At 38.8% G+C, this 60999-nt stretch overlaps 4 protein-coding genes across 4 annotated transcripts; 3 read left to right on the forward strand and 1 right to left on the reverse strand.

Annotated features, from left to right (window-relative positions):
* Window positions 1–12906: 12906 nt before the first annotated feature.
* Window positions 12907–21651, forward strand: fermt1 (FERM domain containing kindlin 1; the record flags this gene model as incomplete). The annotated part of the gene is made up of 15 exons (XM_079255140.1): window positions 12907–13057; window positions 14053–14150; window positions 14794–14929; window positions 15069–15209; window positions 16115–16298; window positions 16398–16500; window positions 16589–16696; window positions 18358–18489; window positions 18667–18716; window positions 20071–20195; window positions 20462–20568; window positions 20685–20909; window positions 20993–21117; window positions 21241–21382; window positions 21478–21651. The coding sequence occupies 15 exons, from the start codon at window positions 12907–12909 to the stop codon at window positions 21649–21651; spliced, it is 2001 nt and encodes a 666-aa protein (XP_079111266.1).
* Window positions 21652–24570: 2919 nt separating this feature from the next.
* trmt6 (tRNA methyltransferase 6 non-catalytic subunit) lies at window positions 24571–32096 on the forward strand. Its single transcript, XM_079255442.1, has 12 exons — window positions 24571–24800; window positions 24943–25073; window positions 26415–26524; window positions 28084–28175; window positions 28277–28360; window positions 28451–28575; window positions 28705–28875; window positions 29470–29627; window positions 29857–29942; window positions 30621–30723; window positions 31044–31130; window positions 31489–32096. Exons 1-12 carry the CDS (start codon window positions 24697–24699, stop codon window positions 31648–31650), a joined length of 1413 nt encoding a protein of 470 aa, XP_079111568.1. The 5' UTR covers window positions 24571–24696; the 3' UTR covers window positions 31651–32096.
* A 156-nt stretch (window positions 32097–32252) lies between these two features.
* chgb (chromogranin B) lies at window positions 32253–36670 on the reverse strand (the record flags this gene model as incomplete). The annotated part of the gene is made up of 6 exons (XM_079255141.1): window positions 32253–32527; window positions 33487–33597; window positions 33735–33834; window positions 33981–35691; window positions 36031–36121; window positions 36539–36670. 6 exons carry the CDS (start codon window positions 36668–36670, stop codon window positions 32447–32449), a joined length of 2226 nt encoding a protein of 741 aa, XP_079111267.1. The 3' UTR covers window positions 32253–32446.
* A 12921-nt stretch (window positions 36671–49591) lies between these two features.
* On the forward strand, window positions 49592–56240 carry LOC306767218 (solute carrier family 23 member 1-like; the record flags this gene model as incomplete). Its single annotated transcript, XM_079255142.1, has 11 exons — window positions 49592–49750; window positions 52286–52443; window positions 52853–53012; window positions 53135–53316; window positions 53574–53694; window positions 53813–53969; window positions 54050–54303; window positions 54580–54744; window positions 54863–54971; window positions 55130–55225; window positions 56005–56240. The coding sequence occupies 11 exons, from the start codon at window positions 49592–49594 to the stop codon at window positions 56238–56240; spliced, it is 1797 nt and encodes a 598-aa protein (XP_079111268.1).
* Between the last annotated feature and the right edge of the window lie 4759 nt (window positions 56241–60999).

Consider the following 60999-nt stretch of genomic DNA (forward strand, 5'->3'; position numbering starts at 1 on the left):
TGAGTGGCATCTGAATACATCCAAGTATATGTGGCCTATCACCAAAACTCCTGTGCATACAGCACCTGCAACAGAAGAAGTCATTTTGTTTTGAACAAAATATGGTCAGTGCTCCTACTGTGCATGCCCTGACAAAACTAATAAAAGTCATCACACTGCACATGGCTTTATTCAACATGTTGGATATTCACATAGGAATAGAAATGTCAGCTGCTTCCTGCTTTCATGAACACCTGCTGAAACTGACAAATGAATATAGACACAGTTTTCACCAGCAAAGGACACTGAACTCATCAGGCTTAATATCTGAAAATGTCATCAATCTGTCTGTGCGTCTTTCAGTATTGGACAAGCTGAGTATCCATCTGAGGTGAATGATCCTCACCTATCCATATGGCTATGTTCATTCATATCTTTTACGTTTTGGGCAGCAATGGGATGAAATACTGCCAGTGACAGGTAAAGCGATACTCTGCAATGGAAGCTGTTTTACAGTAGCCACTTTTCAGAAAGCAGCACAATACTTAAACACATGATATCCTTTTCCAAACCACACTTCAGAACAGCCTCTCTTCTAGATGTGAGGGTCACACTGCACTGACAACCTGTATTTATGGCTATCTGACCTGACACCATGAAAAGTTTTATTTCTATCAGATGTTTCCATGCAAGGAGAAGCAAACACAAAAAAGCAATATCAGTCTTGGTTGAATCATATGGAAAATTCAGAAAGTTGTTTTTTTTTTTACTTTTTTGTGTTTAAATTACTATTCTGAAATCAAACTAGGCTGGTTTTTGCTTAGTAATGTGCTTATCTTAAAAAGTAATGAAAAAACCTATTTACAGTAACTTCTTTAAAATCTGACACAGTCAGTCAAAGGAGCAAAGTAAGTTATATTTAGGCAAGTCACATTTATCAAGCCAAAGCCTGTATTAAGTCAACCTCTATGGTCATACACCTGGATTGCCTTGACTCTCATCATGGCCAACTTTCTAATTACGCTGACATTTAAAAAACAAATAACCTGCCAGGTGCAAGTTCTTCTTTCTTGTACTTTTATGACCGGGTATGGAATTTCATAATAGCTACAGAAGTCTGTGGTATAAGAATAAAACCATTTTCATGAAAGGAAAGGAGGAAGCAGGCATGCTATGAGTTTAACAGCTTCAAAGAAAGAAACTGAATAAGACCTGTAACACTTTCCATCCCATAAGGCAGAATGTTCTTTGTTCCCCAGAGCCCTGTGCTGTCAAGAGCCTCACTTCTTATACACTTTCTCAGGGTTTTTGACCCACCGCCCTCATCCTCTAGGACAAAACTTATGGTTGTGCTGGGTTGTAGAGACTGCAGTATTCAGTGGGGAAAGAGGAACTGAGAAGGAAATATGGAATGTCAAGGTGAGCAGTTGCTGGTAACCTTATAAAAACACCACCTTTGAACAGTATTTACCCCTGAATCTAAATGAGGCCTACACTGACATGTCAAAGAAGGTGTGAGGTAAGTAAGTCCTCTTGTTTTATTAATTTCTCCCTCTCCTATCCCCCCTGCCTATGTGCCCAAAAGAATAACTCCTCACCACTACCTCTTCACCTCAACCCTGAAGCGTATGGCTTGACAGCATGAATGGAGCATTGTGATGCGTCTCCGTCACGGCAGTGAATGTTTTCACTTCCATTTGATCCGTCGGCAAGACCGCTAATTGGGTAAGCGTGTTCCCAGGTCAACGGGAGGTTTCTCTTTCCATAAATACAGCACGCCAACAAAGGTTTCTACAGATGTTGTTTCCCACCCGCTTCCAAAGTGTGTTCAGACTAGCTTCAGGTAGTGGATGTAAATTATTGTGTTTGAAGCCACAGTCCAAATGTTTTCCATCACTCTGTCTTCATCACTTTAAAAGACTGCATTTTATCATTCTCCCAGGAACAGCTTCAAACTTCTTTTTTTTTTTTTTTGGCTGTAGGTACCTAGTTGCCATTTGAACCATAGGTGTCATGATGATATGGATATGGTGTCCAGGTCTGACAGGTCCAAATTACGGTCTTTTCCATGTGCTCTTAAACCACTGTCACAGTAAATGAGGTTCAGGGTTTATTTGTTTGTTTTTGTCATGAGATTTACATTTCCTCTCTTATGCAATCACTCAAGATGCCGTAATGCACTAAACCAATGGAACATAGAGTTTAGACAGACTCACAGACATGTTTGCTACTCCCATTCGGTAGGGTGTGGTCAAAATGGACAAATGGTCAGAGAAAAGTCCTTGAACTTGAGTGTCTCAGTCTGAGCTGCAAGTTGGCAAGCACCCACCAAGCTGAGGTGTCCTTGAATGCTTACCAGTGCTGGGGCTGTGCTCCTGCAGCAGACTGACACCAGTCCTCCCTGAATAGGAAAAATAAAGAGAAAAATTCAAGTATCTTTTTTTTGTTTGTTTGCTTTTTTTTTTTTAGAGGGGGAGGGGATGTAACTGCTCTACCATTAAAAAAAAGTAAATTAAAAAAAAAAAAAAAAAAAAAAAAACATCTAGTAGTAGGTTGCCTGAGATGGATGCTTGGATGGTATAAATTCATAACCAGGAAACTTGGGCAGATAGCGTTATGGCCAGTGGTGTCGTCCATGGTATACCGAGTATACCCAGTTCTTTTTCAGTCAGCATTGAGTATACCCACTTCCAAGCTTTTAAATGCCCTGTGATGCTGCTTTTACAATTACAAACATCCCTACACATGTACTTATGTCGCCCAGCAGCTCAGCTAAGGTTACCTGTGCTACACTGGTGCAGTTAGCCATTAGCTGCAGTAACTTTAGCCTGAACATAGACATGATAAAGATACATGTATATATGTCTATGAACCTGTCTCTCACTCGTCCGTGTCCCTGTCAGTCTAGTCATTTCATAACTCTTCCTCTCTGAAACCTAAGGGCTGAAATTATGTGACAATGAGTATATATAATGATGGATTTTTGGGGTGAACTAAAAAGAGTAGTCTTACATGTCACTTGTTCTGAAACAGCATTTTTCTGGGCTACTTTTTTTTCTGTTTTAAGTAAACCGACTTCTTGAGGGACCACTACACCAGTGGTTATGACTAATGTTTATTTGTACTACAGTGATCAGTGGATGTTGTGTCAGAGCCCAACTAACTGATTATAGCCCTTTTGAAAATAAGTATCATCGTTTTGCTATTAACGGCAATATATTAGTAATTTCTCATAAAACAGTAAATGCTTTTGAGTGTTGGAGTCACGCAGAATGATGTGATTGCAGCTTTTGTCCAATAGATGAAGCTCTGACTCCTTTCAACCCTCGCTGCTGTCTTCTCAGTAACGTACAAAGTAAAGCTCCAGTCAGGAAACATACAGGCTTAACAGGACCACAAGGTTAGTTTATAACGACATTGTGAAATAATAATGATGCAACATGTCTCGAGTTTCAGTTTGACTATTTTTGCCATGTGTAATGACAAGTGAGTGTTTTTCATTTATGTTGCATTGCTAAAGTTCTGCTAACAAGCTAAGTTAAGAGAATTTTAGTTAGTTGGCCTACATAGTGCCACACACTGACACCAAGTGTAATCTGTGTGTGTGTGATGCAGTCAGTGAGTTTGATCTGTTAATTAAAGAATAAATTGTCACAATAATCAATCAGTTCATGACATCGAGAAGAGCAAACCTTCCATGTTAATATACGATCCTCTCAGTTAGAGATAGACTTTTATACTGTCTACTTGTTAGCAATAATGTCACTTAGAGGAGTGATGTGCAAGATCTAAAAGTGAAATGATTAACACAATAGTCTGTTTTCATCAACTGTAATGATGTCATGTCAGTCTTAGTTTTACTTTGTCAGAAAATACTGTAATGTGACACAAACTGTGACAGCAATCCAGTGTGTGCTGTTGTGGCAAACATTAGTGTCAGACTATATGTGACAATTATAGATTTAAAACACATCTTTTTCAATGATTACATGTTTTGACATCTGAGAAAGGTGCCTCTAGTTTTTATTTTGGTTCAAATGAGTCATCACTTAATGGCATAGAAAACAATGGAGTAAAGAAAATGTAATTTAGGGTTAAAGGTCAACAGAAGGCTGGATAAATTATGTTTTTCCAGTAATTTCACTCTCTATGTTGCTTACATGCAGCATACACCTATGGTCTAAATCTAAAGATAAATTCACTGGTATAGTTGGTGGCCAGAGGTTTAATACTTTGTTAAATGTTTCTGTACTTAAAGTTTCCTCTTGGCTGTAAAGTTAATCAAGTACTAAAGGATAAAATATTGTTAAACAGTAAAATGTTCTGCTGGCAATTGATATCTTTGTTGTTGTAAGTGCGAGAGACCAAAAAAGAAGTTAATTCATTCATTATACATTTTTTAAATAATTCGGCCAATTAATCTGTTATTAGAATTTTTACTGCCAATTATCATAATTATTTCTGACATTGAAAAAAAATCAATGCTGTCTGGGCATCAATTGCTGCCTTCATGTTACTTTCATGTTGCTTTTGCTTGCTTTTTTCAGAGCAAAAATGTAAAAGCGAAAAAAAAGATCATTATTTCCTTTCACAACACATTAATGGTCAAGTTCACACCAACAAAAAACACAACAGTCCTGCTTCTGCCGGACAATAACCACCTTCCTCTCAAAGCCTGTTCACGAAGCGCACCTCTCACTCTGATACAGACTGATGGCACCACCATGTGGTATAAAAACACTAATGCAATAGGTTTCAGTAGCACTGGGACAAAAAAACTCTGACTTGCTATCTTAATATCTCCCCACAGATAAATTCAGCCTTTTCAAATCAATCTCAACCAAAATAGGTCAGTTTTATAGGAACAAGGAAACTCATAATTTTCAGCTGACATGAAACTCATTTTCTCACTAAGCTTTGATATTCATTTCACTCAAATTTAAGCCAAAGCAGAAAAATTCTGTATGGTCTTACCAACTCAAAGCAGAGGATGACAGGATTCACACATGGGCTCACTACTTGCGCATAGCAACACATTTTAAAAGTGATGGCAAGTCTGCATGGCTGGCTGGTTGCTTGTGGGAAATCATCTGTACAAATGATAAGAAAGGCTGGCCATCAGCATAACTCATGGGTTACTGTGATGTCATAAACTGACAAATAGCAAACAGAATAAGTGTAATTCAGGTGATTCATCTTGAGTTACTCGTTCAGCAGGTTGTCGGTGTTAGGGAAGCTGGGTTGAATCTTATTTGGTAAATCATTATTCACCATGTGGGCTTACATATTCAAAGATGACTGAAACAAGATCCAAAAGAAAGAAAAAATATTTTCCACACTAACTATACATGTTTTGGAAAAAGATGTGCTCCCTTGTTCCTTCTCATTATTTCCTGATATATTGTGATATATTTAAAACTGTTCACATTTTATACATTTTTTTGGATGTTGGATTTTTTTAAATTGGTCTGCAAAATGTATACATTCAGAACACAATCAGTTTTTCAATCAGGATATAAAATACTTACAAGTAAGATCTACTTCCCCTTTAGGCTAAACAAAAATTATGTTTAAATGTGATTATTATTGTTGTTTAACAATTTTCACATTCAGCACCTAATGTTATAAACTGTTCGATTCTTATTTTGAGATTGAAATGCTGCCTATCACCTGACTGGCAAACACATCCTTAATGGATGGAAAAATCAGACTGGAGGCAGAGGTGACTTTATATCTTTAGAAACTAGGACCCAACGCCATCATACAGATAACACTGTCACCCACAGAGCCGGGATCATCACAGAGTACCTCTTGACTTTGGGAAGGAAAAGAATTGCATGGCCTGCCGTGAGTCCAGACTTTAATCCACCTGAACACTTGTGGATTCCAACTGCTTGGGAGTGCTGTTTGTACCAACACAACCAATACAACCATAGATGTTACCTTCAACACCTCCTGGTTGAAGAATGGGATACTTTAACACAGCAAAATAGAACCAGCCTGGTGACCAGTATGAGGAGGAGATGCCAGGATTTTGTGGGAGTTAAGTGCTCTTCCACACACTAATGAGGACGTTGACAGATTAAATGTAATAAGGTGGAGAAATGTCCAATGTGTTTGTTTTTTTTCTTCCTTGTCATAGTGGGAGAGTGTAATAATACAGGAAGAGGATTTCAAGAGGGACTTGGCATACTTAAAGTGGAACTATTATGTGCATTTCAGGCTAATTTATTTTTATTTCTGAGCCCAGAAGGGCTGGGATTGATTGAGTTATTGTCATAAATCGCTTTATTTACTTCAGACCAACCCTCTCCGTAGGCTGTCAGATCAGCCTGCGGGCAAAACGAGTGGATTGAGATTCTTCCGCATTAAGCCCCGCCTCCCACCTCCGCCTGCGGTGCAGAGCGCGCACCGCACCTGCTTTCGCCGTCATTGTAACATCTCATAAACAGAAGGATTAGGCTAATATGAACTCAATAAAAAAAACTAAATACAATGTCAGCACATAGCATACAGCCCTACATGTTGGAACCTGAATCAGACCCTGAAAACGAAGTGGAAAACAGCAACCCACAGCAACAAATGCAGCAGGATGTCTCTCTTTGGTAAACTCACCAGCCATCGTTGGAAATAACTTTATCCGACGTTTTCCACCCGCCTGATGTATTTGTACATGCCCTTGTTAACCAGTAGAAGGTAACCAATCACTGAACCTTATCCCCCGGGACGTCACAAGGATTTGTGTCCTTTGGCTTCCCATTCGGCACTCGAATATCATGCAATAAAGGTTTCTGCTCCTTGGGGTAGGAATAGACTCTTACCTTGTGCCAAAGTTTTCTGTCGGTGTGTAAAACTTTCCTGTGAAGCAGAACGAATGTTCCCCTGGGAATCAAACACGCCTTTTTGAACCTCATCAACTCCTTCAATCTCAGGCTTGTCCTGACTCCTCCAACACACAAAGCCGGCCATGCTCTTGACTTGGTACTGACCAGTAACTGCTCCTCAATGGATCTGTCTGTCACTCCGCTACACCTTTTGAGACCACTTCCTGGTCAAATTCTCAGCCCTTCTCTCTCATGACACCCAAGAGGTTCCGAAGACGGTTTCCTACCGCAGAAACCTGAGATTGCTAAGCCCTACACAGCTGTCAGATGAGGTTAACTCTACCCTCCCCTCTGATTCAGACTTCTCCTCACTGTCTACTAATGAGGCTACAGAAACACTCTGCTCCTCTCTGGCCTCCTCTCTGGACAAACTCTGTCCTCTGCTGTCTAAACCAGCCAGACAGAACCCACCCAGTCCATGGCTCACTGAGGTCCTAAGACGTCACAGAGCAGGTCTCAGGGCAGCAGAAAGAAAGTGGCGCAAATCCAATAAACTCACTGACTTGTCAGAGTACCGGCTTCAGCTCTCACTCTTCACATCCAGCCTAAAGGCTGCCAAGATAGACTTCTATCAGAACAAGATCCGCAATGCTCCTAACGCACAACAGCTATTAATGGCATTCAACTCTCTTCTCTCCCCACCCCCTGCTCAGCCAACAGCCATGCTGACCACAGAAATGTTTGCATCCTTTTTTACCGAAAAGGTTGCTACCATCAGTAATCAGTTCTCTGAGCCTGACCAGATCAGTCCACCACATCCAGCTAGTGGTGCTTCATTTTGCTCCTTCCGCACTCTGAATGAGAGTGAAGTCCTAAAGCTTCTACAAAACTCTAAACCCACTACCTGTGCACTTGATCCGGTCCCTACCGACATCCTGCAGAGCATTTCTCCAACGATCAAAACTGCAGTAACTCATATTATCAACTCCTCTCTTGAATCTGGGGTCTTTCCCTCTGTCTTCAAGCAAGCTCGGGTCACCCCGTTGCTGAAGAAACCCACACTCGACCCAGCCCAGGTTGAAAACTACCGGCCAGTCTCACTGGTGCCTTTCTTATCTAAACTACTAGAGCGTGCAGTCTTCAGCCAAATCTTGCAATTCCTCCATGATGAAAACCTTTTTGATCCATATCAGTCTGGCTTTAGGCAAGGCCATTCCACTGAAACTGCTTTCCTGTCTGTTACTGATCCCCTCCGGCTTGCCAGATCCACTGGTCAATACTCAGTCCTGGTCCTGCTGGACCTGTCTGCTGCTTTTGACACAGTGAACCATCAGATTCTCCTCTCCACACTCTCTGGGCTTGGCATTTCTGGATCTGTCCTCTCCTGGTTCTCGTCCTACCTCTCAGGAAGATCCTTCAGGGTATCCTGCCGAGGAGAAGTGTCCAGCTCATGTGAGTTGAAAACAGAGGTGCCTCAAGGGTCGGTGCTCGGCCCTCTTCTCTTCTCACTATACACCTCCTCACTTGGTGCATTCATAAGTTCTCACGGCTTCTCCTATCACTGTTACGCTGATGACACTCAGCTTTTCCTCTCCTTTCCTCCGGATGACACAACCGTCTCAATGAGAATATCAGCTTGCCTTGCTGATATCTCGGCATGGATGAAAGCTCGCCACCTTCAGCTCAATCTGTCCAAGACAGAGCTCATTGTCTGCCCAGCCAATCCTTCCTTACATCCGCAATTAAGTGTGAAGCTCGACTCTGTCACACTTGTTCCTACGCCTGTTGCCCAGAATCTTGGGGTCATGGTGGATGACCAGTTGACCTTTAAGGTCCACGTTGCCTCGGTTGCCCGTACCTGTCGATATGCTCTCTACAACATCAAGAGAATCAGACCGTACCTGACAGAACATACGACTCAGCTTCTGGTTCAGGCTCTGGTCATCTCACGCATCGATTACTGCAATTCCCTACTGGCAGGTCTGCCTGCATGCTCTGTTATACCTCTGCAGATGATCCAGAATGCTGCAGCGCATCTGGTTTTCAACCAACCCAAACGAGCTAATGTCACTCCGCTGCTAATCGCTCTTCACTGGCTTCCGGTTGCAGCACGCATCAAATTCAAAGCCTTGCTTCTGGCTTACAAAACAATAACTCAAACGGCTCCCGTCTACCTTCACACCCTAATCCAGGCCTACACTCCCTCTCGACAGCTGCGTTCCACCAGTGAAAAACGCCTCATGTTACCACCACAACGTGGGACTAAATCACTAGCCAGACTCTTCTCCTCTGTTGTGCCACGAGGGTGGAATGATCTCCCAAACTCTGTCCGCTCTGCAGAGTCCCTGTCTACTTTTAAGAGCAAGCTGAAGACTCAGCTCTTCAAGGAGCACTTCAACACTTAGTATAGCTGTATTTAATGGAAAGTTGGAGAACTTAGCCCAGTTCTTTGCAACAAACTTTATTATATTAATTCTTTGTATTGTAACATAGGTGACATTATATGGTGGGAAGGGAGTAAACAAAAAAACAAAAACAAAAATAAAAGCCTATAGCACTTCATGCAAGGATCTGCATCCAAGTGGACAGTCCACTAGCATCTTCCTACGATGTCCTCAACTGTTTAATTTTGTGCTTGTGTTGTTCTCACTCATATGTAAGTCGCTTTGGATAAAACCATCTGCTAAATGACTGTAGAATAGAATAGAATAGAATAGAATAGAATAGAATAGAATAGAATAGAATAGAATTTCCAAGTAGAAAAAACTCTCTAAAACGATGTGTTTTTCGTTGCCATGGAAACCGAATGGAGAGAGTGCTGGAACTCAAACTCAAACTCAGATATGCGTTTTGTTGTGGTTCCTGCTCTGACCTGTGCTGCAGTGGGTGTGCCTGTTTCCCTGGCAATCAAGTCCACACCAGGTTCTCATCGGGAAATCAGCAGCAGCAGGATAAAAGGCCAGCTCAGTTCACCAGTCATCGCCTGATTGTTGTTTCATCAGTGGTAACAGCTCTCGGCCATTGCAGCATTTCTGCCTAAGGATTTAAACTGCTTGTTTAACAATTGTCTGTTCTGTCACCAGTGCGTGATTCTTGCCTGCCTGCCCGTCAACCTGCCTGCCTGGCCACCTACCGTTCTGCCCAGTTAAACAATAAACCCGTCCTAGTATCCACATCCAATCTGCACTTGGGTCCTTGTTTGTCCTACACTACAACACATTTAGGTGATAAAAAAAAAAAAACCAGTGTCATTCACATGTCTGATGAGGATTCAACACTGTAACACTGTAGAAAGCTCAGAAAACTCCCATACCAATCCCAAATACCATAATAGCACCCCTTTAAAAAAAAAAAAAAGAAAAAAAAAAAAGGCTGCATGTAGGGATAGAGCTGGTCTGCCGTGGTGGTTGCAGAGAGGATGACACTGGACAAGATGCAAACCATCACAGCACAGAGAAGCTTGTTCAGCAACAGCAGGACCATCACACTGTTTACAGCACATTAGGGAGAGGTGGAGGAGGGGGAACAGGAACTACACATGTGTATACGACTGCCTTTTACTCTGTTGATAAATGCAGCCTTGGTCTGATACTTTGTTGACACGCATCAGTTCAAATATCTTTCGGACTTTTATTACATCTGTTTTTCACCTTTAAAGGCCCAACCCATGAAAAAATGGTAAGAAAAGTACAATTTTCTGACTGAGGTATTTATTTGTAGAAGAAATTGAAATAATTTTGGTTTCATTTATCACCATGTGACATGTCAAAATAATTTTAGGGTAATCTTTTGCTTCCTATTACTTGTGGACAAAAAACAAGTATCTGGTTGTGTTTAACAAGATTTTGAGCCAAGTTGTTGCCATGAAATAATGGAACATTTCAGAGAAATCATAAAATAGGTCACTTTTCAGTTTAATAAGGATACACCCATTTTCTTTACTTTTTCTTTATTCATTTAATTTTTTTTTATTATTTTGTTTTTTATTTGTAAGTGTTCTTCTGTATTGTTGCAAAAGCTGCTGAGTCCCCAAATTTTCTTATCTTATAATCTATCAACTCAAAACAAGAGTTAATATCAACAGGAGAGTATTTTGACACAGAGGCACTCATCCATTAATAGGTATAAGAAATCAAGATTTCCCATAGTAAAACATTTGGTAATGTCCAGAAATAATCGACCAAACACATTTTTTTTTCTTTTTTACATGAATATGCTTTCCACAAATTTGATTCTGTCATAATTTATTATATAAAGAGGCATGTTAGTTTTAAAATATTACATTTCCCCTAAATATATTCTTCTGAAAAATATATCTGCTTTCGCTAGTTTAAACGTGTTATGTTGTTTGCTACCAAAAACGACAATAACTGGCATTAAATATGGTTAATAACAACCTACTTTACGTTTATATGCGTCACGCAAAAAAAAAAAAATTCGCCATACGTCTTTTCTTTTTTTTCTTTAAACAATAAAAAAAACAAAACAAATGTAACATTACGATATACACTACACCTTCGTTGAGAGTTTGTCTGGTTTATAAACTATGAAAAAAACACGGTCTAATATATATGTTTGATCACTTCCTTTAGGTTTCCCACCTCCTCTTCCCTACCTGTCTACTGGGCGTGTTTGATTCCCAGGGGAACATTCGTTCTGCTTCACAGGAAAGTTTTAGGAATTACACACCGACAGAAAACTTTGGCACAAGGTAAGAGTCTATTCCTACCCCAAGTTACGGTGAGAGGAAATAACTTTACTTTATGTCTGGTAGATAATGGCGCAGCTGCGTTTAATTAAAGCAGGACGCACGTGCCTGAAGGAACGGCGACGTAACAAAGGCTGGTCATAATCCAGGTGTTGCTAATCTGTGCTAGGCCAGAAGAATAAAAAGTAAATGGGTGTAACGTCACGTTTATTCTAGTATTATACTTGTGCTTTGACTTACTTATGGTCTATGGCGCTCAAAACTTTTAATTAACTTGCCCCAATGTGAATGTCTTAACTGTTAACTTAATTTAGGGTTAAAAACAAAAAAAAAGTAAAAAGGAAAATTGACCCTGTTAGTTGTAAAATTAAGTCTTTAGAAATGATAACAGCATATTTAAGTTTTTATCAATAGATTGTCTTGGTTTAAATGCCTGCTGTGTAACATTCTTTTACAGCAAGTGCAATATTGTTGGCCAAATTCATCATGTTGTAACACATCTCAACAAGCCTTCCTCACAAGGCATGCAGAGTCAGACTGTTAACTGTACCCTACAGCTGCTCACCGTAGAGCAGCACAAAGAGAGCTGAGTGTGTTCATTAAATATAGCCTTCTAGCCTCACAGTTTCATACGGTACTCACTTCACCTTGGCTGCCTAGGAAAAGATAAACAGATATATCTGGTGATTATGCTTACTGGTTTTAAATGTGTTAATCTGAATTTTTTCTTTTATTTGTTTTTTTTTTCATGGGGGAATTTGGTGCAGTGTGTGGAGATTACGGTCTCTCCTGCACCAAGATTCGTGTCCCTGCTCCCTTTCTGCTCCTCCCCGCTCTCCCCTCCCCCTTTCTTACCTGCCTGATGTCTTTTATCTTTCCATCCTGTCTCATTAAAAATCAACCAATCCTTTAGCAGATTTTGGCCATTATCGGCCAGAACCGTACTGTAACGCGTAATGAGAGTTCTGCAGTCTCATTGCTCTTTCTTGGTGGTAGCAGCCTGTGCTGCCTGTGTGTACTGTGATTTCTTATTTATAGATGTATTAGCTGAAAGGAGTTTTTCAGGGGGCTGCAGTATCATTGCAGAGAGACTGCGGTACAGACAGAGTTCGAATCTGTCTGAAACGAGGCCACTTACGGCATAAGGAGTAGAAGATCTGTGTTGTTTGCTGCTGGCCAAGTTAATCAGGATGTTGAGAAACACTTAATCTGCTGACACATGATTCACCCCAAATGTTTCCTAATGTTCCAAACAAAACAGGTCAAGAAGAGAGTCCACATTTTCCTTTTTTTCCCCTCTTCCTCCTTAAAATATCCTATGTGTGGGACAATGTTATGATTAAATTTTATCTAGAATCTCAGCTCTCTTTCACTTCTGTCTTTTTAGCTCAGGCCATGATCACAGCTGCAGAGTATGGAGAAACATCATGGGAGCTGTCAGTGCAAATTGACCAAAAAAATGGGGACGAGTCCATGAAATTTAAACTGAGAGTGAAGGGAGACTTGCACATTGGAGGCTTAATGCTGAAGTTGGTGGAGAAAATCAGTAAGTGTCTGCCACAGTAAAAGAAGGGCAAATTCTGGGAATTGCATTTAAAACTGAATTTACCAGCCGTAACTGGTTTAAAACACTGCACCTTCATCACAACCCTCTACCACAGCAGGTCTTTTAGTTGAGCCACACCCTTATTTGCCTTGTTTTTTTCCTTGTCACGGTGTCATTGTTTGGGCACAATGCCTCAGTTTGTAGAGCCTAAGGGGACAAAGCTTAACTACAGCCTCATCTGATATTTCTTTACAGTCTCTTGTAAACATGGAGGAGTTAATGGCATTAACGTAAAGGAAACTTTAAAAAAACAAACAAAAAAATACAAACAGACATGGTTTAGGACAGATTAGACATAACAGATGACCAAGCAGCTAGTCACGATGCCTTTACAAGATGATGTCAGGAGGATTATTAAACTGCACCACCTACACACCTGTGGGTTTGTGTTGCTTTCGAATGTAGTTTGTCTTGGGAAACATGACTTGGAGCTACATTACGGAAGAAGGCTAACACCTACTGTGCCAAAGGTCAAACGTAGTTAAAGTGTTGTACGTGTAAATTGGAGTCACTAGCCAACTGGCCTGTAAATTACAAAAAGAAATAACTTAATAAATAACACAATAATAACAACATAAGTTGCACAATTAAATTACTCTGAACCTCTTTCCCAAACACACTTAGATGACAGTACATTAGTGGATCGATTCAGAACAGCTTGCTACTTTTTGGTTTGCTACATGAGAGTATTTTACCTACTTTTGGCTTTATAGCATGCAATGCCACTTGAGGAACTTGGTAGTATGAGATTAAGTGGAATAAAAACATGAACAATTTAGTACATCTAGATCTTAATCATTCATAATTGTGTCTGTAAAGGGAATTTATATCTTGTTTTATATGGAGGTTATTATTTTCATTTAACACATTTTGAGGTTTGAATAAGAGAGGTCGGCAGTGCAGCAATAATCCTGCTTTTACTAACTGTCCTGCAGAGGCTCCTCAAGATTGGTCAGACCATGCGCTGTGGTGGGAACAAAGGAAATGCTGGCTGCTCAAGACCCACTGGACTTTGGACAAATACGGAATTCAGGCAAGGCCAAATTAGAAACTTTGATTTCACTTTCCTTCAAAATATATTCACAGAAGAATAGAGTCATTTACATTCGCTTGGGAATACTCTCTTCAGTCTGAGCATAATAAAAAAAATCCTGTGCATGCTTGCAGATCTTTTCAGGTGTGGAGAAGTTATTTATAACTCCCCTTAGAGGCTGCTGAACAAAGTAATATTCTCATGCCAACAAACCCTGATGGTTAGTTTCTATATGTTCAGTACTGCAAGAGTAATCTGGTAGCTTTTTTTTTTATTTTTATTTGTATTACAAGTTACAATACAGACCTGCCGTGCTTAAGCCAGGGGGACCTAGTGGTCCTCAAGAGCCACAATAAATGCAGGTTTTTCATGCATCCCTGCTCCAAAACATCTGACTCAAAAGAATCAGTCATTGTGCAGAACTTCATTGGCTGTTGGATCCATATAATGGAAGCCAGGTGTGTTGAAACAGGGATACATCAAATTTGGACACCCCTGGCTTAACCATAAAGATTAGTCCAATTAAAAATCTCTGTGAGAAGGATACTACTACTGCAAGTATGTTCTAAAATGAAATATTAGAAAAGCATGCATGTGAAAACAATTCATCTTAGATGAAAACCCTCTGCTTGGTGTTTCTTAGGCGGATGCTGACCTGCGCTACACACCCCAGCACAAACCCTTGCTGCTGCAGCTTCCCAACATGAAAACTATCAGAATGACTGTCTGCTTCTCCAGCATGGTCTTTAATGCAGTGGGAGAAATCTGCAAAACACTAAGTGAGTTTAACTGTGCATGGAGACCCCATCTTCTGTTTTAGTGGTGATATTAGAGTCTCGTGTAGAGAAATAAAGACAAATAAATCTTTTTATGTTCTTCCTTGGTCACTCTCAGCTTCTCCTCGTTTCTCTGTTGTAGATATCAGAAGAGCAGAGGAACTGTCCCTGCTAAAGCCTCCAGATGATCCCAGCAAAAAGAAGAAGAAGAAAGAGAAGAACTCGGCTCAGGAAGACCTTTGGGACATCGGGGATTTTCTTAATGGGGTACAAGCTGGAACAGGTACTGTGAAATTCTAATCAATGCTTAAAAACTGATGCTCAGACTAGCTGGATTTCTGCTGCAATGCTTTTTTTCTGAACTGGTCTGCATTTTTTACATTACTAGCTAATATGCACAAATGATAAAAGGTTTCTTAATAGTATATGTAATAATCAGGTAGAGCTTCATTCGGCCAGCTTCAGCATTGCTGTAACTCATTCAGATTCCTGGTAAACCCCTGTGGAAGCAGCATCTTTTTGGTGTTTCTGCGAGAGGGGCTGAGGAAATCAAAAATCTGTTTTAAATGTGGTTACGCCTAAAAGTGATGTCTAAAATATATTCACTAACATCATAAAGACCTCAAACTGTCAACGATTTAAAAGACTATATTTGGAACAGAAATAACTTAAATATGTTTGGGCTCACAAAGCCCTGATGTCTGCATCATCTTGCAGTTGAGACAGCCTGCCTAAAAACAACCCCCTCTGTCCTGTTACAGTGTACAAGTGTACCTTAAGCAGCAAAGATGGCAAATAAATAATGTTTTGCAACTTACTTTGCTATTTATATCATATTTACTTGAAGTTCTCATAAGTTTTGCACAGAACTGTAGAAGTTCTGAGAGCTGAGAGATTTAATCAGTTTTTATTTGTGAAAATTGAAATTGACAGCAACTTCTCTGTCAATCTTTCACTAATACCCAGCACAGAATACACACCAACCTGAAAATTTAAACTCTAATTAAGAGTTTTAGTGTCTGTCACCTAAATGTTTCATGTTGCTTTATTCTGTTCAAGTCAAACTTCTCTACACGTTGCATCTTGTCTGATGGTAAAACAGGACTCCTCTAAATTCAGTTATGCTCAATATTAGCAGTTTTATCTTTTTTTACTGTGATAATTTTTCCTGATACATTTCCAAACAAGGCCCTGCATACAGCAAGACAATGACAGCAACATACGACCCAGAAAATGGGATGCCGATGTCATCCACCAGCCTTTGGTTTGGAGATAACCCCCTTGCTGAGTGCCAGCCAAACCTGCCGCCTGGTGAGCTGGCCAAGATGTACCAGCAGCTGTCGTTTGTGGATAAAGCGGTCAACAATGCAGGGTAGCAACTACAAACTTTTAGTTTGTTGTATATTTAAGACTTCCATTGTTATATCATTCAAATGCCAATGTTTAATATGGTTCATGTGTTTTATTGCAGATGGCTGGACTCGTCTCGTTCTCTCATGGAGCAAGACATCCAGGAAGATGAGAAGCTGTTGCTTCGATTTAAGTACAATGTCTTCTTTGATCTCAACCCTAAAGTAAGATGGTGTCTTCCTTGATTTTAAAAAAAAGTCTACGTTTCAAGTAGCTGATCTGAAGTTGAGTGTGTGTATTTTTGCATTTCAGTATGACGCTGTCAGGATAACCCAGCTGTATGAACAGGCTCGGTGGGCCATCCTCCTCGAGGAAATAGACTGCACAGACGAGGAAATGCTGATGTTTGCTTCCTTACAGGTGAAGTACATGAAAGAAAGAAAAGTATTTCTTCCTTCCTGCCTGAAATAATCTAAACCCTAACAGTATCACTATTGTAAGGTAAATTAATGATTATATGTGGGAACCTAGAAACAATTAACAGCATGTCACAAACATGACGTTAGAATAATATTACAGTATAAAAAGGATTGTATTTCTATTTAAAAATCAGTAAACTAAAAAAAAAAAGGTTATTTTGTTGTAATTTATTAGAAATTTTAGGTCTTACTTTGAAGTATATCTACTTTGAAGGATGTCTACTTGAATAATTTTGTAGCTGTAGTTTATGGAACACTTTGTGAATAAATAACACAAATCGTTTCCATGTGTGTGCCATCTTCAGGATTGCCTTAAAAACTTTTACAAGATGAATATGAATATTGTTTTGGAATGATGCAGCTGCAAACATCTATCAAATCATAGAACAATGTTTGAAAATGACTTCTGCAGAGGCCAACTCTGATACAGGGAAACAGATTATTTGAGAGGTTTCACTACAGACGGTTCGGAAAGTTTTTAAAATGACCATTTTGTCAGTGTTTGGTCCTCTCTGTTCTCAGTCTCCAAACTGGGATTCCTCAGTTATTAAAAGATTAAACTGAATCATATTGTAAGTGATTAACCCTGAGAGCTTTACTGTAATTTCCTGCAGTATTCTTTCGTGAGTCAGTTGGTTGTCAGGTGTTTTCTTGGCATGTCATCTGAAATAAATTTATATGAAATCCCACCAATCCAATAATCATCTTATTTTATCCACAAAATAACGTTCCTCAGGGAGAAATACTATTAAAAGTATCTTATAAGACTGAATGTAGACACCTTTTGTTGTTTTCCACTATTCTTACACCACAGCTGTGTTCTTTGGAGAAGAGTTTACTTTTACTGTTTGTTCCATGTATTTATGTTTTTATTTGAGACTTGAGAATATTTTAAATATTTAATAAGACAAAGAAAATCCCTATGAAATGTGTCAACGCAATAATCCAAATCTGATCAATGTAAAACTTTTAGATTTGCTTGTCGTGCTTTTGTAAATATATTTGTCTTTCCTTAAATGAGTTTAAGTTCTTGCTGGTTTGTAGTCTTGAAACACTGTCATTTAAGACTAAAGAAATATGACCTACATTCATTTTAAGTTAAATATTCTTAAGCTGTTTGACTTCAAAATACAGGAAAGCGGGTTTGATGTATAAATCCGTGGAAGGACGAGTCAGGGCTTGAAGAAAATCCCACTGCGGGGGGAGGATAAGGAGGGTGAGGCAGAGGAAGAGGCTAGTATACTGTGATTTAGAGCAAAAAAAATACTGTTTAGAGGCATTAATTATTGATGGAGATTTAGAAGGAACATACCCAGTGTTTAAATTTTAGCCCTTTGCTTTGCCTATTCTGGGACAGTGATTCAGAAATCACAGTGATTCAAAGTGAGCTTCTCATTCATCTACAGACTCGTCTAGTGCAATGTCCAGCACGCAGAGCTGTACTCAAACCTCCCTCTAACTCACGACAGCCTTTTACTTCTAGAAAAACCAGTAAAACTAATGATGACTAAAGACTGATAGAACGAATAAAGAATCCAGATGCTTGATTTTTGCTATAAGTATTGCGCAGTCAAGAGTAAAAACTTCTTTTTTTCCCTTTAGTATCACATTTGCAAACTGACAATGTCAAGAGAAACACAGGACCACTCCAATGAACCAGAGATCGATGAAGTAGAAGCCGCCCTGTTTAACCTGGAGGCAACCCTGGAAGGCGGTCACACAGAAAAAATTCTGGTAAGAATTTTTTTTTAAGTTAATGTCACCTGGAACTATCCAGGTTTCTGTCTTCTTAGAGCAGAGTATCAGTTTTTAAGCTGAAGCTTGTTGGTGGACATTCACTTTTCATCCATTTTCCATTGTAGTGCCACAAGAAAACCCAGGATAATTAACCTTTATTTATCTCGTCCCCAGGAAGACATTACCGACATTCCAAAGCTGGAAGATTCCCTCTGGCTGTTCAGGTAAACTCACCCTTATACATTATTACTGAACTAAAGCCTCAATTATCTGCCACTGCAGTTAGTCATTCTCTAGCTTTAGGATGCTGCATGTTGAGTATAATTAACCTAAAAACCCTGGCAAAAATGATAAAATGATCATTCTTGGCTTGTGTCCATTCAGTTGTTTCAGTTAAAGCTATGACTCCATTTTTATGCAGAAAAAAAACATGCACATCATTTTGCATGACTAAATACCTTCCAAGTCTAACATACATATTTGTCTGTATTTATAGATTTAGAGATTATTTGCGGGGCTTTAAGCAACAATTGTACCTGATTTATTGACTGAAAACAGGGCTCCAACTAGGGGAAATTTGAATAAAGGAAAAGCTATGTGACTCCATCCAAAAGGTGCTTGGAGTTTCTCCGTAGATGTTGGTTGCTGTCAGTCATCTTTCTCTAAAATTTGGAGCATTTTGGTGGAAGATGTCAAAGTGTCAGGATAGCAATGTCAAAACATTAGTTGAAAACATGAAATGCACCCGGAAAAAAAAAAGAAAAGAAAAAAACTGTGAGAACCTCTGTGAAGGTAATGGAATTTAAATCAGGAAAGGTTATTATATTCAATCAATAACACCTGAACAAAACTAGTCAAGGTAAACATGACTACCTGAAGAAAACAAGTTAGGATTAATTTCAGGTAAAGCACCAGGCAGGGTGGCATTCATTACCTGCACATGGGATTTTTGGACGCTACTTATTCCATCAGTGGAATTATGTTTGGAAAAGATGAAGCCATTTTTCAGAGTTTTTTTTAAAGCAAAAAGTGTTCAAACTTTTCTTTAACTCAATGTCGTGGATAGCTAACTGGATGAACATGCTCCAAGAGTATTGCTTCTTTAAGTTTTATTTGGGTTGTCATCTTGTTAGCTCAGAAAATGATAGGTTGATGGAGTTAAAACATATTTCAAACAAATTTATTTGAAGTTTTCCCTTTTTAAAAAAAAAAAAAAAAAATTGTGTTTAATATCACAATAACCTCCAGATCAGGGTGGCCAAATTCAGTCTTCAGGAACTGCAGTCCACCAGGTGTTTGGATTTTCCCTGCTGCAACACTGACTAGCAACAAGTAATTAGTAGACTTGTGCAGAGTTTAATGTCAACCTCTGCACACAAGCCTGTTAATTACGTAAGTCTGATGTGTCAGGTGTGTTGCAGCAGGGAAACTCCCAACACTTGCAGGACTGCTGCCCTGTGGGACCAGAGTTGGGCTTCCCTGCTCTAGACTATCACTAGATCTGCTTTGCAGAAATGGTCTTAATTATAAACAAAAATTATTTCTAATAGTTCTGCTTGCTTTTTTTTCAATAATCAGACCCAAGAGACTGACCCTGAAGTCCTACAAAAAGTACTGGTTTGTTTTCAAGGACACCAACATCTCTTACTACAAGAACAGCGAGTCCTCCAGCGGAGAACCAATAGACCAGTTTCACCTTCGAGGTCTGTGATAAAGAATCATGTAAAAAAAAAAAAAAGACACGGTTATTTTGTTAATGATTGTAAAACAATTCCCTGTTCAGGTGTGATGTCCTAATCCTTTTAGCATAAGAACACTAGAGAATTGTGAGAAGCAGGAATTTTTCCTGTAGTTTAATGATGAATAAATATATGAAGGAAAGAGTGTGGAAAAATAATAATTATTAAATACAATTTTTAGATTTTTATCTTTTGATGTTAATTAAAATATCTTCCACTTGAACCAACAGGCTGTGAGGTGGTCCCTGATGTCAACGTTGCAGACAAGAAATTTGGCATCAAGCTGCTGCTTCCAGTGGCCGACGGTATGAATGAAGTGTACATCCGATGTGACAATGTAAGTCCTCGCCTCTCTAGTTAGGATCTCGTCTTCATTTATTTGAAAATCCCTCCCTGTTTTCAAAACAATTGTGAGGTTGATTTTATCAATGTTTTATCTTGCCGTTGGTGCAGGAAAACCAGTACGCCAAGTGGAAGGCTGCATGCATCCTTGCTTCCAAAGGCAAGACGATGGCCTACAGCTCCTACAAATCAGAAGTCAAGAACATCCAGTCTTTTCTGCAAATGAAGAGCCTGGCGCTCCTTCCTGGCCAAGCAGCTCCAGACATCGAGGCTATGGAGATGAACGCTGAATGTTTTGTCTCACCTCGCTACACCAAGAAGCACAAGACCAAGCAGGTTTGCTGAAGAGCTGCCAGCGGTGGAAATGCCTGTCATTGCTAAATGCTGTTGCTAACTTCACTTCTCATGGTTGTATCAAGCTAACAGCAAGAGTCCTTGAGGCGCAACAGAACATCACATCGCTGTCTTTAACAGAGGCCAAGATGCGCTTCATTCAGGCCTGGCAGTCCCTTCCAGAGTTTGGTATAAAATACTACATTGTCAGGTACAGGACACTTATTTAGTTTAAGTGGACATTTTGCTGGTGGTGTAAAGAAACAATTATTTAGAATAGAATATCTTTATTGTCATTGGAACAATTTGATCTTATGTTTACGTTTCCTTTCAGATTTAAAGGGAGTAAAAAGGATGAAATACTGGGGATCTCATATAATCGACTGATCCGTATCGACATGTCCTCCGGCTTGCCCGTCACTACTTGGAGGTTTTCCAACATGAAGCAGTGGAACGTCAACTGGGAAATAAGACAAGTAAGGGCGTCATTTCTTGCTCAGGAAAATACATTTTTGAGCATTTATGACAGATTTAGACACACAAATCAATTATCTTTTATGTGTAATTTCAGGTGACAATAGAATTTGACCAGAATGTGACAATAGCCTTCTGCTGTGTGAGCTGTGACTGCAAAGTGGTCCATGAATTCATCGGTGGTTACATCTTCCTCTCCACAAGATCTAAAGACCAGAACGAAACTCTAGATGAAGACATGTTCCATAAACTTACAGGAGGCCAACAATGACCAAAGATGTATTAGTTTGTGTATCTAAGGTATTTCCTTTTTATATTCATATTGATCGCAATGCTGCGACAGTGTCACACAAACTGAACAAATCACCGACAAAGATAATCAACGCTGAAGCAAAGTCAAGGAAAGAAATTACATATTTTTGCTACAAGAAAAACGGCATGATGTGTTTTTGCCAATACGTATACAGAATATTAATGGTTTTGATGTAAATATGTATCTGTTTCTTAAAACTTGGATGTTTGTAAGAACTTTGCTTTTCTGGTAATATCAGATGTTGGCTAAAAAATGATTGAGAAGATAAAAAATGCTTAAAGCCATTAAAGACTTTTTATAGCACAATTTTTAGAAAATAAATTTCTAGACTAATCGTCAAATGTGTCTTGATTTCTAAAAATGTTGTTTGCTTCCTATCATTGCCATTGATATGATTTGTTTCTGCACACAAAGCAGCCTGCATACTGCTGCCACACACAGAAAACAGAAGCTTCCATTGAAAACACTTGCTATTGTTACTGTTATTACTGTAATTCCAAGTCACGTAATGATACGTTTAATGCTTTAGACTCAGCTCTATAATACTTACCATCTGATTTATTGTATACAGCACTGAACCACATCCAGTCCACAAAACCATCCCACCTACCTACCATGCAAATAACTACTGAATTTACACAATGAAAAGTGCTAGAAAGAAAAAGTTAGCAGATAAACTTTAACCACAAAAAACTGCGATTGAAGAATGTTTGTTACAAATCAAAATAATATGAGACGGAGTTGTTGCTTTATCTTTTGTTCAAAATAAACTTGATTAATTATTGATATGGGATGGAAACATCAAGTGTTTAAGGTTGCCTTTCCCTGCAACAGGCCATTGCTAAAGGTATGATTCTTTGAAAGTAACATGTATTGTGTTGGATAATATTGTATGACTTTATAACAAACATGTCACAGAAAATGCAGCAAACAGGTCATTTATTTACTTAAAGTTGGTTCTTTCAGTCCTCAAATGATTTCTTTCAGGTTTTTTTCTCCTGTTTGTACATGGATTCTCGTCCAACCAGATAACTTGATCATTCATTTTAGATGTCCGTATAGATCTGCATTTTGCCATTATTTTTGTGAAAATACAGATTTGCACACCTCCAGAATACGAAACAGACTAAGCATTTTATCCAAATATTATAGACTTGATTTTATGGTTGGTTATATATAAAATTAATAATTGTATGACTCTTTTTATTTTAGCACTCTGACCCTTACAGTAACTGTTTGGAAAATATACTGATGACCCCTCTTATATTAATTGCATAGTCACCTTAAAATTGTTCAAAACTTGATAGCTATATAAAGTCTTACAAATTTCATAAATGTATTCACTCAGACGTTCTACCTAAGAAAATTATACTTTTTGGCACAGGATGCTCTCTTTTGCACTTTATTTTGTCAATTCTGAATTGTTTGGCAAATAAACTGATGCACACACTGTACACAATTTGTATGTGTAGAATAGATAATGCAGGCAGAATGTTTGAATATCAGCTAAAGCGATAATAATGTAAATATACCTATGTCAAAGGTGATCATGAATTATAGCACCTCATCCTTTTCTATTTCTTTCAAAATGATTTGAATCCTACAGGCATTCTTATAAGGTTCTGCTAAATGAAAATCATGCACGTTTTCAGGAAAGTTTTGCATTCAGCTTTGCACTTTCTTCCTTTAATGACAAATATAGTCATGTTGTGAACAAAAGTTCCTGAATCTTAACTTGTGTTAATTAAACTTTCCCAGTCATCCTCAGTCCAATTTAAATGGACACTTGTTTCCTCTCATTAAGCTCCCACCAGGGTTTGTCTCCCAGATAGTTGAATATGTGTTATTTATTTCACAGTAAAGCATGTGTGTCATCAATACATGGTGACATTTCTTTTTGGGAAGTATAAAGAGGCCTTCTCATTGCAGGGCAGGCCAGAGTATTTACTGATGATGGTGATGATTCCCCAAACTTTACCATATTTTCACTGAAAACACTCAAATACAAATATAAATCCCAAGCTGAATGAAATTTAAATTACATTGAATTAAAAATACTATATTTATACCAGAGGGAAATTTCAAATATCTTTGAAGAAGTAATTATAGTTTTAAAAATCCAAAGATATATACTTTTGATAAATCACAAACATTATCCAAAATTAAAGACCTATTCTGCAGTAAATGTGGTGTTAAACTTTTGATAGTTTTAATTGTGTATAATTACTTTTAATCAAATTTTATGATAAATAAATAAAAAATAAAAAAAAAACAAGTAGCCAAATGTGATGGGGTTCATCAATATGCTCACATTCCCAGACTAACAGAAAAAAAAGTCTTGATACATATTACTTAACAAATGACGGGTGTTTTTATTTGTTTGTTTTTTGTTTCAGACAGTAACATTCTTAAAATAATATGAGACTTTCTTGAAATTACATGTGCACTGGTTGTTTTATATTTTCAGCAGAATCTAATTAACACAAATTAGGAAAAGTTTGGCTGTAAGTTCCTTTGCTAGACTGGATGTGGATGGACGGGGATTTGCTCTCTTCAGTGTTCAACAATGTGACACACACCCCTCATAATATACAGACTTGATTTATGTATAAAATCACTATAATTATTTATGTATTCATTTGTTTTTACAACTTTAATATACCTAGGAGGCGCCCCATCGATTCTTCTGCCATCTACTATTTAACCTGCACTTCGTTTCTATTGGTCAGGAAAGTCAACAGTAGTGTCTGTCAGCCAATCAGATGTGTCCGCGGAAGCATTGCTCGACTACGATCCACGATCGTTTAGTCATACTGGGAGGCTAGTGAAGCGAAAGCTAACACGTGGGGATAATATTCTGCTGCAATTTGATTGTACTTTAAACTCGTCTAGTGCCTTTTTTTTTTTTTTTTAGCTGTGCCTCCTCGATGCCAACTTGATATAGTAAGCCAGAGACTACGCATTCCTGTGAGTTGACTGGAAACCTAATTTTCCTGGTTTATTATGGCGGACAACGGAGATGATGACCAGTATAGGATCAAAGAGGGCGACTGTGTTGTGTTAAAACGAGGAGACATCTACAAAGCTGTGCAGATTCAGTCAAAGAAGTAAGCCAAACTTGTATATTCACGCATTTTTAACAAGCTCAAAGTAAGCCACAGTTTGAGCCTCTCAGCATGTCCGTGTCACGAGAGGCACAAACTGCGTGGATGTTCCTGAAAAGTGATGATACTTGTGTACTGTGCACAGAAAGATAATTTTTGAGAAGCAGTGGATTTTCCTGGATAATGCAGTGGGACACCTGTACAGCACCACGTTTGAGATTGTATCGGGAGGAACTCTTAAACCAGAAGAAGTCAAGGACACTGAGAGCCCCCCAGGTGTGTAATATACTAAACCAGCCATGTACGCGAGCCATCCACTGTTTTAGGATTAAGACCGTGTATTTCAACCTTTTTTGAGCAAAGGCACACTTTTTCTCACTGAAAAATCACAAGGCACATCACAAACCAAAATGTTTTTTTTTTTTTTTTTTTTAAAAGTCCATATTATTAATATAAAGTCCATCTTGTCAAAGCCTCTTGAATAGAAATCATATAAACACTAGAAGAAGGAATTTTATCATCTTTCACTGAGGCCTGTTTGGATGAACACAGAGCTGCTTTTTAGACCAATTTGGTGGAATTGGGTAATTTCTCAGGGCACACCTGATGATCTCTTGACCACAGTGGTTAAAAAAACACTGGACTAAGAAATGGGTCATTGCAATACACTTCATTGTCATTTTAAAGAGACTTTGATGTGATTTGAGCTTTGTGACGGGGTGCATTAACTAGCTGAATTTAACTATCAGTAGATGGGTACCTCAACACTCAGGTGGGCTGTACTGTTTAAACCAGTGGTGGGGTACCCTGGTCTTCAAAGGCCTCAGTCCTACACAACTTCCACATGTCCTTGTTATCACACACCTGATCAAAATCAAATGGATCCCCAAAAGCCTATGAAGTTCTCCATGGCGAGTCATTAATATGAAGGTGTGTTAGAGCAGGGACACATGGAAAACTTGCAAGACGAGAGTGAAGGTTCCCCACCACTGATTTAGCCATGCTTATATCAAGAGGTCCAAAGTCTGCCAAAAAAAAAACCTCCACACCATTACACGAACACCAGTAGCATCAACCGTTCATACAAGGCTGGATGATTCTAGGTTTTTGTCCTGTTTACACCAAGTTTCCTGTTCACAGCTGACAGGAATGACATCCCTCTGTTGCAGTGGCCTTTTCATCCAGACTAGTGCTAGCTGGATATTTGTTAGTTTTTTTCTATCTCATTCTCTAAACCCTAGAGATGTCTCTGATTAAAAATCCAACTTGTTCAGCAGTTTCTGAAATTCTCAGATCAGTCTCTTTGGCACCAACAACCATCTTACATTCATAGTAACTTAATTCCCCTTTCTTTTGCTTTGTGATGCTTAGTTTGAACTTCAGCTAGTTTTTCATCCATGCTACCATGTGGATGGCTGACTATTTGTGTAAACAAGTAATTGAATAGGTGTACCTAATTATAAAGTGACTTGTAAGTGTATTTCTATTATACTACCAGTGGCAAATCATAATGACTATGTCCAAACTGTGGAAATGTCTGAGAGACCATCAACAGACTATCTACTCTGTCATTTTAATGATGGCTCTTCTGTTTTTCTCTGTGTATGTTGTTCTCAGATGTAAAGGTGGCAGGCACGGACAACAGAAATATTGTTGATGACGGCAAATCACAGAAACTGACCAGGGATGACATTGAGACTCTGAAAGAGCAAGGTCTGAAGGGTCAGGTACATTGATAACTTTAGTTTCACATAATAATAGAGGACTGTGAGAGTTGGCTGTGAGGGTTGTGTGAAGGAGTGAATTCTCTTAAAACACTCAAGCCTTGGAGAACTGAAGACAAATTTTATTTTTGTTTTTTTTACAGTGTTAGTGTGTTTATAGTACAAATCTGGGACCATATTCTTCATGTGTCTTAGAGTGCCATTTTAGCCCTAAATTTGTGGAATTTTGACCTACTCTTATATTTAGGAGTAAAAGTTAATGATCAGCTTTCTGAAAGTCTGAGAATTACTCTTACTCCACCAGATATTTAAGAGACCTCCAGTGGTTTCTTAGAAGTTGCCTGTAGAGGATGGCACTGAGGCAAGAGAGACGTGCATGGATGTTGCAGGAGCAAAAGGATGTTTTGACTTTACTTAACGAGGGGAGATCAAATGGCATAGTTTTGGGTAGAGCGGGTAGAATCTACACTCGCAAAAACAATTATTCATTTGTATAGCACTTTTCATGTACTAAAGAATTCAAAATGCTTTACATGAACCACTCTTGTTTTGTTTTGTTTTGGTTTTTTTTTTTAAAGTGCCCTTTAGTTGTAACAGGAATCAAAAATGAAATTTTGGTAAACGAGTATTCTGATAATTTTTTCTGCCACTGAGTGTTGTGAATTTAGAGACATTGTCTCACTGATAACTATGGTACATGCAAAATTTTACTTTTTTTCTCTCTTTAAAAGAGCATAAATTAAGAAATATTTATTTTCAATTCATTGTCCAAATATATATATATATATATATATATATATATATATATATATATATATATATATAAATATCAGAATGTACTCCCATTGTCCATTTAATTATTCTTAAATAAATGGTTCCATTCAGCAATTTGGTCAGTTTGGTGTACTTGGAAGGGATGCTTTCTAAAATGCTGTTCAGCACCTAATACTGTTGTAACCGCCTCTGAAACTGATACTACACTTTACTTTTTTTTTTTTTTTTTTTTTACATTATTTTTAATACTCATAAGTCAACTCCTAACAGTGTTATTGGGAGTAATTCTAAAAAGTTTGATGAATACAGCCCCTGAACTGCAGGCAGGTCAGCAAATCTAATAGAATGTAAAGAATTTGTTTTTGTCAATATTCCTGCTGAAATGAGCGAGACTTTACCTGGGAAAACACTTCCAGATCTTGTCCTGCGTTAATGGATAATTTGTACGTATGCAGGATACCCATGCTTTGTGCTCTAATGCATCATCACAGGTGCTTATTTTTGTGTTGATCTTACTTCCCAGCTCTCATAAACGTTTACAGAAAAAGTCATTTTGATTTTACAGAAATGAAATAACTTCAGTCCATTATTAGCTATATACATTTACGATAAAGGCAATTAGTTTTTGTTGTTCCAGGAGCCAATGAAATGACAGGAAAACATTTTTATTTTCAAAAGGAAATGACTGCAAACTTGTTTTATTTTTTAAAAACAACCGCATTCATATAAAATGGGAGGACATAAGTGAGGTGTTGACTTAAAATGACGCATGTTTGTTTGCTCCAAAGGAAATCATTCAGCAGCTCATCGAAAACAGCTCGACATTCAATAACAAGACTGGATATGCCCAGGATAAGTACATCAAGAAGAAGAAGAAAAAGTAAGTGACCAGATGATTCACACGCAGTCTGTTCTGGATTTGCGTTACTGAAGCTCATCATAATTGGTGTCATCAGTTGATCCCATCTTGTGTTTTAACAGGTATCAAAACACTGTGTCGATCCTAAAGCCAACCTGTCGCATCCTGGCCATGATGTACCATGGCCGCGAACCAGGGAAGATCTGGTGAGTCGCCGCGTTCATCGATACTGCACAGGTGTTACTCTTAAAACAGCATAAGATGATGACATGATCCTGTGTTGTCATGTGGTGTAGCCACCTGCGGTACGACACTCTCGCTCAGATGTTAACTCTGGCAAACATCCACGCTGGCAGTAAGGTTCTGGTGTTCGAAACCTGTGCTGGTCTTGTACTGGGAGCCATCATGGAAAGAATGGGAGGCATGTATATACATTTAAAAGATTCACGCTTTTTTGTTTGTTTGTTTTTTGAGTGTTTTTTTTTTCTCTGGACATTGAACAGAGCCTGTTTCTCTGCCCTTTCTATAATGAACTCTCTTTGTCCTCCAGGTTATGGCTCAGTAATCCAAATGTACCCAGGAGGCGGGCCTGTGCGGGCAGGTGTGGACAGTTTTGGCTTCCCTGCACATTTTCATGAAATGCTGCATGAGTTTCCCATCTGCCACGTCAATGCTTTGCTGGCAGGCACTCTGGACACCACTGCCAAAGACCCCACTACAGGTATTGTTTTATTGATATTCACTCACTGTGTTCCTGTGGTACTTGCATTCATTTTTGCACTTGGAGTCAGCTGAAAGAGCTGGATGTGCATCAGTCATCATGACACGCTTTAGAGCTGCACAATATATTGTTTGAGCATCGCCATGGCAATGTACATCTGTGCAATAGACACATCGCAGGTCCTGCAATGTAGGAGGCAAATAAACTCAACATGTTCATTTGTCCATCTACAACCATGTAAATGTGGAGCCCTTGAATCTTTGTTTACAACTGCTCCAATTCATGCAGTCATACATGGTAGAATGAAACATTTACTCAGGACTTGGCATAATAAAAGCAAGGAATAAAAGGTAAAAAGAATAATTCTCAAATAAAAAGACAAAAAGAAGTCAGAACCATGCAGGTTCACTGTCAACAAGATAGCAGGATTGCAGCATAACTCAGTGTTATTCAAGACATTTGTAGAAAATTCCTGTAGTTTTCATATCGCTGTAAATAGCACGGTTAGAAAAAATCGCAATGCCATTTTTTTTTTTTTCCCAATACCATTCAGCACTAATGTGCATTTGGCAAACTTAACTTTTCTAACTGCAGGTGAAAAACAGTTTGACATGGCTGCAGATGAAGAGCAAAACCAGCCGGAGACTGAGCAGCCTGAAGGCAGTCCAGAGGAGCAGAGCATGGATACAAACACTGGTGATGATGCCGGCCAGGACCAGGGGAAAATGGTGGAGAAACAAAAAGAAGTGAAGGTACTACTAAAGTTTTAGAAGTCTTCTTAAGCTATTCCAAAATGTATATTTTATAAAATTAGGTCATGATCTAGACTAACTAGATCATGACCTAATGATCTAGATCATGACTAATAATGTAGTTAGTCTGCTGATAATTAATAGAAATCCAATATTGTGAGGTTTTTTTGTTTGTTTTTTTTATCCTTGTGCAAGCTAAACTCAGACCCTTACATGTATTCTTCTAAAGGCTCAAGAGAAAAAGGCAAAGCTGGAGGAGAAGCGGAGGAGACTGGCGGCTGCTGCTGCCCTGCTGGAAAGCAGGAATGCTGACGGGTTCGTGTTCGGTTTTGCTTTTGCATTCACATTTTGTTTTAGTTTTTGCACCACTCACCTCTTTCTCTGCTTTTCCCTCCCTCCCTCCGCTTTTTATCAATGCACAGTGTAAGACACTAAAGCCATAAAAATAATGCACTGCGGGGGAAAAAAGAATTATGAACGATTTAAGCATTGTTAATTATGTCCATAAAAGTCATAAAACATCATTTGCCTTCCTCTGGACTCATACACAGTGATTAGTGTACGGCACACTCACAAGGTGAACAAACTGATTGCTTTGCAGTTTCCTCTCACATTAAATGAAGAACCTTATTGTGTGATGGATGAACTGGTATGAAGGTGACATCTATGCTTGAAGTGCAAGTATTGATCTTGTAAGCTTATGGACTTCTCCTCTACATCACATCAGCTATACAATAAACACCACAAAGCACAAACTCCGACATTGTCCTAAATCAGCCTGTTGTACCGACTCTCCTCCAGCTGTATGAAATATGATACGGCTGTCAGCCACAGAGAGGCTGTAGATCTTCTGGTACGACGTCACATGCAACACGGATAAACTAAATTACGACATTGCCTTACCTGCACACTTCCAATTGCAAAATGTACCATTGACAGTGTGTTTTATGTCGGACAGATTTGCTCAATCATCTCTTTTTGTTTCGTGTGCAGGTTGGTCATAGCCAGTCGTTTTCACCCATGTCCTGTCCTGTTGAGCCTGCTCAAATTTCTCTCCCCCTCGAGGCCATTTGTAGTTTACTCGCAGTACAAAGAGGTAAGACAACCATGTGCACAGCTATCTCTTGGTGTACTTTCCTAAAGGAGAAGGTTTCTCATTAGTTGCCACTGCACACAGGCTTTTTTTTCCTCTCTTTTTTTAATTTTTTTTATTAATTTTGCTTCGAGCTGCAGTGGGAAATGATGCGGGGGACATCCCTGTCACCACTGAGCAGTTCCAGTGCCGACCTCATCCGAACACTGATTACCTCCGTTATGCTTATGTTGCTAAAAAAAAGATCAATCAGTGTGTGTGTGCGTGTGTGTGTCTATAGTAATTGACACTGCTTTTTCTCCCTCCCATCTCGGTTTCTCCAGCCTCTTATAGAGTGCTACACAAAACTCAAGGAGCAAGGCGGTACAATCAACCTCAGACTCACAGACACCTGGCTCAGACATTACCAGGTAAATGCTCAAATGTTTTTTATCTAACTGTTTTCTGCTTGTTTTTTTCTACTGATAAGGCTAGTGTAACAGATAATGATTATTGATTGGGCTTGTCATTAGTAATAGTGTAAAACCTCCACATACTGCTTTTGGTTTATCTCATGTGAGATTTTTGTTTTGGGGGGAAAAAAAAAAACCACATGACCTAGTCTTCCTAATCTCATACCTTCATTTGAAAGGAAATAAACTTTTTCCACTTTCTTTCTGAGTTGTTTAATAAACAGCAGCTTGATGGAAGAGACAGCCACACTTTAAGCCCTCCGGCTTTTCCTGCACAGGTCATGTCTCCTGACTTGTTTCTCTTTTGTGTCTCTAGGTGTTGCTTAACAGGACACATCCTCTACTACTGATGAGCGGGGGCGGGGGCTACGTCCTCTCAGGGACAACTGTTGCCATGGACCTCTCTGAACCAGCAAGCTACCCTCGAGCTGGGGAGCCAGCACCAAAGAGACAGAAACTAAAAGACTCTGAGGGATAAACAAACACAGAGGGACCCAATCCCTCAGAGGCACATTACCAGCCATCTTGAGGGGATTTCGCTCCAGAGAGTTTGTCTCTGCTGAACTGATTTGACACTTCTGGAGTAAAAGAGACAGAGTGTCGGGTTTGCATTTATCAGAGCACTTTCTCTTGTCTTTTGTACTCGCATCAGAGCAAATTAAAGTGTAATGCTGAGAAGTAAACTGCAAACCAGCATAGATCATTTGAACTCAGTATGTTATGTAAGAAACTAGTGAAGTAATCATTTCTAAGCTAAAACTAACAGATTTTTTTTTGTTCTGCCTTGAGACCATTTTATTTCTTTATATTTTTTCGTTATATAACTAAAGTGCTATTTGTTAAATGATCCAGCTTTATTGTGAGCTGCTCCTGTATCAGTGCAGAGTTAAAAAGCAGTAGAGGAAAAATAAATGGTTCATATGTGACCACATTTACTTGCAGGAATAAATTAAACTGTGTTGGTTCCAGAATAACTCATTTTTATTGAGTACTGAACAAGATGTGAATCATTTGTCTAATATATTATTATTTTCACATTTCTGAGATTATATAACAACATCCAAGCTATTTCCATGCTGTTTAATTAGAGGACATCAAAATATCACAAAAACAATGAAGAGAGTTGATAAAATATGGCAAGGCTTCAGGTATTTTTTTTTTTTCTCTTGGTAACTTGACACTTAACACACTAAACTGGCAGACATATAGTAAGACGGCTTTGCTTTGTTTTTTTTGTTTTTCTTTTTTCACTGATGGCTGTAATTTTTCTGGGATTATGCAGTCTTGTCATGCAATTTTGCTGCAATCTTCTGCAACTCCAGGTCCATTGCTGCCAGGTTCTCCATTTCTTTCTCCTGAAAGACAGCATTAACGACAAATCAGCCTTTTTATCGACAGTTTATCGCTGTTTTTGTGTTGTTTTTAACAACCTAAATAGCCTTAGGTTCAACCCATTACAACTTGCTGCAGCTTCTGGATATGCACAGGGCATTCTCAGTTTAAATGCTCACTTGGGCTATCCTTGGACTTGCAGCTCAGTAGAACTAACGAATCGCCATCAAACAGTCATTTTCAGTTTTTAATGTCTGTGACCAGATAAGGAAGTCTGCAGGCTTTAGCTCTTTTTTTTAAAGTCATATTAAAGCAGATTGCTCTGGGAGGATGCAATCATGAGGTCCTTACTGTGATTACTGCAGCGGTCAATAAAATACTGGTGTGGAGAAATCAGATGAGGGAAATAAGCTTGGGGAAGAAGTGCTGTAAAGAATCGGTATGAACAAGACAATAGTATAGTAAATTCTAGAGTTCGATATTGAGTCACTGCAGTACACGTATTTCTTCCCTCCGTGTATTTGTGACATGCTCACTTGGGACGTGTTCACAGATATGTTTGCTGAGTTGTCTGAAGGCTAAATTCTAACATCTCTATGTTGACTGAAGATTTCCATAATGAGCATTGTCTTCCCCCCCCCCCCCCCATGTGAAAACTGGTGCAGGGATTTGTTGTGGCTTTAGTAGGTCAGTCAGATGTGGTGCATCTTATATATGTAAATGGATGTAGAGTAAGAGCTTTTTCTGTTTTTAGGTTAAATGTTCATAAGCATTTTTATTTAAATCATTTTCCTTTTTTTTTTTCTTTTTTTTTTACTTTGCCTTTAGTGTCAGACATGAGCATTTGTGCTGCAGCATACACTGTAAATACCTTTTACAGACTTGTGTTCAGAGGTCTAGTGTGGACTGATTAGTTACAGTAAATGCATCATTGGTTATTAGTAAAGATTAATGGGCAATTGGTAAATGCAGATAGATTTACCTCCTGTGGAGTGAGTGTCCTCTGGACTGAGCTTCTTTTTGCTTCCTCTTGAGTAAAGTGGTTAGCCTGCTGGTTTATCTTATAGTTCAACAGTTTGGCCAGTTCCTCCATCTGAGCCATTTAAACACAGAAAACAATAACACACGTATCAGTGATGATTAATTACGTCCTGAAGTTTCCGAAGCAGCTAGAAGTCGCAGCTGATGCTGTAATATATACAGTTAAAACTGGAATAGCATCAAGCATACCTTGTTTGATGATGCGGCATGTTCATCTGAGTCTCTTTTAAACCAGGCAGGGTGGTAGTAGCCTCTGTAAATCCAGGGATTCCGCTTTTCGGATAGATACCTGACAAAAATGGGCTCATTAGACTTTAAACTAGTTCTGTACTGCAGTTTTTTCTGCCTGAAAAGTTTTCATATTTGAACATATTTTGTTGATTGTAAGTGAAATCTGCTTTGCTAAGAGTAGAAATACAAATTTGTCAAATTTACCTCAGAGCTTCATCTCTGTCCGTTGCCTCGTCTACATAATCCTCTGACTCATCCCCCTGTTCTTCCTCTGCTTCTGATGATCCTCCATCCCGCTTGTGAAATTTCTTTTTATGGTGGTACCTGTGTGTTGGTTTCCATATCCGCTTTTCCACCTCACCCTCCTCGTTTCTGCGTCTTTTGTCGAATCCCCAGTCCTCCTGACTACGTTCATCCGCTGGCTCTCCCTCTGTGAGCTCTTCGTCTCGCTTGTGTCTCCTTTGGTGGTGCCTGCCAGACCGCCATTCCCTCTTTTCTCTTCCAGTGTCAAAATCCCAGGACTCCTGGCTGCGTTCCTCGTCTGGTTCTTCCCTGGCGTCCTCTGGCAGCTCTTCGTCGCGTTTGTGCCTCCTCTGGTGGTATCTACCAGGCTTCCAGTCTCTCTTCTCTCTCCCAGTATCAAAATCCCAGTATTCCTGGCTGCGCTCTTCATCTGGTTCTTCTCTAGCTTCCTCTGGCAGCTCTTCGTCGCGCTTGTGTCTCCTTTGGTGGTATCTACCAGGTTTCCAGTCCCTCTTCTCTCTCCCAGTATCAAAATCCCAATATTCCTGGCTACGTTCTTCATCTGGTTCATCTCTAGCTTCCTCTGAGAGCTCTTCATCCCGTTTGTGCCTCCTCTGATGGTGCCTGCCAGACCTCCATTCCCTCTTCTCCCTCCCAGTATCAAAATCCCAGGATTCCTGGCTCCGCTCTTCATCTGGCTCCTCTGATAGCTCTTCGTCACGTTTGTGCCGCCTCTGGTGATACCTGCCAGGCTTCCAGTCCCTTTTCTCTCTTCCAGTGTCAAAGTCCCAGTATTCCTGGCTACGTTCTTCATCCGGCTCTTCTCTAGCTTCCTCCGACAGCTCTTCGTCACGTTTTTGCCTCCTCTGATGGTGCCTGCCAGACCTCCATTCCCTCTTCTCCCTCCCAGTATCGAAATCCCAGGATTCCTGGCTCCGCTCTTCGTCTGGCTCCTCTGATAGCTCTTCGTCACGTTTGTGCCTCCTCTGGTGATACCTTCCAGGTTTCCAGTCTCTCTTGTCAAGATCCCAGGATTCCTGGCTGCGGTCCTCATATCCATCACCCTCTGATGGCTCATCGCTGCGTTTGTGAAGCTTCCTCTTATGATGGTAGCGATGTGTGGGTTTCCATATGCGCTTGGATCTCTCCTCCTCATCCTCTTGCCTTTTGTCCACATCCCAGTACTCTTGACTACGTTCCTCCTCTGGCTCTTCCCCTTCTTCCTCATCTCGTTTATGTTTTCTTTGGTGGTATCTCCCAGGCTTCCAGTTCCTCTTCTCTCTTTGCTCACCGTCTTCCTCCTCTTCATCATCCTCCGATCTTCTCTCCATGACTCCCCAGCTCTCCTGGCTGCGATCATAATCTTCCTCTTCTTCTCCTCTTTTGTACTTCTTCTGGTGGAATCTTCCAGGCCTCCAATTGCTCCTTTTCTCCCGCTCCTCTTCCTCTTCCTTCTCATGCCTCTTGTCCTTCTCATCACCTAAGCTCCAGGATTCTTGGCTGCGCTCATCTTCTGGGTTTTCTCTTTTTTCCTCCACAGATTTCAAGAGTGCCTCAATATCCTTCACATCTGCAGCTTTCACTGCAGGCTCCTCGGTACGACTTTTGACTCCTTCTTGCTGAGTTACAATCTCTTCCCCACTCTTCTTGTCCAGTGGGGCATGTTTGATCCCTATGACAAAGCAATAAAAATATCTTATTTATATAGCCTTTAGGAACAAGTTTGGATGATTTGGTTTGACTTAAGCTATTTAAATCACAGTTTTATTAAAATGACATTTTTGTCACATTTATCTGATTTAAAAAAAAAAAAAAAAAAAAAAAAAAACTAGCACTATCCCAAAATATCTACATATGCTCTTTTAAGTGTTTTTGATCTTTAAGCTCTTTAATGTCTTAGTGACTGGACTGCTGACTAGTACTGCATCATCTCCAACATCTGTTTGAGCTGAGTGAGCATGAAAGAAAAAAGTATGTCAGGTAAATATACAAGATTCAGTGTGCTACCAACCTGCTTGGAGGATGTCTTTGCATTCTTGATCCAACTGAGAGTCTGGTTTGGAGAGAGCTTTGGACAGGACTTCAACCAAACATCGTGCGACCTGCAAAATTCACATCAAATGCATAAACTCTGTTCTGATTTTTAAAAAAAAACCAAAAAAAAAAACCGCGTTTAAACTGCATCAGGAAAACATACCAAATCTTCCTTCTGTCCCTCTTTTCCCACTGGAAGCGCTAGAGTTTCTGCATTAAAATAAAAGCAATGACAAGATTTGTTATAATCCGGGTACATTGCATGCGATATTGCTGGAGCAGTTTCCAACACGTGTGGAATTGGAGGATTCGTCTCTGTCCATGGTCCGGAAGTCATCACTAACTATCTGCAGGAAGATTTCTTTTTATTATTTTTTTTAATGAACGCTTTCGCCTACCTTTCAGCAGAGCTGCAACAACAAGAAAGAGAAGTCTCATCTTGGCCAGATGGAAGTAAATCCGGGAAGAAACGACAAAGCTGCAACATCAGCTCCTCCGCAAAGCGACAGGAGAGAGCTGCGCTGCCTCTGAGTGCTGGAGCGGAGGAGCGCCTCAAATAAGGAGGGGAGTGGGCTGGGGAGGCGTAGGAGGAAGGCTTTAGGCTCTGTTAATGTCATGACTCATTAAACCTGCAAGAAGAAGGTGACTTGAGAGAAATTTGATACGCGAACCAGATCGATATTGTGTTTGGAGGGAAATTGTAATGCGGTTAGTGTCGTGATGCATTCAGGTGACGACTTAAACGGTTTTATAGGATGTGAGAGTTTTGAGTTCGTGGCGTATTTGTCACGCGTTATTTGGTGACACAGCAGCTGCTTCACGCAATATCACGAAGGTTCTTATCTAATCTGATAATCCAGCCCTGCTTGTTATGAAAATTTGTAAAGATTCATGAAGGTGTCCAAGAAGTTTTCAGATCCAGATGTTTTTGCTGCTGCTGGCAATTTCTTCCTCCTGCAAAATGAATATATAGCAACATGTATACTGCGTGGAGTGCAAAGTCTAAGAAGTCTTTTTTTTTTTTTTTTGTCAAACAAAATTCTCTAAAACAATCTCAAGGGTGATTGAACATGGATATATTCTAAAATAAATTATTAAATTCCGATAATGCAAACCCTATTACCAGTTTGAGTGGTTAATTAGTTTTTGTGAACCTATATCTAATAGTCAAGAGAAATTTTATGGTAAAACATATTTGGATCTAAAAATATAAACAAATTGATGCCAGTAAAACACTAAACTGTGGAGAGAAGAAAAGAAAAACAGAATAATTTAAAAAAAAGAGATTGTATAATCTGAAAATTGATTCATAACAGGTGAGGGTGCCACGGTTAGATATAAAAGTAGCATCTACTGAAAGCTTGATCATTCCAAAGGCTCACCAATTTATGTCAGTCTTAATCAGAAATAACTGATCCGTTTCATAAGACGTGTGAGCCTTTTCCATGTATATAAGTCTCAGGGATAAAAGTAAGAGACAGAAACTAATAGTAAATATGCATAATCTTTGAGGCTTCAAGTGCATGAGAACCTGCCAGGCCATTTTGATCAATAATTCAGAAGAACGTTTGACAGTCATTTTCACTCAGCGCTGCCACATCCAGAAACACAACCTGAAATCACACAAGCAGAAGCCATATTTCAACTACATACAGACATGCTGTCTAGCTCTCTGGACTCATCTCAGATAAACAGAAAGCCAGTAAACTTATTTTCTGTGGTCTAATGAGTTGACATGTCTGCAGCTTTGTTGAAAGAAAGGTACCAGATTCCATGTGCCAAAGATTAAAAAGACTAGCCGGACTATTGTCAAAGAAAGATGTAAAAGTCAGCATCTGTGATGTTTTATTGTTGGTTTTTTAATGCATTATGAACTAATTTGTGTTTGCATTGTACTAGATGATGACTGTGATAAACTGTAAAAGAATTGCCTGTGTAGGATAAATAAAGTTTTTTCAGTCTAATGAGGGTGCTTCAGTATCCAAGGCATGGACACGTGGAGAGATATTAAGGTGTATATTGGGACTTTGGAAAGATCTGTGTTATCTTCAAAGTGACATGTTTTACCTGAAGGTCTGTGGTTATTTCAGCAGGACAATGCCAGATATCATCCTGCATGACTTCCAATTGCTTTGTGTCACATACATGGCTTCAGATGAAAATGTAGGGCAGATTATGACGCAGAACAAACCCACAAATGATAGATTTGATAGAACAAGAAAATGAAATAACAATCCAGAAATACTGAGTGACCAAAAAGTGGCTCCTCTATTCTCTATCGTAGCTACTGAACGCTTCCATAGTCAGCTTGCCTACTTCTTGGTCTGTTCACTGAAGCATCAACCACAGACTCCCAAAAGCTACCCAGAGACATGTATTATTTTCCTCGCTGTAAAACTCATATTTGAGAAAAACCCATAATCTTCTGTAGGACACAAGTCATGTGATGGAGGGGTGAGATCAAAATTCAGTCATCTTTGAAAGGAAAAGAAGCTGTTGAGTACTTGGTTGTATGTGATGGAAAGGTTTAATATTAAGTTGGCCTTATGGATACAGCAGACGTTACTGACATTACTCGAATAAAGCATTTACGGGAGGAGTTTTTGACTTTGATTTTCAGTGTGACTTCATCCCAATAAAGCCACACCCTTAATAGCAGCAGGAACATACCAGTGTCCCGTCTCTATCTCGCTGGGACCTGACTCAAACAGTGGCCATTGGTCGGCTTCCACATTGTGGTCTTCAAAAGCAGAACATGTTTGATTTTTCCCTGGTCAGGCCTCAAGAGTTTAGTTGATACAGCAATGTTGAATCAAGCTGGAAGATATTTAGCAAATTCAGACTTCTTATAGCATTAATTGAGTCTTTCCCCTTGCCCAGTCTCCCTGAATTAAAAATAACTAATAAGAAGTGCTTAAATGGCTTGGAGTTATTAGGAAAAGATAATAAGTTTAAAATGGTAATTGTGCACACATAAATAGCTTACTTTATAAGGATGCAGATAAATTCATGATTCATGTATTCCTGAAGAGGCTCTCTCCAGATGCATGTGGAGGTTATGCAGCTTTCACATAACTGCAACGTTGCTGCTCAGTTATGTGAGGCAATGTACCACATATTGAGGAAAAGTATACCGTAGGTAGTCTGACTGACCTGGAGTCATGATTTTTCTCAAAATTTCTAAATAATAATTTCAGCCGAAGGCATATTTCCTTCCTGTTTTCCATGGAAACTACAATGCTTCAGCATTGGTTAAGGGATGCTGTTTTTTAGAAACCTGCGTCACAGTACTTGCGTTTTGATATACATGATGTACAACTTTTTAAAAAAGTATATATTTTTCTAACTTTTTTCAGTACATCATTGATGCTACAGGTCCACACTGCAGCATTGCTCTGATCGGGGTAATGAAAAGCAAGGCTACTGATATAGTAGTAGCACCCATCTACTGATTGTGTACTTTAAATGTATGTAAAGATAATGACACAATCTGTATATCAAACTTTCTTTTAACTCTCAACTTTGCATGAAACAAGGCTGTGCATTAACAGCATCATAATGCGTGACTGCTGCTGTCTTGGTAATAAACCCTGGACTGGGATGAGCTGACATGAGGAGAGACAGAGCTCAGACATAGTGGGCACCCCTCAACATGGCTAAGAACATTCAAGCTGACATTCCTTTTTGGCACATCACATGTTTTCTTTTCATGTTTCCCAATGCAGCAGCTTGTTAGTCCTCAGTGTGAATATTCTGTCATTAAGACTCAAGAAAAAGACAAATGTGACCATTTATGTGACTTTAAAATAATTGTAAAACCTAAATTTATGAGGAGTGACAATAAAGAACTGTGATAATAAAGATGTTTATGCTGCATCCGATGACCTTTATGCTTGGCAAAGTATATACAAATTCAATCATGTCTTGGAAACCGGGAACCCAGAAACTGCAGCGGCTGCGAGCAACATGGGAATACCGTGTTGTATAAATCTGTCTGTGCCTCTCATCCCCACATGACTGGTTACTGATATTGTTTACTGCTTTGAGCCTCCACTGGGGTGAAATAATTACTGGCTTGAGCATAAAACTGTAATGTCAGACAGTGTGCATTCAAGCAATTCATGCTGATCCAAAGCCATCAATTGGCCTACTCTTTTGTGTGAGGTGTAGGAAGACCACTTCCAGTTTTCAAATGTTTTGTGTTCAGTGAGCATCAGCAGCAGGGTAACAGAGCTCTGCAGGTCACTAGATTATATCTGGGGAGGAAGTCGTGTCTGACACTCATTTCCCTACTGAGCCACCCAGCAATAGGTATCAAAAGCACTGAACCACTAAATTATACAACTCCCATTTTCTGAACAATGTATGTGTGTCTATGAAAGTGTGGATTCATACATGATGCCTTGTGTGTGTGTGGCTTTGTGCTTTTGCTGTTCCCCTTCCAGCCCTAATTAATATTTTAGTGACCCATGAAGATATACTGTAGAAGCTCATGGGCAGCGATGAGGGGATTTGAGAGGCAGCTGAAAGTGTTCAGATAAGCTCGGTTCAGATCGGCCCCAGTTTGCCGTGACCCTTTCATCCCAGCTATTTACATAGGTGGACAATAGGAGAGTTGCTCACACTGAGCACAATGCTAGCTCTGCATGAAAGCCCGGGCTTGGCTTTGATCTTTTATAGTGGGACATGCTTCATGTTCAGCCTCCAACTACTGACTTTGATGACAATCCAAAAAGAATAGTGTGACCTGTGCACAGACGTCTGTTGTGAGACACATGACAGACGTCTAATACCTGGTTAATGTGCCAATATTCTGAGACATAATTCATTTTGAGGAATCATCTCTTATTCGGATTTGTAAGATTTAAAATGCAAGTGCATGAGGACACAAAGAAGCATTTAGCATATGACATGTAATGCAGTGTCATGTTCATCACTTTGTTACATCCCACTTTCTTACTTTTTTTAACATATCTCCCAAATTAGGGAAAAATATATCTTTAAAAAGAATCAGAAACTAAAATAATCGCTTGTCTAAAGTGCGCACATATATATATATATATATATATATATATATATATATATATATATATATATATATATATATATATATATATATATATATATATATATATATATATATATATATATATACATATATATATATATATATATATATATATATATATATATATATATATATATATATATATATATATATATATATACAATAGAAGATGGATGGATGGATGGATGGATGGATGGCATCATGGATGGATAGATGGATGGATGGATAGCATTATATATGATGGTCAAATAATTTTATATAAAACTATGTGTGATATGAGGAGATATTATATATAACATTGTGGTTTGTCCTTGTAGCATGTGAACCATCCCTAAGATCACAAAGTTTCCTTGATTTCTGATTTTGCACAAGAAACTGCGATCATCAAATGAAAGCAAAGAAAAAAACGATTGGTTACATTATGAGATCTGGTCAGGTAAACTGCAACAACAACAACAACAACAACAACAACAACAACAACAAAAAAGGTACGGTTCACTTTTTTACACAGCTATAATAAAACTGGTGTTCCACAACATGTCTTCTCTGAAAAGTAAAAGTTATTTGTTGCTTTAATAAAGCTTCAAAAATACATGATCGTGGGCCGCACATAATTTAATTTGCTGTTTAAATCTGGGTTAAAGATTTTCAGTCAAACCAAAAAGCCCCCACCTAATGCCAGCAAGGTGTTACCCTGAAGGCCTGGTCTGAGGTCAGTGTAACTTGTTAAATCGTTACTAGTATTGACAAGCTTTAAAGCTTTGAACCTGAAGGAGAAGTTAGACGACATAATCTAATTTGTCCTCTCTCTGCTGTCTGAGTCCTGACTTTACACCTCTTAATGTTATCACTTCTGTGAAGAATACTAAACATCAGTGTCAATTCAACCAATCAGCTGAAGGTCAGTGAAGTAAGGATTCTCGAGGGCAACGTTAATTACCTATAATCTCATGGCAATGAAAAGGACTTTTTAAATACTTTTTGTTACATTATTTGGTGTATTTCATGCAAAAGGGGAGGTGATAATACAAATACATCACCGCTCAGAAGAAAATCATAACAAAAAAACATGATTTGCAGCCTCACAAGACAAACATTTGTACTTGCAGATTCTTTCTGAGTATTTTTAAGTACACAATCCATCTTCAAAGCATTAAAAAAACAGGTGCACTGAAATGATTCTCTTATAGCTGCAGTCCTCCAGTATATTGTATCTGAGCTGCTTTTTCCTGTGTTGACAAGCTAACAAGGTCTCAGTAAGCAATTTTAAATGTAGATCCTTTTTTATTTTGTTATCCATTCCTATGATGAACAAACAAATCTAATAAACGAAACAGTCTCTTCTCCAGAGGGTTCTTTCTTGCGAGGGATTGGAGTGATTTTCTCAGAGAACAACATGCTGCAGCAGCTGCAGCAAGACAGCAACATCGAGCAATGACGAAATAAAGCAGAACAGGGCTGATGGAAAGGCTTCAGTCCTCCTTTCAGTGCCACAAATGACTCAGAATGTCCTCAGCTTTGGGGTTTGTAATCATCATTTTGATCCAAATGTATTTATTCTTACAATAAAAGGTCCTTGCAACACTACAAAAGCAAGATCAAGCAATGATGGCTCAAAATTACCACTAGATTTTACAAGAAGTTAACAAATTCAGCTTTACTGGTTAGGCAGCCTTTATCAGCCTTTAAAATTAAACATTCAAGCTGTGAAACAGGGATAGTTTGCATGAACACAACAAAATCAACACGCATGACGAAAGAAAAAAAAACAGAAGAGTATCATATGCAACATTTGCATTTTTAATCAGCACACAGGCTCAGTACAAAAGACTTGTGCTGTGCCCTGTCTTCTATTGTGTGATGAAATATGGATGATTAACAGCTTCAGACTCTTATGTCATGAAAAACCAGTTAAAGTTTTGATGAGGTTTACAAGCAAAAACAACTTTGGTTCAGAGAAATATACATTGGGTTATAACTTTAGTTATTTTTCATGGTTATTGTATGAAACATGTTTAATTATAATGAGCACTGGAAGGACTTGACTCTTATGGAGCATACCGTTTAGCCCCTCCCATCAAGAACATTGCTTGGATTAGTGGCCAGTTTTGGTGAGCTGACTAAAATCATGAAACATTTACTGTATGTACATTTACTGCTGTACAAACTGGCTCTAAAACATAATTCCTAAAAGCAGTCATTTGTGAAGGAGTAACTGATGAGGAAATTTTTCTGAACTATACAGCCATCAGTACAGGAAAAGGAGTTGAGAATGCAACTTTCTGTGGACTACAAAAAGAGCGAGGCTTGTCAACAAGCTCCATAGACCAACATTTGAGAAAGAACTCTGGGAAAGATCAAATGATCTGATTGAAAGTAAACCAATTAAAACATACCTAAGTATTTAATCCCTTTTCAGAAAAAATGTCTTTGTCGCCAAAGAAGCTGAAAAAGAACACCAACTGTAACTAACATTTGCTTTTTTTTCCTTCATTATTGCTGACTGAAAATTCAACCTAAACAAGAGTTGGTTGAACTCATCCTTATGTCTTTTGCTCACTCTAAGCGTGATGTTGCATACAGGAAGAAGTAAAGTTAACAGAAAGGTACAACCCCAAAACTATGAAAGTTGAGACTTTTAAAACAAAAAAGGAAACAGGGTACAAAGATTTACAGATCCCATAAAACCCTCGTTGCATTCAGAGTGGGATATAAGCAACTTATCAGAAGTCAAAACTGAGGGATTTTACTAGTTTGTGAAAGATATAAGCACCTTTTGAACTTGATGGCAGCAGCATTTCTTTAAACAGCTGGAACAGGGTAACAAATGCTTGGAAAAGTCCTTGTCACAAATAAAAACAACAACTGGAGGAGCATTTGGCAACTAATTAAGTTTTTTGGCAATATGTCAGTAATGTTACTGTTTAAAAAGAATATAAGAGGGGTAGAGCCTCTCAGATGTACAGAAGGGCAGAAGTTCCCCAATTTGCAACACACATCACTATTAAATTATGAAACAATTTCAAGTAATGTAAATTATTTATCCCTCATATGTGAAATCAAATATGAACAAAGAATGTATAGATAAGTGCTCAGACATAGTGCAAACCTGTGAAAAAGAGACCTGAGATCAAAAATATATTTATGGCCAGTGATTTTCCTCTATCTTAGATTTTGTGGACTCAGATTACTTCTTGAATTGTATACTTGAATTGTTTGAATCCATCCTGAAGAACCGATGTAAAAGTAATAAAGCAAAAAAAAAAAAAGAATCTATCACATATCTGTTTTCTTGTGAAGTAACCAACGTACAGATATATTGTGCACCTAGACAGCCCATTGCTAAATGTTTCTGAATTAAAAGATGAACTTCATTACAAGCAGAAGAGAATCAATAAAAAGCGACCAAGCACAAGCTCTGACTGCCTCAAGATGTTTTACAACGAAATAATGGCAGCCAGAGCATCATCAATACTGTGCTCCTGTCGGTAATGACACAGCAGCATCCATAACCACGTGGCTTTCATTAACACATTTCTGTGAACTGCAAACCACATTAAAAACAAGCTGATCCTGCAGTGCTGCTGGTGAAAAGTCCACAGGCGTTGTGGCTGCAGGTATGTGTTAACATACATCACTTCTGCATTTCCATTTAGATATTCCTTGATGTAGTTTTCAGGGTTGGTTTTTTTTAAACCCTCAAAGCTACATTTTAATTTAAGTGAAAGATTAAAGATTTATTCATGTTTACCATTCCTCAGTTGTATTCTTTCTCCCTTTTTTCTTCCCAAAAAGTCCACTGGAGTCTTTATTTGTCTTGAAATGAAACAGTTTGTTAAGACAGTTGCCATTAATAACATAATATTCATGAAGACAAACCTAGTATATACAGAGAAAAAAATACCCATATCACCTTATTTTTCAACTGAAAGTGTGTTGTATTAAAATGGACTTTCCATTTCAAAAACATGTGCAGCCCTCTTTTGTTCTGCTCTCGGATAAACTGACCATTGCTGGCATGTACATTCCTCTTTTGGATTATTGTCTGGATCTCTTGTTAACTTGTTCTGCAGTCTTCTGGACGAGCTCACACTCACTGTCACCAGCTTTGACCTCATCATTAACTACCCCTCTGTTTCCCCTCAGTGAGCCATCAAACACTTGCCTCCCATCTCAGGCTCACCTCACCCTCTCAGCTGCACCTCTAGGAAACCAGTTTACTCATTACTCACCATTGTAAATAAACTTACCATTCCTGCCAGTGCGGGTTATTTCAAGTTCAAACTTACCTGATCATAACAGCATGAAGATATTTTTCAAAAGCCTTATTTTCGAAAAAGGGAAGAGCTGAAAATCGGACATTGAGGTAGCACTATGACAGATATATTACACATTGACCAGAGCTGAAGCTTCTGAGGTATCACAAATGAGCAAGACTGTGATTCTGGTTGTAAGTGTTTGGGATATGCAGACAGACAGGAATGTGACCTGTTCATCAGCCTTAGTGATGAGTACTTAAGCAGCAGAGCCTTATATGTACTCTTGCTTTGCATCATTTGAATCCTCAGTATCATTATGTTAAGCTTGCTGAGATACCTTTAAGGACCGTGCAGTATTTGCTGAGTATATGGGAGCAGTCAGAACTGAATCACAAATTAAGCAAAGAGGGTCGCTAACACAGAATAAAGACTTCAAGGCTTCAGGCTTATCATTAACTAGATTCTTCTTCAAAGTTCACTTTTATGAAGAGTCTGCTTGAGAATAAGCCAAACTACAGAAGAGTATTAACTGCAATGATAAGGACCTTATGGTGGGCCATTCTTTACAACCATTCATGGTGCCTTGTTACCTTGACTTAAAGACTCCAAACATGTTAGGTATCTGTACAGACTCTCTGAATCACTATCTGCTAATGATTTGTAAAGCCATTGCAAGGAGTAGAAAGTAGGATGGGTGGGAAGAATGCTAAGTCTGTATCATTCAATGACAAAGTTTATCTGAGGTGATTACAATGTGGTAAAAATTTGTGACGACAACCCTCTCTGGGCACCTCTGAACTGTCATTTCTGATCATTATATGAATTAGATTAATTCTATCATACAAAAAAGGACACTGAGACACTTTAACAGCTAAGTTCAAAGACCACGGCATTGTATAGCTGTTGAGAATATTACTGCAACTTTTTACCACAAACTGAACATTGTAACCAGTTGATCACTGTTTTCAACATTCCAACTAAAACCTGTACAGTCTTCAATTTAGCTTTTGGGTTTGTTGCAGTTCCTCTGACCGTTTCACAGCCTGACCTTGGGATAAAATTTCCAGGACGTCCATCCTGCTAAGATTGGACGTTCTGGTTAAAATGCTTTGGTGAACAATTAGCATGAATGGGCTGTTGTTTGGAAAGACCAGGAAACAAGAAATGCTTCTCTAAGATCATTGTTGATGTCTTTCCTCCATGGCACTGGCACACATCTAAAAGTTCAAGACCAACAAAGCACTAAAATTCCTGCTTTTGTAGATTTCCTCACACTGAAAATGTTGATAATGATAATCAGATACTGAACTGCATTAGATCAGCAGCACATGACTTTTTCCTCTTAATTTCTCTTGAAGCTGCAAGGGTGTTATTAGTAATCTACACAGTACTTCTGCTTTTTGGCCTAATTTTTTTTTTTCAATAAATAATCGTAAACTGTTATATATTATGTATTTTTGTTCATTCATGATTCTTTAACCAAAGCTTTAAGCCTGGTAAAGGCCAGATTTTGTTTTATGTCCCTTTCAACTTAAAACAAAATTGCACACAGGATGTGCTGTCTTTAAGTTTTCCCTCTGGCCCTGTTGAGAAACTCTCACTCGTTTCTTCAAAATACACTTGATGCGCTGTGAAGTCTGCCGACTGAATGTTATTCATTGCTTTCAACACTTGTGTTTACATGTCTGCATCACACCTTTCCCTGACAAAATGAGTTCAAATTAGTCCGTATACTTGTGTCAATATGTGCCCTGACTGGCATGAATAGATTTAAAGATATATTGTGTTCATTCCAGAGTTTACCGAACTGTGAATGTAAAGCAACTGCTTCGCTGCAGCTGTCACGGCGTCACACATCACAGGGTGATGTGTGTTTGCTTGGTGCCGAGTTGCTGTTGATATGTAATGTTTGCCATGGAGGGAATAGCTAGGAAGAAAAGGGCAATAAAATATGTTTTAATAGCACTGTGCCTCTTTTTTTTTAAATGAAAATGCAAGAAAAACTTCTTGAGAAATCAATCTTACTCTTAATGCTTTCCACAAAACAAATTAAGAAGTACCCTTCTGTGTATTAATGAACAAAGAGCTTACTCCCCCACTTAAATCAGCGGAGAAGCCTTTCGAAACTCAGAGCGTGAAAAATGACCTTGCCATAATGGCACAAAATGATAAAGCTGCATTATCTGTAAAAATGTTTCAGGGAGTTAATGTTGTGCTACATCACAGCCGATAACATTACAGCTCAGTATGCTGCAAAAGACTGTTATTTAGAGTAGTAATGTCTACATTCGGGATGAACTGCATTTTGAAAGTAATCCAGCACATTATTAGCAAGTTAATGAAAACACATAATGTCTGTACAGTTAAGTGCAAAGTACTTAGTGGGGAGGGTGCTGCAAGTTTGTCAGGATCTGGCTTTGCTTTTTGTATTTTCTCCCTGGCTGATGGGTCACAATGACCAGGTCTTTCTACTAGAGTCATTAACCCATTTCAGTGGCAGTTGTTGTGCATAGCCTTTCCAGAGATTAAACTGTGCCTTAAGCGCCAAGAGAGTCTGGCTTTTTATGACCTGATATCAGCTTCCACTTGGAAACCCATAGAAAAGTACTGAAGGGATGCAGCTACAATTCACCCTTTTGCTTCCAACTCAGTTGCAAAGATCCTGTCTTTTGTAAAACTGGAAAGTGGGGTGTGTTTTCAGTTGATATTTTCCCCCAGTTTTTTGCTATGCCTGCCTTAGCACATTAATCTCTCTTCACATTTTGTTCCTCCTTTAAATAGGGGAAACATTTTCACTTTAAAGGCCTTAATCTCTTTATCCAGCAATCTTTTCTAGTTTGGTTCCATCAACTTGTGGTTACAATCTGATGGGAAGTGCCATGTGCTGATCAAACAAACCATCAACTGTCAGTGTTATCTCTGAACACTTTGTTCAAAGTTTTCTAATCCTCAACATCAAAAGAGTTCATTAAATATGTTCGTAAATTGTTCTTGCATTTAAAATTACAATGTAAAAAAAAAACTACACACCCAATCATCCATACATTTAATCATATATTTGTCCGCTAAGTCACCTGTTTACCAGTAAATATTGCACGTGTTCTGCAGTGTAAACTTTTTTCATGATCAAAGTTATGTAACTGTGCATCATGAATTCAAGCAAAACTGTGATATGTCTTAGTCCCCTGGCATAAACATAGTACAAGGTGTTAGTGTGATAAAGTAATATATAAATACATAAACATGTTTCCCAGTACAGAGCAACTTTACAGCTGCCACAATGATAAGAATCCAAATGCTTAATTTGCTTTCTATATCTTCACATATGACTCACATGAGACTTTTATGTGAGACAGGAGAGTGTCCCACCCTGCAAAGGAGGGTTAGTTTTGCACATGAAGTGGTAGATAATAAGCGAGGGAAAAACCAGTTTGTACCAGAACGTCCTTCTGAGGGCAGGTAGATGAGGCTGATCTGGAGGAGGTTTGGATTTTCTTAAGATTTTAAGCAGTCTTGGTTTCTTGGATCTTCCTTAGTCATGCTTGGCATGATATAAACCCTCTCAGAGAGACTTGCTTTTTGTAAAAGCACTTCATTACAAAGCTACAGCAGGTGACTGTATTCTGGTGGAGTTGCTATGGATTCAGGAAGGGAAAGCAGAGGGCTTGACAATCTTGCATTTTATGTGAGTACTGTGTCAAATTTATGTAACATTGCTGGCAGTTTCAGGAATTCTTCTTTTTCTTGTTTTTGCATTTTCTCAGTATTGTTTCCTTTCTCTAAATGTCATGATGCGGGCCTGTAAGAACAAATCGTGTGAAGGCTTATATGACTTTCTTTTGCTTCTGCATGCAGCACTAGAATGGAAATGTATTTCACTGTACATATTGTCAGCATCAACAAGGAAACCTTATGAATGTACACATTTCTTTAGGAAGGACTAAAGAGTACCAAAAAAAAACATTCAATGAAATTAAACTGATGGTGTGTATTGGTCATAAAATTTGTCTTTATTGTAATCGTAACACCAGTATGTCTCCAAGTAAACTTATGATGCCTGTTTAGTAAGAAACTCCTGGTGAAGCAAACTTTGCCCTGACAAGTTAGGTGTGTAATTTTTAGATTTAATTGAACATGACTTTTTGCTCTCCTCAGCACTTTCTCTGCTTGTTTATCTCTTTGTAACTTTGAATGTGCATGTTTTTTTCCCTATGGCACTGCAGATGGATGAGCAAGTCAATGATCAACCTGCAGGAAAGGCAGATAACGCATGTGGGAGTGGCTGTGTGGCAGAAGAAGACAGAAATAAACCAATATATTGCGTTACTGATGTCCCTCCTTGGTACCTTTGTGTCTTCCTGGCCATTCAGGTGGGTGTAATCCATGTTGTGTTTTGAATGACAAGGACCAACTAAATCCCTGCCCATTTCTCATGTTGTCACAAGGAAACGTGTAGGAGCTAGTTTGCTTTTTAACAACTTTCGGTAAGTGCACAAGGCAGTTGTTAATTATTATTTTGAAAAAATAAATTATTAATGTAAATCAATCACTACATGGTGGCACACCAGGAACTAAAAACTAAACATTATTAGTCTAAAAAGGTATGTATGAGTCAGTTTGGGACTGATATGTCTCCTGGTAAACCGCAATCCATTGTCTGAAACTGTATGCCGGGGCCTTTTTGCTGTATGGGTGTAAGAGAAGGTGATGGTGGGGGGAAAAAAATGGTGAAATTCAGCACAACAATGCAGAAATAGGTAAATAAGAGCAGAAGAATAAAAAAAAGAGACAGAAATGCAACCTGTAAAAAGTTCCAGATTTACCTTTAAATAATTGATTTATCTTTTCAAGCTTGAAAACTACTAGAAAGAGATAAATGTTCCTCTTCTAGTAGTGATGTCAATGATAAAACCTTCAGCTGGTTGACAGAAAACTCTATGGTAAGGCAAAAGATTACATAAAGGGATTTACTTATCAATCAGATGATAATTGGAAATACGTCATTATCATTACTGTCGTCATCACCATTAGTGCACATTTTTGAAAAAATATGTAAAAAAAAACAAAAAAAAACAAACTCCCAAGCTTGATTCAAAACTGCTGCAACTAAAGTTGTGAAATCGAGTTTAAAAGAGCCAAAGATTTAATCAGACTTCTTTTGATTTGTTTTTAGGAGCATTAAAAGTAAACACCCATGCTCCTCATTTTAACTCGTTTATGGGAAGAAAACTTGACCCAGATGATCTTAGAAGTCTCAGTGGCTCATAAAGCATCACCAGATATGTATGTTGAATCAGAACCAGTCAGAGAAGCAACATTTAAATTTTTTGGCTCACAGGAAGCCAATGTAGGGAAATAAGAACCAGACTTTTCTTTGTCTTTTGTGAGGACAGCAGAAGCTTTCTGGAGAAGCTGCTCACCATTACAGTAATCAAGCCTACTCAAAGCAAAAGCATGAAGAAATTTTTTTACATCATGCAGAGTTCTCCTTACTCAATGTATACTAAAAGTATTAGCAGTAGTAAAATGCTGATTTGGCTATTGTGGAAGACCAAATCTGGCCATTTGAGGACAAGGAATGTAAAGTGTTTTTGATGCTGTACCACAATAACTCAGAGGCAAAAAACTGTAAACTACTGAACAATAATAAGAAATTTAAGAAAGATTACAATAAGAGACATCACATTCATCACAGCCGGCAGTAATTTTGGACAGCTGAGCTTAATAAAAGTGAATTATATATATAAAAAATAAATAATCAGTATGAGGATAACGCCAACATATATGGAGCTTATATGAATTGTTGTAACCACATCCCACCAATCATCATCCAGTTATTCCTCTTTAAAAGCAGATTTAACCTCAGATGTTCTTGTATAATTTGAGGAAAGGACTTTACAATCCGAACTGAAAATAGCACTTCATCGGAAATATTTGCTTACCTGTACAACTGAAACCTTGGTAGCAAGAAATCACTTTGAAAAAATTAAACAAGCTGTTACAGATTTGCATGTTTGTGATGTCTTGTCACACCCTGTATGATACACCGGAGCAGACTTTCTACCACATACACAAATATTACCAGTATGATAGTGAACACCCCCCCCCCCCCCCCCCCCCCCCCCCCCGTTTTGAAATGGGATATTCTTAACTAAGCAAGCTGGAAAAATAAATCTAATCCATCTCACAACCAACCGCTGAGGGACATCGTACCTAAAGGGGAAAAAAAAAATTCAGATTTTTTACTGAGATTAAATATTTTAACTTGAATTGAAGGACAAAAACCTCTGTTAAATCGTTATCATTGCACAGATACTCCTACGCAATGCATCAGTCTCAAATGCTGTGATCAACACCCGCATCCAAGGCAACACTGAGCACAATCCATCATCAGCATTCATTAAAAGGACATTAGTTACATTGAGGAGGGCAGTTTCAGTTACAGAACATTATGAGCGGTACAAAGAAAGCGCAGATGATCCCTGGAGGGATTTTAGATGCTAGCAAAGCACTTTCTACTTTCACAAAGCAGAGAGTGTGTGAATGTAGGTTCAACAGTGTCGTCACTGGTAAACTCAGGACTTACTGACTTACATCACAAGGCAAACATAGTCAGCAGGTCGCAACGCAAAGACGAAATAAAGGCTGCAATAAATGTGACTTTGTTGTCCAACGTTCATGAAGAAAACAATCAAAGTTAACTTAACACAACACCAAACTTGTTCTGTCCAGAAAAAAAGCCTTTTAATAGTGATCAGTTGATGAAAGGATTTTCACCACTGGGTGGCGAGAGTTATTATTCAAGCAAAAGTTATTTCGAAAGTGTAAAATGTAAAGTCTGATGCATACAGGAGTAGGCTTGCTGCGTTTTTGTTGTATGTAATCAGGCAACGTCTCTTCTGCAGCATTACCTGACAGCTTTCGGTGGGATCATCTCCATCCCCCTCATCCTCTCAGAGGGCCTGTGTCTGAAGCATGACAGCCTGACCCAGAGTCTGCTCATTAACACAATCTTCTTCGTCTCTGGCCTCTGCACTGTTCTGCAGGTTACCCTCGGTGTTAGGTGAATTCAATCCACTGTATAGATTTCCTGCTATGTTTGATTAGCCCCGCTTTCTGACCCAAGCCACCCTAACCACCAAATACAAGGAGTAATCCATCCTGTTGCATCCACTTTGCATAAGCCTTTTGGTCAGTGGTAGCTTAAGGGGTCTGAAGTGGATAGTTCAGAATGACAGCTGTGCAATTTAAATTTATACATGTAGCTTCACATCAGACATTATCACACTGTGTAGGGCTCATGCATCCCAACAAATTCAATTCAACAAACAGACAATCAAGGTCAGGCAGTAACACCTGGTGCTTTAGTAGCTTTGGACATCAGTTGCATGTGCATTCCCTAAATGTTTGGTTTTTTTTTTTAACAATTATTTATTGTTCAACTGTTTTATTTCTCTTTATTGCGTTTGAAGGCTTCCCATCCTGCAGGGAGGAACTTTTGCCTTGGTGACCCCAGCCATGGCCATGCTGTCCATGCCAGAGTGGCAGTGCCCTGCTTGGACCCAGAATGCCACTCTGGTCAACACCTCCTCACCTGTCTTCAAAGAAGTATGGCAGACTCGTTTGAGAACAGTGAGTCAGCATGAACATATTGCATCTGATAAAAGCAGGCGAACATCTACAACAGTGTTACTCCCAACATAAGAATAGTGACTTTTAATTGATGTTCATGAGTACTGTGTTTCTGTCCACAGCTGCAAGGCTCTATCATGGTGGCATCTCTCCTCCAGATACTGGTTGGCTTCTCTGGCCTCATTGGCTTCCTCATGCGCTTCATTGGCCCCTTAACCATTGCTCCCACCGTCTCTCTCATAGGTCTATCACTGTACGACTCAGCTGGAGATAAGGCTGGCAGCCACTGGGGCATCTCTGCTATGTCAGTATTCCATCACTCTCAGGAAATTCCAATAAAAGCTCTTTTTTTTTTTTGTTGTAAAATCTGCATACTTGTTGTGATGTCAACTACATGTCATTATGATATTCTGGGCCTGCGATGGACTGGCGAGCTGTCCAGGGTGTACCCTGCCTGTCGCCCAAAGCCAGCTGGGATAGGCTCCAGCTTCCCCGCGACCCTGGATTGGATTAAGCGGTTTAGAAAATGAATGAATGAATGATATTCTGTCACATACACAGGACTGCAGCGCTCATCATCCTGTTCTCTCAGTACCTTCGTCTCATACCGATGCCTGTTCCTGCATACAGCAAATCCAAGAAACTGCACACCACAAACTTCTTCATCTTCCAGGCAATGCCAGTATGTTATTTTCCATCACACACTGAGATGTCGACAGCTTCAGACTGTAATGTCTTGTGTTATCCATGCCATTTTATTTCAAAAGCTAAAATACACACTAATATTAGTTGTTGAATAGATTCTGCTGGGCATTGCGGTCTCGTGGTTAGTGTGCTACCTCCTCACCATCTACGATGTCCTACCGTCTGATTCGTCTGTGTATGGTCACTTGGCTCGCACTGATGTGAAGGGAAACGTTGTCAGCGAGGCTTCCTGGTTCACATTGCCTTATCCAGGTACGTACGTTCACTAGGTAATCTGATTGAAGATGGATTTTCGGACCAATCAGTAACCACCAGTTGGACTCCTTGTTTAGGTCAGTGGGGGGTTCCAATGGTGAACCTGGCAGCTGTGTTTGGCATTCTGGCTGGGATAATATGTTCCATGGCAGAGTCCGTGGGCGACTACCATGCATGTGCAAGACTGTCAGGGGCTCCTCCTCCACCAAAGCATGCCATCAACCGGGGAATCGGGGTTGAAGGGCTTGGATCTTTGTTGGCGGGGGCCTTTGGCACAGGCAATGGCACCACTTCTTTTAGTGAGAATGTGGCAGCACTCGGTATCACCAAGGTAGGAAGTATGTACAGTTTTTTCTCTTCCAGTGGAGAAGATACTTAGGAAATCAATGTGGGAACCAGATTTATTTATATGATTAATATGTTTTTTATAATGTGCCCACTGAAGTTTTCTATTGCCCCAAATTGCATGAGCCATATATAAATATATTTTATATATATATATATATATATATATATATATATATATATATATATATATATATATATATATATATATATATATATATATATACTGTAGCTATAGTGCATAGTGTTTTTGTGGCAACAGGTGGGTAGTCGAACCGTGATTCTCCTAAGTGGAGTTTTCATGATTTTGATGGGCATGCTAGGCAAAATTGGAGCCATCTTTGCTACCATCCCGATGCCTGTGATTGGAGGGATGTTCCTGATCATGTTTGGAGTCATAACTGCTGCAGGGATTTCTAATCTGCAGGTGCAATTCTACACATTTTTTTAAAATTAAAATATCATATTTTTATAATTTACAAATGCCTTTTTGCTAAAAATGAAGGTTTTTTTTTTTTGTCTGCTTCAACATCTCATTTCAACAGTTTACAGACATGAATTCTTCCCGGAATATCTTTGTGTTTGGTTTCTCCATGTTTTCCGCACTGGTCATTCCAAACTGGATCATGAAAAATCCAGGATTTTTTGAAACAGGTAAATAATCAGCTCACGAGAAAATTAATTCATTATTACAACTTTTAATCTCAGTTACTTTCAGCTGTTTTTATTCTCAAGATCTTATTTTGATCACAAGGAAGCCACTGATATTAGTTTTAACTATTTTTTTCTCTTGTCCTTTATGCGTGGTGCAGGTATCAAGGAGCTGGACCAAGTGTTACGCATATTGTGGAGCACTCATATGTTTGTCGGAGGCTTCCTTGGCTTTGTCCTAGATAACACAATTCCGGGTAAGCTCTGGTGAATAGCCGTTATTGAATCAGTAACAATCTCAGTTGCAATCTCAGCATTGCTTTTTCGGTAGCTTACTGGAAAAGCTGCGTTTTTCTGTGCGGTTGTTAATGACATTGTTAACATAGTTTTGTTCTTGCAATACCAAATCAAAACACTTGTAATATTAGGTATAGATGTTAATGATCAGCCAGTCTGACAAGTTTCTGAGGTCAAAGGCTGAGATTTAATATTGATCCCTCAATTGAAGTGTGATTAAAAAAAAAAAAAAAAGTCTAAACAACAATTAATGACTTGTAGAGGTTTTACAAATGGGCCACACAAAGCAGAAATGAGTGCATTAATAAAGTTTTGACTAAAACCATCACATTTGCATATCCATAAATGTTTATATGGCCAAACTTATGGGGGTTCCCTGTGATACATCATGGTACGACCACTGCAGGCCTGCAGGTTCGTCAATCAGAGGTATTATTGAAATAAATATACCAGAAATGTGCCTGTAGCCTTTTCTATTAAAGGAGCTAACATTTGCTGCCTATAAATTGATGAAGGACCTTTCATCCATGCATTCATTGGCCACACACATTTATTCCAATTCAGGATTGCAGGGTGCCTGAAGAGAGACAGGGTATATCCAGGACTGGTCGCTACTTGATAAAAGACCTTAAGTTATGATATGAGCTTCATATATATGCAAACAAAAAACTGAGCTTTCATTTTTATAGGGGGAAAAAAACACTTAAACAGATCTAATAACTGTTCTGTTGTCATGCAGGAACAAAGCGTGAACGTGGCCTCCAAGCCTGGGATGGGGTACACTTTGAAGACTCTAGTAACGCCTTGGTGTCTGAAGAGGTGTACGACCTCCCCTTTGGTATTACGCCTTGCCTCGAATCTAAGTCTTGGGTTCGTTACATCCCTTTTTGCCCACAAAGGAGTCACACACCTCAGCATAAGTCAGAAGAGGACACGTCACAGAGCCAGGGGATGGACCACAGAACACAAATGTGAACTCAAAGAAAGAACTATGACATTTAATATATTTAATTCTCATCTGGTTTCTTATGTAGTAACTGGATGTGCAGTTTTCTCCACTTATTTTGGAATTAACATAGATTTGTATGTTTTTCAAGATGCAAAGTTGATTTTCATGGCTTGTGTGCGTTTACCCAAAGTGAAATTAAAAAATACTCAAGAGTGACCGGTAGCCGTCGCATTCTGTCAGCACTAATAAAAGACAACTGAATGATCAGCGTGTAACTCTTGTAACATTTCTCATAACAGCAAACTAGAACATGGTCCCATTCAGTTCCTTATTTCAAAGGAAATTAAATTCAGCCTCTGGATAAGTTTATTATCACACAGACACATCTCTACATTTAGGCAGCTGCTAAAATATCCCCAGCAGCAACCCTGGAGCTGTTATTGTGTTTCCTGTTTCAAAAACAAACAGATAACAAATCTTCTCAATCTCCCTGTTTGCCTTCCACGCTGTCAGCTCTTTGTGTCTGTGTTCATTTCCTCTGTCTAACCACCTTTGACAGGCAGGTGGGATATGGAGCAGTGCTTTCATCTGTGGAGCCATCGCTTTTTCCCTGAGGCCTGTTTTGACCACTGTTCGATGTTTGGAACAGTAATTCTGTTTCAGGATGGTACGACAGTGTGAGCTATAAGGTGTAATTTCCATTTCTTTCAGCGTCTGGATGCAGGTTAATGAGAACGCTTTGCAGAATATGAAATTGTGGATCCTGATGTTCTGGAAAAGGATTTTGCGCAGTGATTCTCAGTAGGGTTTTATGTAATACTGAAGCAGCCATCTGCAGCAAATGATGAAGAAAAACCTCCTTGCCGTCCCATTTTTTTTTTTATCATACTTTTTTTTTTTCTGCAGACTTGAGGAATAACTTCTACCATCTCTTTCTGAATCAGCATCCTCTCATTCATCTTCCTTGCATGCATCAAACCACTGAATGAGGTCAATTGTGAGATGTTAAAATATTCAATAACAAATACCAGTTTTATGCTTTTAGCATAAAAAAAATTATGTCAAATAGAAGAGGCAGAACACTGCAAGTCACAAGAGGAGAATAAGAGAAAGGAAAACTGTATTCACCAGCACTGAGACACACTTCTCTCACTCCTTTATCCAAACACACACAAGCACATCAAAGTTATCATATTTCAGCCGATTTTATTTATAGTATCCACGTTCATTCATATGAAACATCATTCATTTGACAGCAGTAATCTGCTTGAATAAGCACTGTAGTAGCTTAATTTTGCCTCCTTGCTTCGTGGGTTTGATTTGTAATATAAATGCAGCCTTTTCAATTTGTTATCATTAACACGCAACAAAAGAAAAATATCCTGCTGATCCAAAAGATTCCCACCAGGTCGGCTGAGATCCAGTGGTACACTTTATCACCATCCAGAGGGAATTAAGAGGTGAAGCTTTTCTTCCCTGAAAATATTCCACTGTATAAAAGAAAAGCGTGTAAAACCTTTAATGAGAGTTTGTAGATGTGTTCATCAAAGAATCCCACTTGTTTCATTTAGGAAGTTAAGCTGATATCGTTACAACCAGCAGTTGTAACACAACAACTGGAAATTCAGTAGGCTCACTCAGTAATAAAAATGTTAAATTCATTCATTAAAAATCAGATTAGGTTATGGACTAATAAAGACACCCAACTGAGAGGAAGATTTGGGGTTTTTGCATTGAAGAAAAGCCAAAAGCACCATCTGACTGAGCTGCTGTTTTTAGATGAAAAAAAAAGAAGGAACGTCAAAACAAGACACATTTAAGTTTATTCTCATATGGTGAGCAAAGTTATCGTCTAGAAACCCTATAAATCATTCATGATTTGTAGCTGAAGCTTCTGACAGTCTAGATTTTATGTACATGTGGAATGTTTTGACTAAGCTTACAGCAGTGGACTCATCTGAACTGGCAGAAGAAACACGAATAAGTTCACTCAAAAGCCTTCAGAAGCCCCCAATCTGCATTTATTCCAGAAAATGACCCTGTCTACATCAAAGCTGGCGTCTCTCTTCTCATTTTGTAACACAAGCAATCTGTGTTTCTTGATGTGAGAGGATTATTTTTGTCCTACATCAGGAAAACCATCCCCATGACAACCATCGTCTCGCCTACCAGGAGAGCAGATCTGTGGAAGACATGGTCACAGTTGCACTTTTAAGCATCCGAACACATATGTAATAGGGCTGTGACGATATGCTTTTATTCCGATTTGATTCGATTCCGATTTTTTGGGTGCCGATTCGATTCTCAAAATTCTTCGATATTGCTGATTTTTGTAGATTAAAAACAACAACAAAAAAATTATAAAACTTTTTTTTTGCTCGTAATTTTTCTTGGTTTCAGTTAGAAAAAAACAACACAGTAGCCAGATCATCATTCTGCTGCTATAATACCCAAGAAGACAGGTAAAAATATCAATGAAACCAATAACAATGACAAAAATTTTATAGTGGATTAATTTTATTTAATTGAAATAAAAAATCAATTTTTTTAACAAAAAAATCTATTTTAAAGTTGTGAAACAAAAAATCCCAATTTTCGATTTTTTGATTTGATTTTCCCACCCGTAATATGCAAGGAGGGTTTTTGCTCATTTCAGCTCTGCTTTTAATATGATCTGCCTCATGAGGTGGTACACAAACTCAGCAAAGTGTGGCAGCCAACTTCACTCTGCACATGAATCCTGGATTTTACCTCACAGACCACAACACACAAAATCTCTTTAATGCAGGTTCTGAGTTCATGGGACCTGCAGGGATATGTGTGTGTAGTCCCGCTCCTTCATCCTCTTTACACATGACTGCAGCCCCATTCATTCCACCAACAGTAAAGTGAAATTTGCTGACCCAGTCCCGTAGGAGTGATCGGGCTGTTAAAAGATTAATGTGCTCCTCATCCAACAGCCCACCCACCATCCATCCTCCAGTCAAGATCTCCAGCCCATCTGCAACCCAACCACCTGTCCATCCCCCAGACTTGCACCATCTTCTCAACATTGTTCACTGTTTCTTTTCTGTTCATACTGGATGAAGTGGAGAGGTCTTGTCACTGTTTTGGGTGTCATTCTGTCGGACTGTTCTCAATTCATTCCTACCACTCACCAGAGGTCATCATCGTAGTTCCTCTGTCACAACATGTCACATCTCTGTCAGCTTACTGTCCAACTCTGCAAATCTTGTACCACGACTAAGTTTAAATATCCTCTTTTGTTTTGTTTTTTATGGTTTTAATTTAAATTTTCAGTCCTTGTGCTCACCTGTATAATAAATCAGTCCTGTGTCCAAACTAGTTGTTTCTTGTTGTCAGTTACAGAAATGTTTTGATGTAATTTTTTCTAAAATGGGACCAGTCACTCCAGTTTTGTGTTTGATTTTTGGGTGATTTTTCTCAGTTTATTTGTCCTGTATTGCCTCTTCTGTCTTGGTATCTTTTGCTTTACAATGTACTCAAAGAAAAGTCTGCACAAATCCACGTGTGAATATGTGAGTAACGCAGCTTGTACCTGGTAAAAGTGTTATGTAATAAGAAAACAGGTGAGAGCTTAACAAAAGGCTGAAATACTTAACATTCTGTAGTTTACCAACAAAACATCTTCTGCCTTGTCCTGACATACCTCCTCTGTCACATCAAACCATTTTTAAGTTAAGTTTTGGCAATCGTCAAGATTAAATTTTTAAGTTAACATCAATAGTTCAGAAATTAGACTCTAGGCTAACTTTTTATTTGAAGAACATTCAGAGGAGATTTTTGGCTTCCCAATGTCATAATGAGTCTCTCACACTCCTCAATCTCAGCCCAGTGGAGTTCCTCTTGTAGCCTATTCATGAAGAAAACCACTAGAAGTGAAGGTACAACTTATCCAGTCATTAAAACTTCCAGCATACTTAAGCACATAGCAATATCTGCTTCTTTACCTCCTAATCAGGACAGACTTTAACAACTTTCAGCTCTTCTCTGGTCGATATTGCTTAAAACAATGACAATAATGCTGTTGCAGTTGCTTCAAAACTTATTAATTGCCCTCCAATGTCAACTGAATGTGCCCATTCTATTTTATATTATTGGTTCTACTCGGCCTTTAACTGACTGACTGAATCTTTATTCTTCACTGATCTCATTTTAATAGAAATTCCCTTGTGCTTTTTCTGTCTATATCTATGTATTTACAGAACATTGATCGATTGAAATGTGCTTTATATATAAAACTTGATTATTTAGGGAATAATCGTATGCTCCTTAATGTCAGTAGTCTTTTCAATCAGTTGTGTCTACTCAGGTAATATGCTCATATGCACACTGCAGGAACAGAGACTCCTCCTCAGGTAAAACTTCGAACTTGTGCATGATGCACTACTCTGAATTGACCACTGGAGGGGGCTACAGACTAAACTATGACTGAGTTGGTTGCGACGTTGTCAAAAAGGCTGTTTATGGCTTAATTGCGTTGTTTGCAACCTCGTTCACACTATTAATGTTAAATTATAGCAAGATCATAACTGGAATGCAATATTTCAAACTAAAAGCAATACTAAAAAGACCTAATTATGTTATAAAAAATACTTAAATTTCCCTCCATTATGTAGGTTCGCAGTTAAAATCTGTCCAGGGAACTTTGATAATGTGATTTGGAAATTAATTCCTAGGGGTCCACGAGCAGCCCTACAGTATTCATGACGTCACCTGCCAAAACCAGTCTAGCAACGTTAGACAGATCCGCCCTTTTTTTAA

This window comes from Telmatherina bonti (assembly GCF_933228915.1).
Source record: "Telmatherina bonti genome assembly, chromosome: 16".
NCBI classification, from domain to species: domain Eukaryota; kingdom Metazoa; phylum Chordata; class Actinopteri; order Atheriniformes; family Telmatherinidae; genus Telmatherina; species Telmatherina bonti.

Bases quoted from the DNA above. Each gene is read 5' to 3' on its own strand.
- trmt6 (XM_079255442.1), top strand. From the start codon at position 24,697: ATGGCGGACAACGGAGATGATGACCAGTATAGGATCAAAGAGGGCGAC. The intron at 24,801-24,942 runs GTAAGCCAAACT...TACTGTGCACAG, and splicing joins GTGCAGATTCAGTCAAAGAA to AAAGATAATTTTTGAGAAGC. The intron at 26,525-28,083 runs GTACATTGATAA...TTTGCTCCAAAG, and splicing joins AGCAAGGTCTGAAGGGTCAG to GAAATCATTCAGCAGCTCAT.